Source organism: Sesamum indicum, linkage group LG11 (genome assembly GCF_000512975.1).
Source record: "Sesamum indicum cultivar Zhongzhi No. 13 linkage group LG11, S_indicum_v1.0, whole genome shotgun sequence".
In the NCBI taxonomy this organism is placed as follows: domain Eukaryota; kingdom Viridiplantae; phylum Streptophyta; class Magnoliopsida; order Lamiales; family Pedaliaceae; genus Sesamum; species Sesamum indicum.
The window spans coordinates 11239035-11305018 of record NC_026155.1 but is presented as its reverse complement, the minus strand read 5'-3'; the positions used below and the strand labels follow the sequence as shown (position 1 = coordinate 11305018).

General features: G+C 34.3%; 9 protein-coding genes and 1 long non-coding RNA gene across 13 annotated transcripts in view; 5 read left to right on the top strand and 5 right to left on the bottom strand.

Moving 5' to 3' along the window:
* Nucleotides 1-2700, bottom strand: part of LOC105174012 (magnesium transporter MRS2-3-like) — a gene marked incomplete in the record, with an annotated part of 4091 nt that extends 1391 nt beyond the window's left edge. The window contains 6 exon segments of the mRNA XM_020697882.1: nt 1-190; nt 264-424; nt 560-740; nt 1128-1256; nt 1357-1593; nt 2040-2700. Coding sequence (XP_020553541.1) covers nt 1-190; nt 264-424; nt 560-740; nt 1128-1256; nt 1357-1593; nt 2040-2492 — 1351 coding nt within the window.
* On the top strand, nt 16801-18061 carry LOC105174011. 2 transcript variants are annotated; one of them, XM_011095960.2, is made up of 2 exons: nt 16801-17244; nt 17345-18061. In XM_011095960.2, exons 1-2 carry the CDS (start codon nt 17208-17210, stop codon nt 17731-17733), a joined length of 426 nt encoding a protein of 141 aa, XP_011094262.1. In that variant the 5' UTR covers nt 16801-17207; the 3' UTR covers nt 17734-18061. The 2 variants fall into 2 exon arrangements, with proteins under 2 accessions (XP_011094262.1, XP_020553292.1); XM_020697633.1 differs by having other exon boundaries at nt 16801-18061.
* Nucleotides 20186-24331, bottom strand: LOC105174010 (serine/arginine-rich splicing factor 4). 2 transcript variants are annotated; one of them, XM_011095958.2, is made up of 4 exons: nt 24190-24331; nt 21085-23175; nt 20894-20982; nt 20186-20676 (listed from the first exon to the last, which is right to left on the bottom strand). In XM_011095958.2, exon 2 carries the CDS (start codon nt 23173-23175, stop codon nt 21199-21201), a length of 1977 nt encoding a protein of 658 aa, XP_011094260.1. In that variant the 5' UTR covers nt 24190-24331; the 3' UTR covers nt 20186-20676; nt 20894-20982; nt 21085-21198. The 2 variants fall into 2 exon arrangements, with proteins under 2 accessions (XP_011094260.1, XP_011094261.1); XM_011095959.2 differs by lacking the exon at nt 20894-20982.
* On the top strand, nt 26140-29117 carry LOC105174008 (ubiquitin-conjugating enzyme E2 variant 1D). Its single transcript, XM_011095957.2, has 4 exons — nt 26140-26324; nt 27194-27333; nt 27980-28105; nt 28720-29117. The coding sequence occupies exons 1-4, from the start codon at nt 26291-26293 to the stop codon at nt 28858-28860; spliced, it is 441 nt and encodes a 146-aa protein (XP_011094259.1). The 5' UTR covers nt 26140-26290; the 3' UTR covers nt 28861-29117.
* Nucleotides 30276-34944, top strand: LOC105174007 (probable CCR4-associated factor 1 homolog 9). 2 transcript variants are annotated; one of them, XM_011095954.2, is made up of 3 exons: nt 30276-31315; nt 33552-33620; nt 34535-34944. In XM_011095954.2, the coding sequence occupies exons 1-3, from the start codon at nt 30429-30431 to the stop codon at nt 34536-34538; spliced, it is 960 nt and encodes a 319-aa protein (XP_011094256.1). In that variant the 5' UTR covers nt 30276-30428; the 3' UTR covers nt 34539-34944. The 2 variants fall into 2 exon arrangements, with proteins under 2 accessions (XP_011094256.1, XP_011094258.1); XM_011095956.2 differs by lacking the exon at nt 33552-33620.
* Nucleotides 33736-34379, bottom strand: LOC110012869. Its single transcript, XR_002288075.1, has 2 exons — nt 34298-34379; nt 33736-34206 (listed from the first exon to the last, which is right to left on the bottom strand). It is a non-coding gene; the product is annotated as an uncharacterized LOC110012869 (long non-coding RNA).
* LOC105174006 (transcription repressor OFP13-like) lies at nt 37036-38127 on the top strand. Its single transcript, XM_011095953.2, has one exon. The coding sequence runs from the start codon at nt 37164-37166 to the stop codon at nt 37977-37979; it is 816 nt and encodes a 271-aa protein (XP_011094255.1). The 5' UTR covers nt 37036-37163; the 3' UTR covers nt 37980-38127.
* On the bottom strand, nt 49452-50472 carry LOC105174005 (transcription repressor OFP6-like). Its single transcript, XM_011095952.2, has one exon. The coding sequence runs from the start codon at nt 50340-50342 to the stop codon at nt 49785-49787; it is 558 nt and encodes a 185-aa protein (XP_011094254.1). The 5' UTR covers nt 50343-50472; the 3' UTR covers nt 49452-49784.
* LOC105174004 (putative HVA22-like protein g) lies at nt 55367-57649 on the top strand. Its single transcript, XM_011095951.2, has 7 exons — nt 55367-55611; nt 55775-55839; nt 55986-56084; nt 56370-56426; nt 56539-56602; nt 56698-56913; nt 57252-57649. The coding sequence occupies exons 2-7, from the start codon at nt 55808-55810 to the stop codon at nt 57555-57557; spliced, it is 774 nt and encodes a 257-aa protein (XP_011094253.1). The 5' UTR covers nt 55367-55611; nt 55775-55807; the 3' UTR covers nt 57558-57649.
* On the bottom strand, nt 57739-58212 carry LOC105174003. Its single transcript, XM_011095949.2, has one exon. It carries the CDS (start codon nt 58210-58212, stop codon nt 57739-57741), a length of 474 nt encoding a protein of 157 aa, XP_011094251.1.

Sequence of the window (65984 nt, the reverse complement as noted above, 5' to 3'; positions counted from 1 at the left end):
TCATCCCATGTTCTTTATCATCAAAAATATCAATTTTGATGTTCATGCCAAAAACACCAGATACAGTCAGGAGAACACTCAGCACAAGGGTTGCTGTTGTTAGCATGACCCCCATTCGCAACAGGTGATTTTGCTTGTCATCCAACATAATGTTGATGTAATCTTCCGTGTCGTCTACGTACTCTCTCAGCTTCAGAAAACATTCAACTGAGGAGAATTAGCATGATATTGTGTGACTTGAAGCGAAAGAGAGAATCACTTACTGTGGATAACTTGTTTAGGGTACCATCAATCTGAACAAAGTATGCTTCCAGGAGCATTTCAAGCTCCTCCACGTCAAGCTGCTTGCTTAGGGAACTGCGGGTACTATTGGTATGTGCATCATCAGCGCTGTCTTTGCTGAGAACAGTAGGATCATCACACACTTGTGAACTCTCATTCCCATCCATCAACGTTTTAGCCAGGGTCCTGAAATAATTTATGAATTTACCCGTTAAGAAGCATATGTACAATCATTTGTATAAACAATCTTAGTATAAATATACTGTATATTGATAACGCAACACAGAGGTTTCCACATGCCTATCATCCATCTCAGCACAAACGTCTTCATCCGTACCGTCTTGAACAAGCACGGAAGATTTGAAAGAGCCATCTAGTTGTTGCTGCGATTTGTCTGTCAAATACATTTCTGCCATATCATCATCGTCATCAAGTAGATTCTCCAACTCGTCCCTTACCTGATAAATCAGGTTAGCATCAGTAGGTGGAAGAAAATAAAGCATCTCAAACAGGTCTACAAATAGTAAGACTATTACAGTACCAGTAAAGAGGAATTAGCAAGATTCAGTAAAATAAAATTTCATCAATAAATAAAAACAAGTAAGTTGGCTTACAAATTAAGTCGGTGACTAAATAAACAGGATTTTAAAACATGTGAGATGTACAAGGTCAGAATATAAGTTGATGTAACAGAGACAGACGAGAAAAAGGGCAAAGAGAGAGATTATCAAAGTCGTGTGAAATTGAAGTGTTCATCCAGTCATATACAACATGTGGTGAATCAAACTCGTATCGAGATAAATAAATTTAAATTAAAGGCGCTACAGAAAATCAATCCGTAAGACCTTCTGAACACGTCCACTTATAGCAACCAAACGGCTTTTAATTTGGCGGACACGGTCCAAATTGAGAGTACTAATTTTTGAAGTTAACTTATCCAAAGCTGGATGAGCTTCTCTCTCCAATGTCCTTGCCTAGCTTGAAATCAGAGAAAGGAACAACGGCAATCAGATGTAAGAGCAAAAATCAGACTACCACATTCCAAAACAGAAGTAGCATAAAATAGCTCTCTACTTCATTTTCCAAGCAACTGCAAGCAGCCTCAAGGCAAGCCTCCAAAGCCACAAACTCAAAAGGAAGCAACTTTGGACCATCTCGACTCTCTGCAGCTTGTTCTTTGCCATCCCCCTTCCCTTCCTCTTCCTTGCTTGGGAAATTGATAGAAGAATTTCGAGGACTTATTGTCCTTGGATGTGGCTCTCCCAAACCGTACAAATGTGTCCATTTTGTGTTCTCTCCATCTCCAGCTTCCTTATTCACCATCACCCATTAACACATGAGAGTTTGCAACAAAAATAGATGTATAAATATGATACAAAATAAGTACAAATTACACAGTTGTCCTAGACAAACTTATTCAATTTAGAAATTCAAAAAACAGTTAAACACATAATCATATATTTCATGGAAATAACAAAAATTCAATAAAACGAATCTACAACAAAGTTAACCGGGACACTACAGTAATTAATTTAGCTCTGCATATTTATACAGTAATCTGGGAACAGCAACTCAGGAAAGGAATTTTCAAATTTAAGGCCATTATACAGCAAATCAAGAACTTCAATCATATGAGAAAACATCAGCAAATGGGATCCCGCGAGCCTCCACTTTTAAATTCTATGACAGAAGTGAACATTCAACTATAAGAAATCATCCCAGCACAAAATCTAAACTCAGAAGGATAAGGACTTCACCAGCGACTTGATGGCCTGATGATGGCGCAAAATTCTTCGTTCGAGTTCATCGATGAAAGGAATAACTAAGGGGTCTCTAGAATTGAGCAAGAAAACTTCTTGGGCCGTGATGATAGCCTTTATATGCTCCAAATTGGTAACAATGGCGCGCTCACGGCCCAGAACGGTGGAGGGATATGACAACAGCGGATCGAGTATCCGAAGATCGCGAGCCGGGAGGCCCGTCCGCCTCATTATGGCGTGTTTTTCCGCTTCCACCACCTGGGCCTGACCCGTGGAGTCCAGCACCAGCCACGACTTCAATCCCGCCGTCTTCTTCCGATGCCCGCCCGAAATGTTAACTCCTCCAGAAGAAGCAGCGTATCGAACGTTGGCGTCCCCGACGGTTTCATCCTCCGCGTGAGGAGGTGTTGCAGCCTGTTTCGACGGCTGAGGAGAGATGCCCCTCGCCATTCTCGGCTCTGGTGATAGCAGGCTTGTATTCTTTTATCAATTACAGGGTGTGCTAGATTTAGGGTTCGTTAATTATTTGCAAGGATGGTCGGAATCAAACAGCAGTTTGGCCCCGGCGAATCGGTGGTTGCAAAATCTGTCTCGACGGTTCTCCCGCCATTTCGTGTTCGTTTCTATTTTTAATTGCCTTCAGTTGGTGTCTTTTACTATAAACAAAAAAATAAAGAAAGAAAGAAAGAAAATGAATCTTTTATGCATTCCAGTGGCTATATGTAATATTGCAAAAAATTATATTTTTTTGTCCCACATCAAATTATTTTTTTATCCTCAGCATAACGCATTCTTTAAAATGTTTTCAAATTGGACTTTATCAATACATTTAATTCCATGTTCAACTTTTATAAAAAAAAATTAAAGTACAGCAAATGTGTCATTTACGTGTTCGTTATGTTTAAACTAAATATATATATTTATGTATATATGTGTATATATATGTATGTATTTATATTAAAATAGTTAAAAACACCTAAATAAGGTGTTTTTAAATGATGACAAACATTGGATATGTTTTGACTTGTCTCGAAAAATAATTTGAAAATGAAAACAAACGTATTGATAATTTTTTCATACTATTTGTTGCCTCTTTATTATTTTTTCATCAATGACTTACTTTTCTCGAGCTTAAAAAATATTTGGATATCATATATTTTGTAAGTTATTTTGTTTTTTAATTTTTTAAATGTGTAGAGCTAATAATTAACTTTTCGTACCGAGATTATATGTCAAAATTTTATATATATGGTGGGCTTAATAAGTGGGCCAAGAAAAGTGGGCTGATCTGCTGGACACATTTGAAGCCCGTGATTGTTATCCATACCACTATACATATATATATATATATATATATATAACAATTATATAAATAGAAATTGTAACAAGAATAATAGGAATTAAAACAAGAATAATATATGAAGTAGGAAAGATAATTATAGTATATATATATATATATGTATATATATATAAAATCCTCCACACTCATAAACGGTGTTTAATGACATTGCCGCACCAATTTTCTATGAAGTAAAAAATACCATCATGATAAAATAATTAACTTTTTAAAGTTTACCTTGATTGGTAAATTATTATTTTCTTTCTTTTTTTTCTTTAATCAATATAATAAATTGGTTTATATTTTTTTTATTTTTATTTATTATATGCACGTAGGAATGACTGGTTCTTGTAACTATATACAAATTTATTATACCGCATGTCCTTTTTAAATTTAATGGAATAATTAATTATATATTTTTTTCCGAAATATGAAACATTGATCAATTATTGTGACACTTTAGCTTTCCCTAACTCCCCCACATTACTTTGTTCAGCCAATATTTATTTCTTTTATTTTTTTTTAACTAATTAAGAACAAAGCGTTGTTTTATAATTTAATTGATCATCATTTTATGGATCGTGCGTGTAGCATATTCGATCCATTATTGATTATTAAATCATAAAAAGCGGGTATTCTCCACCTACGCTTTTATGATCCAATAATTTTGAAATTATTATTGCAATAATGAGATAGGGGCTCATATTAAGAAAAACTAATATCAAATAATTGTTATGTAGCCAATACCATATATCTATTTATTTTTATTATTCAATAAAGATGGAGGGTGTAGTATAGTTATATTGTTCAATATTTTATTTTTATAAAATCAAAATCATATCTAGATATTCAGTACATATGATAATTAATCTCAATAACCAATAATTTTTATTTATTCACGTGACTTTCTTTTCTTACCACTACAAAAAATGCATCAGTTAATCATGGCTAATTGTCATAGTTAAAAACAAAATAATCATTAACCACAGTCATACGATGGTTGTTAGTCATGGTATCTGCTATGGTGGTTAAAACATTTGTCATAACTAAAAGCCATGGCAAATTAGCCATGACAAATAACTTTTTCTTGGTGAAAATTCTACTTATTTTTTTATCAATTTTATATATCGTGGTCATAAAAATAATGTACCAGGAGCATAGTTGGTTTTTCTTGTAAAAACAATAAATAATAATTGTTGCATATTTTTAGTTAATTAATATTTATTATAATTTTTTTCTTTTAATTATAATATATAGAAAAAAAAATTATATTTTTTCTAATATTAAGTGGCTGGTATAAAATTTTTGGAATTTGGTAAATACTGAATTAAATTTAGTCAACCGAATCTGATATGGTAGCACTATGGATGAGGGCCAACCAGCAAGTTTCAAAATAAATTTGTACTTTTTTGTAATTTAAAAATAGGCCAGTAATTAAAAGCCCTCATAGGAAAATGCAACAAGAAATTAATTACAGATGGGGTTAATGCTTTAGAACCAACATTTAATTGATACCTCCCTCATTTTTGCAGAAAATCTTAAATATGTCACATAAAATATTATGTGACAACTGTGAAAACTTGAATGTTCTTCAATTTAATTAATTAATTTTCTCATAGGACGCAACGGGACTAGTCAAATAGCAAAGTTAACGTTCAACGTTTCAGGTCCTGAAGTCGAGTCCCACCAGTAGAACTATATAAGTAATATTCATTTAATTTTTTACCCATTATAATCTTGTTGTACCTAGATATTAAAATACATGGTTCTTCAATCGATATATTTAATTAACTTATTTTTTTATTATGGTGTGACGAACTTTTTTTTAGTTAATTACACTTATACCCCTTTCAAAAATTCATCATTTACATCTAATCCACTTTTATTTAGATTTGGATGAAAAATATTGACATTAAAAAAAAAGTTACATAAAACAATGGAAAACTATAAACTTACAACTCTATAATCTAATTTTGAAATTAAAAAAATAATAAATTATAAAAAAAATTGGACAAAAAATTATAAATTTAGCCAAAAAATATCACATACATATGACGGCTGTAAATTAGAGAAAATTTTATGGCGAAATAGCAATTCACCGTAACAAATGTCCTCAAGGTGCTATTTTTTTTTAAATAAATTATAATTTTTTATATAGGGGGGGGGGGGGGGGAATTAAATTGTGACTAATTAGAATATTGATGGGTTATGTTTGGTGTGGAGTGAAAAGGGGTGGGGAGGTGCAGGGAAATTGAAGTAGCTTGTCTTCTCCACATTATTTAGAGGCTAATTCTGTAGGGCAAGTCAGTTAATGCCGCTCTGCAATGACTTCAATGAGGGGAGGTTGAGACTTTTAATTCAACTTTCATAAATTGGACATACCATTTCATGCCTACTCTTTTACTGGTTACACATTGTGTGTGTCTCTCTGTGTTTCTTATTTAATTTTTTTTAATTAGTTTTTAGCATTGGTGCCAACTCCCAAATATTTCAACATCAAAAAGTCGAGGGCTAGTTTGGACTTCAATATAAATCAGAAAGCTGCAGAAAGAAAAAAAACAGGACAACAAAAGTAAAACAAACGCAAAGTTACTAAGTAGCTTTAGTTGCAATTAATAATGCAATGACATATATATCATTACATCATATATATCAAATTGTTGGTAATTGCTAAATTTTGAAATTATTTATATTTGTCTATTTATGATGTAATGATATATGTAGTTGATCTTCGTAGAAAAAAGATATACACTAGCTATTCTCACACGCAGCTAAATATATATGTCATTGCATTATTAAATAATATAACTATCCGTAATTATATAATTTAATTAAACTAATAAATCCAAAACTAGTATTCTCAATGATTAATTAATTAATAATATATATAATGTCAAATTTTATTTTTCCGACTAAAAAACTCTAAAATATTTACTCTTTTAAAACCCACATATAAAAAGTTCATGCATATTGTCTATTTATTTAATTAATAATTCTTGAGTAATTATTATATATACTTATGTAGGCATATTTTATTTTTTAAGTAATTATTTATGGTACTTTGAAGCACGAGGTTTTCTTCACCAGAACTTTTGTACAACATTTATGCTCATGCTTTTATTACAATCCCAAAATTGGGCATATAATGAGTTAATGACCAATAAATTCACTAAAGAAAAATGAAAAGGATCCATTCTTATCAATTATGTGGACCTCTATACTCCAAATTAAAGCATCTTTTATTTTAAAAATAAAAAAATAAACCCTAACCAAAGCAATAAACAAAACTGAAATTTGGGAAATTAATTATCAGAAAAATAACATATAATTGGATATATAATAACCCAATACCATATATTTCCCTATTATAAATTAGAACCTCATTTTTACTGATAAGTATAGCTGACGGATTTCTTTATATCGAAACAAGAATTCAATTTTTTTCCTCCAAAACAATAAAAAAACAAACATTTTACTATCTTATGTTTGGATTGTTGCGACAAAAAAAAAAAAATGAATTTCAAGAAACTGATGGTCGAAAGAGGGTACATATACGTAGCCCCTCTGTTTCGACCCAAATGATGAGAAATTAAGCGAATTTATGTACTACAACGAACAACAATAACTCGATTTTGTTTTTCGTTGTGTACATTTATATGTAAGAATTAAATTTGCATGTACAATGAAGCACAAGATGAATTAATTCCCAACTTCAGGACCACAGAAACCTACTTCTTCTACATTGCATTACCGCGTTTAATGTTTGGACATCGTAGTTTAATTTGCTTTACTCTTTTTTTCTTCGTATATTTGTCGTTCATCTACATGGCCGCAACGTTCAAACCTCATTAATTCTGGAGGCATTATCCTATGAAGAAATTATTCTGTACATGAAATTTAATTATAATGATCGATCGGGGGACCATTTAGTTTTATTTGTTTTTTCTTAATCGATTTGTGAAGAGTTTCGAGAGCCCTACATGCATCAATATTGAAGAAGTACTCCTGGGTTTAAAAAGGATGTGTTTAGGATGAAAGAGGAAGAACAGAAAGATACATATATAATGATTAGGGTAAATTACAACTACTTCTCTTGAAATTTGGTATAATTATAAATATCTCATCGTTGTTTGAAAAATTATAAATATCGCATTATTTTAATGTCCGTGTAACAACGATCCCATTACGTTAGGTTTTCATCCAATTTTTATAGTGATGTGCAAAAAATATGCCTTTTGAATTATGAATAATAATGCTAGATACTTGTTAACTACAACAACAATAACGTATTCTCTAAACTTCTATAATCTTAAATTATGATTCATTTAATTATAAATATTTCATATAATTCAGTTAATAATTCAATTAAATGAAATAACTTACGTACTCGAAAACAAATAATATTATTATTCATAATCAAAACTTACGAATTAATTAAAAGAACTCCTGTGTAGGGATGATGGTGCATTCTGAAATTACGACTTTTCTACTTATAAAAACAACTCCGAGCAGATCAAAAAAGAAAGAAAGAAAAATAAAAAAATCCATCGTTTCCCTGATCACGTAACATCAGACAAAATTGAGATCTATGCAATTATTAATTTACGGATTGAGTAGTCGAGCATCTAAGGACTTGCAAGTTGCAACCATAGGGACACACACACCCACACACACAAGAAAAGATGTTTTTTCTGAGATTTGGTGTAAGTACATATAGATTTTTTGTGATTTAAAAAATTACATATAGTACCCATGACGTTTGTTTCTGTCTAACAAATTCACTCAATTTGATGATATTACACTAATGATTAAACCACAGGATGAGAGGACAATCTATCCAAAAAAAAAAAAAAAAAAAAAACTAATTTGTGGTGTAATATAATGAATAGTGTGCAAGGGGTAATTATGAGGGATCGGAGGAGGTGCGTAGGATCAGATCAGACATATAATTTATTGGCCATAAACACAAAGTTAATGGTTCTGATACGGTTGAATGACACTACCTACACATTGAATTCACATATAAAATCGTACATAAACCCAAATCAAGAACATTGAAAAGGAGGGGATCACTCCCTACCCCATATATACTTATATATTATTATACTCTATAAAAAATTAAAGTTGTGTTGCAGTCATATTTACTCTCTCACAGACTTTAAATATATATATTTATATATTATTTCCATTAATTTCTCACTTTTCAAGTTTCAGATCATCAATTGCAAAACCATATATATATATATATGTATATGTATATATTCCACTCCATTTATGCTTTCATCCAGAGAGAGATGAGAGAGAGAGAGATGTTGTTAACGTCCTATCAAGTTACGTACAAAAAATAGCAATAATTAAGCTTTGGGAAGAGAATCAATTTTACTATAAAATGCAACACATTAATCGCACATTCAAGCTATGCCACCAAATCATCGTCGCGTTGCCAATAAATTCTAGTTTAATTGGTAAAGTTGACAGACGATGGGTTCGAATTTTATCAATATATGGACATTAATCTATTTCAATAGTAGTTGTTAATCTATTATAATAATAATTTAGTGAAGTACACATATTTATTACTGATAACTAATGTATACTGATTGTTGATTAAATGATGTATGATGAAGGTAATTACCAAAAGATCAAATTGTCCTTCATTTTTGAAGAAATTTGCAATAAAGGGTAGGATCCGCGCATGAAGACGCGGGTTGGGTCGGGCCCGGTCCAATTGACCAGCCCGCTTTGATAACCATCGGATCACCTGACACTCGGACAACCAGATGATGCCACGTGGCAAGTTCCTATGTGGTACCGTACCCTATAAATACCAGCATTTATGAACATTTATGGCAAGTGCTTTTATTACGTTTTTTTTTGTCACTAGCTCTCAACTGATTGCTTTCGACTCCACTTTTTCTAACTTAAGCATCGAAGGATTTTAGTTGGGGTTTACCCAACAAGCATAACGTGTGTTCTGTTCTTAGGATCCACTTGTAGGGAGCTCAAAGAAGAGTTCAGCGACCCAATCTCATGGTACCAAGATCCAGCGACCCGACCCAAATTGTACGACCTGCATCAATGTAAATATAATCAATTGACTAAAACAAAAAATGATGGTCGTTCTAGTGCTGGTGCATAGCTGCTGTGTAATTCGAGTTGTGAAATTTAAGTTTCGTGATAATATTAATTGGATTAAGATATGGGTTGTGAATTAGGGAGCAAATCATCAACCATCCACTCAAACTTGAAGCTCATCTCTACTTTACTTGCTAGATGACCATTTTTGAGTAATTTGTCCAACTTCTACTAGTTTTCCTGATTGACGTAAGTCCTGTACGTACTATGTGATTTCGTCTCAAAAGTGTTGAAAAGTGTGAAATAATCAAGGATTCTCGTTAATTATTATTTGTTATGGTTTTAGTTATGGTCCAAATATGTTTTATGATTTTTAATTATGATTGATATTTTGATCTTGCTTATAGAAATTATGAATAATGATTACTGCGCACCATAATAAATTATTATTCACCACAATTTTTTATTTTTAATCATGATAACATACTATGACAAAAGTCGAGGAAACTCTTGCTTGGGGAAAACCTTTCCTTCAGAGCGGGCAAGCCCTTTTTCTCTTAGTTGGCAGGGTGCCCCAGTTGTTGGAAACCAACCTCTATTCAGCCCGATCTTCATCCTCTAATTCGATGGTGTTTAAGGAGTTAGAACGCAGGTATGGGAATTTTTTTTTTAATTTAATTTCAAATAAGACAACTTTTTTCGGCAGGTATGAATGTTACACAATAGGGTAAAACCCTTTTTCGGTATCGTTGAAAAATGTCATTTTCATTTTTGGTACCATAATATTGCGAGTTCGGAAAAAGGCACGTGATGTTGCAAAAAAGGAGGGAAATTGGCATAAATCAGGGCTTCCAACATTCCAATTTCATTTCCATTTCATTTTCTTTCCCCTCTTCATTTTTTCCCTACTTTTTTCTCATCTTTTGATCAACTTTGGCCACAAACTATAAGATTTTCTTTTTTAACAAAAATAAAAACATTAGAATTTTTTTTGTTTAATATATATAATAAATGGTTATAAAATTATAATTATTTTTTTTTCTTATAAACTCCTAAAAATATCTTATAAAATGTTAGAGAGTTCATAAGCTCCAATAAAGTGTTTGGTTAATTTTTTTTAAATAAGCTTATAAAATCTAAAAATGAGATGTTTCGGATCTTATAAGCTTAATAAAAAGTTAATCTTCTTAACTATATTAATAAGATTTTATAAATTATATAAAATTAATATGTTATAAGATAAAAATATCCTTATTCATACACTCACCCTCTCTCTCTCTCTCTCTCACACACACACACACACACAAACACTTTTCTCTCTATGATTTAATTGTTACTATTTAATTTTTCTAACATCCAAGAAAGAGAAAATACTCAATTATTTAATAATAAATTATTATAATCAAATAAAAATAAGATTAATATTGATATTATATTTATTGAAAAGTATAAATTCAAGACATTATAAATTATACAAAATAGAAATAATCATTGCATAAACAAAGAAAATATAAACTATATATCTAAATTAGTAATCGACTGGTATGAATGTACATGTAGTAATAATCGTCATTTTTTTAATGATAAAAAGATTATCTATTAAATTTTTATGTTGAATTAAACTAATGTGTACTATTTATAAAAGCGTTGTAAAATTTTTTAAAGCAAAATATGTCAAGAAATAACAACTTATTTGATTTTAATAGTACCATACTCATTTTAGCCATTTTATCAATAAAATACCTTATTATGCCAAACACCCTAACAGCTTATATTCTCCAAATACTTTAAAAATTTATTTTTAGAATAAAATTCAATATTTTAAAGCGCTTAACGGCACATCCTCTTACTTCCACTAAAGTATACATATATAAATTTCATTATTGTTATAACATACTATTTATTATATTATTTAAGGGTCAATAGCAATTTACCTCCCTGTGATATTGAAAATGAGCACATTACCCTCCCTCCATAAAAAAATATAGCAATTTTACCTCCTGTACTTTTTAAAATAAAGCAATTTACCTCCTTATATAGAGATGTAAATTGATTCATTTTAAAAAACATAGAGTGATAAATTATTATATTTTAAAAAATATAAAAAGGTAAATCCCTATTATTTTTTTATAAGAGATAATTTGCTCATTTGCGATATCACAAGAGAATTACTTGCATTTTTCTCTATTATTTAACATACTCGGTTCAGAAGCTGATGAAATCCATCAGTTGTTTCAAATCGAAGAATATACAAATAAGAATCTATTACAAAAGCAAATATATATCTACATACACGAAATTTGGTGGGATTAATTCTCGACCGACTATTTGAAACTAGACATCATCCAGATATTCTGGATAGTTTTTTATCATTTTTTTCCTTTCTTAATTAAGCATCTTTTATTAAAATATTAATTCATAATATGATAATTCATCTCCATAAAATTAATAAACAAATATTAATACTTTTTTCGAATTCTGCGATCTTGAATAAAGTAATATCATTGATAAAATTCAATTTAATTGGCGAAATTGAGGTCTCATAACCAATAGGTCAAGAGTTCGGGATTCACCAACGTATAGGTATTGTTCTACTTGGTGACCTAATTTTCATTAATTTAAAATTGTATATTAATAAATTATTGTGGTATTAAATGGTGCATATAATTAGAAAAATAGCAAACCCTAGTCATACCACGTACATGGGCTCGATCTCATCTTGAGTCAACGATATGATTTTGAATTGGTTAGCTTTAAATCTACATCAATATTTAAGAAAAATAAGCCCAAAATTTTCCACTAAACATTTGACTTTGCCATAAAACTTAATTGTTTTATGGCAGAAATAGGGCATACCTAGAAGCTATTTATTGGTGGCATTATTAATGTTGTTAAGGTACTCTCAATTCTGATTTAAGAATGCGTCTTAACTGTGAAAGATGTTTCCCTAACTCTCTGTTCTCATGCTTCACTATAAATACAAGGCACAATGCATCTGCTCCATTCTATTTTATCATAAATTAAATTTTTAGATATATATTAAACATTGGTTTTCCCCCACATCCAGCAATTAAATATGTAATTTTATTTGGTATTAAATAATAATGAATCAATAATTATATTAATTATATATGGATTTACAATAATTTATTGTTACAGTTATCATACATAAATTCTCTATATGTAGTTTAAAAAATTACATTTAGCACCCATATGGTTTGCTTCCGTCTATAAATAAGTCCCCTCGTTAGTCAAAATTCACTTAATTTGCTGATATTAACACAAAATTCATGAATGGAAATTGATATTTTACCCTTGATTGACTTAAAACTGTATTATTGCATGTCAAATAATTTTTTTGGACTAAACTACTCTTATAACGGTGAAAATATACCTCTTCACATGCATTAACGCGTGAAGGCGTATGAGTGTAATCTGATCATAAAAAGATTTATTTGATATGATGTAAGTCAGTAATAAGTCAATTAGGGGTAAATATATATTTTTCTGATTTTTCTTGATAATATCAGCAAATTCAATAAATTTTGTCTAATGGGGGACTTATTTGTTAACAGAAGCAATTGCAAAAGTGTTAGATATAATTTCTCAAACTATAAGGGGTTTATGTGTAATTACAATAAACGTCATGTGAAGAAAGTGTAATTATAGCATAAATAAATAAATATCTGCACATTTGATGAGATTTGAACTCAAATCCTCAAAAAATCTCACGTGGTTCAGTTTTCTACTAAACTTGGACTTTCTTGCATTCACCATGAATAATTAATATTGACATAACTTGCCAGCCCATTAATGTATTATTGCGCGAGGTATTTATTTTAATATATGAGTTTTATTATTTTGTTTTTAAAATACATATCGCTACAATAAGAGGTTTTGAGACTTATAAATTACTCGAGCTCATCGTCTGCAGTCGATTTGGGGCAGAGACCTACATTAGAATATTGAATTATGGCTAATAATTGTAACATAATTATTGGCGTTCTCATTGTAGATATGTTTTTGCAATTCTGCAAAAATAATAAGAAAGAAAATAAAGAAATAAAGCGTTGTAGCATTAACTTGCAAGAAAATTATGATGTTCTAATTAGATTTTCTGGCAATTAAGAATAAAAATAAAGAAAATTATTGATCAACGGAACCTTTAATAGTGAATTAATAACAATAAATATTTATTAATATTGGAGCAGATGAAAATTAAAGCGAAGGCTCTACGGGTGGTGTAATTAAATACATATTCAATAATATATGGAATTAATAACAAAGTGTGCTGCACATTAAAGCCTAACAAAAATATTAAAAATATTTTAGTAGACTTACATTTGTAATTTAGTTCTTACCCTTTACATTTCTTGGAAGTATATAAATCATGCACAATTTACTTAATTCCTTCAAAAAAATTAAATTTAATTTACTTAATCCCTAAAATAATATTTTTTCTATATCTTTAAAATTAAACCAAAAATTATTTCCCCATATAATTTCTTGCCAGCTAGCTTGTAATGATTATAGTTTGAAGTTTGAAGGATTAATTAGGGCGGTGGGGTAATTAATTTGCCAAATAATTGTGGCATAAAAGACATTGGACTTTATGTAATCTTAATTGATTGTGGAATTAAGAATGCTTTGAATGATTTGAACAACAATAAACCTAACACAATATTAAGACGTTTAAGATTTGTTTGAAGGAATTTCACCAAGTAGTTTTGATTTGACTAATCTCTCATCACCTATGTATCCGGTCATGGGGTGGGGTGGGGGGTTAGCAAAATTTTTCTGTATCGATCAAGTTTTTAAGAGTATCACAAATATTATAAATCACGTCACTTCAGTACAATATAAAATATATTACTAAAATGGTATGATTTATATCATTTTAATATCTTGAATAAATTGTATTATGGTATTTTAAAATTAGATTTAATTACATTAATATCTTATATATACTTTTTACGGAATTATAAATATAAATTCTTAGAAGTCCATTACGAGAAATAATGGTATTAGCAACCACATAAATCGTTGTAAAATAACGGCACTTGTTGCTAATTTATGTTGACACAACGAGTTTAGTAGGAAAGTATTTATTAGGTAATTCGATCGAATGCGAATTTTAGTATCAAATGTTTTTGTTGCTGATTTTATTATAAATTTTACTAACACAAATACTTGTTTGTAAAAAAATTTCACGGGGACTTTTCAAATATTTTGACAAGGCCAGTTACAAAATTTTGCAACATTAAAATTTCTTTCTAGTTATAGTAAGGAAATATTTTATTTTCAATATTAATTTTGAAATCACAAGAACTTAACATTCTTATCCCTTGCTAAATACTAATAAATTACTGTCCTTTCTAATTTTTTTAGCTATTGGCATAATTTCTTGTAGTAGTTTGTAATTTTAATTTAGAAAAAATTATATTTTTGGTCCCTTATGTTAGGATCTTTTTCAATCTAGTCTCATTTGTTATGATTTTCTTATATTTCATCTCATAAATTGAAAACTTTCTCAATGCTAGTCCTACTGTGCGATTTTCATCAAATAATTAACAAAAAAATATACGAAATTTGCATATATAGAAAACCCTAAAAATTGGGTGGGGGGGAATTTGGGGATGGATGATGAAGGATGAGGTAGGGGTATATTAATATAGGGTGGGTTGTTGAAAGAGCAAACATTTTGACATCATATGGATTTAATGAAGGGCGTGGGAGAGTTGAAGTTGCTCTCGTGCTGGAGTTTGTGTACCTGCCTATTTTTCTTCATTATATATTTATATTTGATCCGGCTCGAACGTGTGATCCTGATCAATAAATTCGATCTGGTTATGTCATCTCCTAAATCTGTAACGGGGTCTGAGATTAAAACAAGTAAATTAAGCTAGTCGGGTTCGTCCTCGACGAAAACCCTCCGACGCCCAAGTTAATTGGTGGTCGCGATAGAAATATGCGATTTGAAATTAAATAGTCAATGCAATAAATGCAGTTATCTCCATTGAGTCAGATCTACGGTATTTATAGGATCAATATTGGACACTGTAGATATAACCACGTGTCACGATCCTAGGCTCTTTGTCTCCAATCGTGCGGCGTGTCATTCATTTCAACAATTGGGTTGATCCGCGGGGCGGGTCCCAGCGACCCAACCCGTGGGTCAGTACGCGGATCTTCAGCGAAAATGTCCGTTTTACTCTTAATGAAGGGCCTTTTTGTCATTCAATAATTAATTCCTCATCAATATTATATATTATGAATTAATATTGGCACCGTTTTAGTTTTCTTGGGGGATATGCACATCTCACACCTAACTATTTCATTAATGTACACATACACACACAAACAACATCCATCATCACATTATCTTTGAATTCATCCGTAACAACACATTTAATTTTCTTGGTATCAAAATTTGACAAGCAAACTATGTATGCATTTCAATATATGTCATGATTGAGAGAAGACGAACAATACAATTAATTCAAAGAGGTCTTAGTTTTCATTCATTTCTCATATGTTGAATAAAAATCACGTAATTAAACACGCTTTTGAATTATATAGTTTAATTGGACGTGGGAGTCTTTGAATTGACTATAATTCTGCTCCAATACCTTATCAAATAATTGAAATACTTACTATATGATCGATCGTCCTACTTACCATGTATATGAATATATATAATAAATATTTAATTTATTTAAATTGAATTGAATCCTATTCTAAGTTAAAACTAATTTCCCTATATAATTAGAGGTATTAATTGACGCAACTTTCGCAATATAGATCGTTAAAAATTAATGTCTACATGATGCCCCCATGACTTTAAAGTGGGCTAGCTAATATATGACATATATATATATATATATATATAGAGAGAGAGAGAGAGAGAGAGAGAGATTAGATACACATATATAGAGTACATGAGGCAGCCACCTCAAATCACTCCACTGAATAATCAATATTTGAATAAATAAACATTTGGAAAAAAGTTGAAGATACATAACAGAATTATTAAATCACAATAAATGAGAAATTGAATATTGTATTGGGGCGATTGCTAAGTATAATTTCAAGCTGCTAACATCATCGTTCCAGCGGCCACCCAAAGTCCATCCATCAATCACTAGAGTCAATCATATTACGCAATCTTCATATTTTTTAACATATTTTCAATTAATACATCCAATTATTATATAAATTATAAAAATAAAATAAAATCTTAAAAAAATTCCAACTAATTATTATTATTATTGTTGTTGTCCACATATATTATACATATTAAGAAAGTTAATTAGTAGTGGGGTTTGTTAGAAATTTATTAGTTTTGGTTTAAATGGGTGCTGATCAGCTCGTAATTTCCCTTCTCCTCTCTCTGTATATGTGATGATGATGATATGTATGTATGTATGTATGTATATATATTTCTCCGAAAACACACACAAGAAGACGCACACACACACAAACACACACCGACTCCATAGGCAATGAATGACGGGGTTTGCTGCCTGCAGTTTTGCGTAATTGCAATATTTACTACAAATTTCCCTTTTCTGCAACCAATCTTGGGATTTTTCCAACAATTAATACATTTCCTGCCCCTCAATTTACACTCTCCTCTCCTCCTCATCTCTCTTCAATTCAATTCAATTCACCCTCCCCACCTCTCTCCAAATTTAATTATGCTTTAAAGCAATCCCATCTCCCTCCCCACCCCCACCCTGCTTATATATTTTATGTCTCTACACCTCCAAAACCAACAAACCACCCCATGTTAGTGCTGTTATCTTGCCTTCTCCTCTCCTACACACTTTTCACTCTTCAACACTTGCTCATCCACGTCGTTTTCCTTGTTTCTTGCTAATTTTGACAGGTCAAGTATATATACATACATATATACCAGGAATTGATTGGTGCGGTGTATATATCTTGCAAGAAATTACAAGCAAGGGAAAGAAGATGAGCAGGAGGAACGGGCCGAAGCTGGAGCTGAAGTTGAACTTGTCGCCGCCGAGGATGAACCGGGCGCGGGTGGAGTCGCCCACCAGATCATCCACGGTGTCGCCACCCAGCTCCTGCGTGTCTTCGGAGCAGGACGAGTCAAGGAGCCCGGAGGCGACGTCGATGATGCTAGTGGGGTGCCCCAGGTGCCTCATGTACGTGATGCTGGCGGAGGAGGACCCCAGATGCCCAAAATGCAAGAGCACCGTTTTGCTCGATTTCATCCGCGACAACGCCGCCAGGAAGACGAACAAGAGCTAGAGTTGATCAGAAAACCAGTCTTGAACAAGTAGTGTCAATTTGCGAGTAGCACTATTGATGCTCCACTTTTAACATATTTTAACGTAATTAAGAGAGAAAGAAAGAAAGAGTGGAGCCTTAATAGTGCTACCTACGTACGTACCTGCCTTTTGATTTTTACTTGAGTTTTTTTCATTTTGTTCTGCCGTTTTGGAGCAAGCATAGGAAGGGATCTGGTGCGCCTGCGCCGGTGCAGATTTGTGCCATCTTTAGCGCAAAACTATGTTGATGTGCCCCTTCCATTTTTCTTATCATCAGAATCAGAATGTTAGGTAATTTTCTGCCTGCATTTTCACTGCCTTACACTGGAGTTCTTCCTCCAATCCCTGCACGCCACACAACAGCAAATCACCAAAATGGTCCAGTAGGGACACCCATATTCGAATCTTGAGTATGTGAAAAGAAATATATATAAATAAAAGTCACCAAAATGGAAAAACTATTTATTTTCCCTTTTTTCTCTTTCTTGAAGGGTTTGGAAATCCCCAAAAAGGGGAAAAGAAAAAGGGACGAAGAGACGTGCTAAAATAGCTAAACAAAATATAATATAAAGTGGGGTTAGTGGATACAACTGAAAATATGGGTAAGTTGGGTGGGCACAAATGTAACATTTGTACCTGAGAGCATAGTTTCGTTTGTTGGACCCACCAGCGGCAGATCGCAGCCCGAACCGCCAAATTTTGTATTATATATATATAGATGTAAAAATTTAATTTTGAGGATTTTAAATTATAGGATATATGTATGAAATGCAATATAATATTAATAAATAATAAAAGATTGGAAGTGAAGATATGTATGGAGAGCACGTGAAAGTAACAAGAATTAGCTAATTTTACGGGTGTCCTTAGAGAATAAATGCGATCCCAATTAGTAGTTCAACGTCGATATTACAATTAAGATAAACGCACCCAAAGTAGCATGCATGTGAGGTTATTATGAGGTCAAAGGTAAATTCACAAGGGGGGGGTAGGGGTAGTTCCAGCATTCAAAAATGGATTACAATATTAGATTGAGAGACCATTAAAATCAAATAAATGCAACAGTAATTGAGACGGTTGAGAATAATGAGGCTATTACGTCATATGATAAATACAAATTTAATTCCCTTTTCCTTATTGTTCATCAATCTTCATCTTCTTTTATATATATATATATATATTTTCTTGGCAGTCTGTCTCAAATTAATGTGGTACTAAATGCCCACGATACTTCATGTTATACCATTTAATTCTATTTACTGTCTTTAAAACTGTACCCTACTTAGTTCACGCCCCCCACCCTCAAATTTTACAGGATTACTCTATCACGATTTATATAACTTAAACAAATTATATTACATTTCCAATTTTTTGAAAGATGTTTGATTTCAAAGTAGATTATAAACGGGGAGGCACAAATGAGGCTGAGGCGAAAAACAAGGAAAAGAGAGTGACTATAAAGTGGGTAGTTGTTGGGTGGTTAGTTTATGTGGTAAGTTGAAAACTGAAATGTCGTTTGGACACTTAGGCATATGTAAGATTGTGGGTATGATCGAAAAGGTGAAGGTTTTCAGTAATAGAAGGTTTGGGTATCTTTCTTGCAGCCTTTTCATCAAAATAGGGTAATACCCAACAACAATCCAATGGAGGAATGCATTCACCCCTCAGGGAGACTACCCTTTTATACACATATTACTTCATAACTTGTATTTGATGTTGCACTTTGCACTTTCACTTGGTAAAAAATATGGAACCTTGGAGGGTGCTCGCGGGCCAAACTGAAGTGAGCTTATCATCACAAGTTTTATAAGATGTGTTCAAAGTTTTACTGCTATGATGATTTCATCAGTCACAATCACCTTCATTACTCGCTCTCTACAGAAACAGAAGATACATACACTATTAACATCAACTTGATCAGACCAATCAATATAACTGATACTGATATACATTTACTACATATACCAACTTCTGATTATATAAATCAATGTCAAGAAACTATTCATGTGATGAAGCTGTGATCAATGGAGTTGTAAACCTCACATCATTTGAACAATTTCATGGTTGTCCTCAAACTACCTTCCAGCCACCAAAATTTAAGTTGAAATGGGACAACATCAAAAATTTGAAGATGTTAGGTTTAAATCTAGTTCGGATAAAAATGAAACCGATGATAAGACAAATTTATTTGCCCTCGGTATATGGTCAAAATTAGACCTTTATAAGATTAACAAGATACGACGCCAGCACATATCTTTAGCCAAGGAAACCAAACTCGGATGCTATATACTATATAGTGAGTCCTATGCTATCTCAGGAGATCCACTTACCCAAAAAAAATAGATTCATTAACCTAAGACATGATTCTGCCCAAAAACTGACAAAATAATGGTCATATGAGTTTTAAGGTGGTTGAAACATGCCTGACGAAATAGAGAAAAACGTTTCATAACGCGGAAGAAAGTCCAAACATAAGGAATCCATATATCATACAAAATATTGTCAATCGTTCAATAAATTCGTTCTTTTCCATACCAAGAGAGAAAAGAATGCCTATAACCGAATACAACACATTGTAGTTCCAATAACCCTCATCCAAGTGATCGCTCCATAAGCATACATGCATCAATACAGCATGAGTCATGTACCACATAGAATGGTACTGTATGCATCGACTTAATTAAGAGAAGATATTAGTCATGTTCAAAAGTATCAGGCAAGTGTTAAGCGAGCTAGGAAGCCGCTGACCTCATTGAACTCCACCTCAACCACAAACCAAGGAAGTCAAATGGACCAACCTTCCTTGGTGAAGCTATTGCTTCATCATGCTGGTGCCAAATGCCATATGCCTCTGCTTAGTTTCAATTCAACTGTCTCACCCACCAAAACATCTAAGTTTCACATTAGAAGAAGCAGAAATGCCCTACAATAAGAAAGATCAGTTATTAAAAAACAAAACCAAATAAAGGAATATTAAGTTCTAAGTTGGACAACTGAGTCAGCTTCTCATGAACAGAACAGCTTCCTTGAGTAAGAAATGCAGTACAAAATTTCAGTATTCCCACATCTAATTGATTTACTCTGTAAATGGAAAATTAAAACAAAAAGAATAAGAGAGAGAGAGAGAGAGAGGATCCTACTAGGTGAATTTTCTGATACATGAACCCATTTGCGCTTAGAAGCAAGAGAAAGATAGAAGACACGAGTATTACTTCATATTCTTGAACAGCTGAAACATATTTGCAAGTAGAAGCAACAGTTAAGGAAGAATCCTATAACTGCTCTCAGCATACTCTTAAAAAGTGACCAAAAGAAATATAATGGTCAGTACCTGATAATGGCTTTGGTCCAAGATCTCCTCAAGCATTTCTTACCAAAAAGCATGGTAAAAGTATGGAGCCAAAGCAATTGAGAAACAATGGATGACTTGTTAATAAATGACTACTTAAGGATTGTCCTGATTCAGTTCACTCCAGCCACTACTGCCTCTGATATATTTATCAATAATACCAAACTCTTCATTCTGAGAAATTCTCCTTGCATAGTTCTCAGCTGATATTGGACCCTTTTTCAGTCTCCGGTAGTATATCATTTCCCAAGGCCATGAGCGGGCAGAACCAAAATATATCTCCACAGGTAAGTTCTTTTCAGTTTCTGTAGGGTACTGCAGACCATAGTGTTTTAAAACCATACATATTTCATCTAACGACATACTCAGTGGATTGGTAGCTTTAGACCTTAAACATCCATCAGATCTTGGAGCCAACATATCTTCTCCTGCAACATCATTCTTTTCAGAATCTCTCATCCCTTTCAAACTGTGTTGAGACATGTAATCAGCAGTTTGAGCACCATCATCAGAATGCAGTAAATGTGCTAACACTTGACATGAACCTCTTGATACAGAATTGCCGTGCTCATCATCCTTTGCAAGGAGGTCCTCTTTCATTTCTTCTTTTTCCAATTTACCAGGTCTTGTTTCACATGCATTTTCCGTTGGAACTGTAACATGCTCAGTTGTAGAGACACCTGCACCATCTCCTCCCGTTGTTATCCCTTCAAATAAATCCTGACGATTGGCAAGCCCAACAGCATTCACCATAGGATCCTTGGAATCTGTTTGTCTTTGATGTGGAGATGGAGGAGAATGTCTACGGGATTCTATAGGTAATGATGAGATGGTAGCGGACATTGACCTCAATGCAGAATTGGACTTAACAGGTTTAGATCCTGTGTGGCAGGAAGTTGCAGACTTAGAAGAAGACTGGGAGCCATTTTTCAAAGTCGCTGACTTGGACTTGGAATTTGATGGGGACTGAGACAAAGACTCTAAGGATCTAGATGGTGACTGTGATCTGGATAAAGTATGACCAGAGTGGAAGGAAGATGATGATGGCCCCCTTGGTCTCTTCACATTTTTATCCTGAACTTCGTAGTCCCTCCTATATCTTTTTTTGTTACTGAAATCTTTTCTTCTCCCTCTAGTAGCAACCTGCAGAGGGGAAAAACCTCCACGACCCAGCAATCTTTGGTGATCACGTGAAGTGAATGGCTTCCTTTTACTTTCATGATGCCTCATGGGAACACTGTCAGCACCCGGGCGCAGCCTTCCTTGGGACCTGGAGCTCTGCCCCTTCAGATCAAATGGACACTTGTTCATCTTGTGACCCACTTCCCCACATGCATAGCATGTCGTTTGAGATTTTGTAGATTTTCCTGAATGATCATTATATCCAGCTCCTTTTCTCTCTAGGGAATTTCTTGCAAAGGGAGAACCAGCTAAAGGAGATAAGCCACGGTGTTCATCTGACCCCTGCTTTTCATCACTGTGGTGAGGTTCATAGCGGTCAAACTCCATACCAGTGTCCAAATTATTTTCACTTGATGGATCCATAACCTGCTCCCCCCACCTATCATCTTCAAAATTGTTGTTTCCAGCACCTCCTAGCCCATAACGATCATTTGAAGAAGGACGATCCCTTTTCCTTGCATAACCTCTCGAATCATCAGGATGGTAGCTAGTTGACTCATCAAGCAGATCCGACGAACCAATTTTTCTACCTTCCACATCAGCTTGCTTGGAGTTCATCTTGTAATCTTGTGGATCATATACACCCGACCTCCGATCAACATTTTCTTTCACAGAGTACTTTCTGTCTGTCGGCCCATATGCTTTTCCACCTCCAGCAAATCTGTTCATGGCTCGAGGCTGCCTATTGGACCATGATAGAGTTATTGCCTCCCCACATATCCTCTTGCCTTGGAGTGTCTTTAGAGCTCTTTCAGCACTTGCGGGATAATCATACACTACAAACCCATATTTGTCCTTTACCTGTATAGTACATCTGCCAAACCTCCGGAAAACACGTTCAAGGTCATCCCTGCGAGTTTGAGATGATAGGTTCCCAAGATGCAAAGACATCTGTAACACAAAACATTGAAATTTGTCCGAGGATTACAAAATTTGAACGCTAGAGCAGGACATACTTATACATGTATATTTTGAGGAGATAGAGACACACATCTTAGACCTGTTTAAGGAGTGGGAACGACTCTGAGGCATTCAACTCTAAATTGTAATCTAAGACCGAATAATGCTTCACTAATAGAAATGAACAACTAGTTCACTTTCAAGGGAAATGGAAAAGGCGTGTCCTGGTGCTCCACTCTTTGAGCAACTGAATATTGATTACTTTATATCGACGTCAACAAAAATTAACCAAGTTCATAAAGAAGAAAATAAAACACCATACTATTCACCGGAATTTAAAGAACTTTTCACAAATAACGAAAGCATATGTTGCATTACATGGTGACAAATCAAACACACTTCCACTAACTACAAAACTGCAACTACCTCAGCCTAAAAAATTCGCTCATATGCTTGTATTTTCTTGGCATACCGTTATGCGATTGGCACTTCAGGAAGTTCAATGTGCAAGATTGCATACCAGAGCAGACTTTTCTTTCCCCTTTTTTGACAGAATACATAATTTAATGTTCCAACCAGCACAAAACTTATGCCCTTGAAGATAATAATCAAATACAGCAGATACCTATGTCAAGGTAAAAACAAAACTAGACATGATCAGAGAACTCAAAAAAGGACTGATATTCGATTTCACAAAAAGCTTCCACATGCCCATCTGTTTGAACACTAACTTGGAAACTGTAAACTTCTGACGCGATTTTCACAGCAATAACAAATAATATTACACAAATATGGAATTGGAAAGACGACCCAGAAGATAGAATCAAGAACCCATGCTGAACAAACACCAGCAACATTCCATAATGCACAAGCGTAAGCACTAAGATTGGTCTACAACTTAAATCATAAAGGTGGAAAAAACAATTATAACTAATAACACTGTCTTAAATCATTGATTAAAAATAGTAAAATTAAAGCTATGAGTTGTTTGAAAATGTTTATCACCTAAGCAAATGGTGAAGATTAGTGATCCTTTCAGCTGAGCGTGAAATCTGCGACCATGAAGCGCAGCGCCGGCAAATCGCGTTCACACTGTGGGAAGACAAATAGTAGAAGGTCGCTTTTCTTGCTCTATGGCTTTTGGTCCCTGTATTTTGTATTTTCATCCTTTTTCCAAATGAGTCCCTTGACTATTTCCTAATTTCACTCCACCCCTGAATTCTTTCGAAAGTTCTTTTCCCCCCCAACCCATTGCAACTTGTGGTATAATAAATATAGAATGTTTGGAGTTTATAAAACAATTTTATAATTTTTATCTTTAGTAATTAATTTCTTAAAAATTTGTAAATTTAATTGTCCAACTAATAGTTTCCTGGCGATAATTCTTACTATCTGTTATTTTTTCTTGAATTATATATATATAAATGACTTGGTAAAAAAAATTAAATATCAAGAACCGTAAGCCTACTAACTAGAAAAAACAAGTTATACAAGACAAGATAAAATACTCTCTATGTTTTTGCATTTCTCAATGCAAGTTAAAACACACTCAATGTTTGCTTTTGTGTTTTTACACTTTATCTGTGTATTTTTTTATTAATCAACTTTCTATATATAATATATATATATACACTTATATATATAATATAAAAGAGATATGATTTGACAATAAATAGTAATTTTTGTCTCAAAAAATACAACATTAAACATACAATGTTTACATATTAAAAAGATATGATTTGACAATGAACAATGCTTTTTGTCTTCCAAAACAAAACATCAAACCTACACCACTTATTTTAAAATATTTTAAATTACCTCAAAATACAAATCCAAACATTCATCTATTTTCAATTCACACTTATTTATCTCTACTTTTCTGTCTCTATCTCCAAAACACAAAATAAAACACTCAAATCACAAATCCCAACACTATGTAAAATTTTTAATAATTATTTTTCTTTGATTAATATTTATTTATATTAAAATTCTTAGCCATGTCTCTAACTGCAACTCTAAATTTTGACTGCCCAAATAAAACCATGAAGAGCATCCATTATTACTAGCCATCCAAACATATTCAATTACCTGCATAATTAATTTTTTATACTTATTTAATTAAATAAAATAAACAATTAACCAGAACTAATCAAATAAATTAACTTTAAATGTGTATGAATAAAGAATTTTTAATAAAATTAAGTAATAAAAAAACATATAGTTGTTTGTACTGTTCCCCAAAAAATAAATACATAAACATAGCTAGAGACATTTTGGTCACTCCATATCTTGGTCTAAGACAGTGAGCCTCTATTTAATTGAGAAATTGATTAGAAAACTGAAAAATTAATAAGAAAAAACCCTATTATGGGAACTGTTTGGATAATTCAAAAATAATAATTAGTTACAAAAACAAATAATAAATGAAAAATAGCAGACATAAACGTACATATGAAATAAATCAGCTTTCATTTTCATCCACAAACATCAAATGTTTAAAGTAAGAAAGTCGTGAATTTGAATTTTACGTATATATGTACTTAGGTTATTTTTAATTGTAGTATTTGTTTGTTTTAAAATTATTGATTGATCTAAAAATATTGATATATTGCATACTAAATAGTAATAGTATGTTGGTTTATTTTAAATTGTCAATATTTAAAAAAAAAAAATAATTACCATAATTGCATGTCACAATAATTATCCCTCATTTATCTATCTTACTCTATTTTTATCCCTCCTAATAAACAACGTGAGATTATTTTTAATATTAATTTATCATGATATAAAGTTATTAATTATTAAAATATTTATCAGTTTATTAATATTAATTTGATATAAAAAAAAGTAAATTATTAATATAGCAATTATTTACATTTTGATTAATAATAATTTTGGGAGTGTTGCCCTCAGCTTCAATTATTTTATTGAATTTATTCCCCACTCCGCTTTATTCCCATTTCTCTCCACTCTTTTTAACGACGCCTCAACCTCGCGTTCCCCTTCTGCAGATTCTCTTGACTACGCCTTCTCCTGATTATCTTTGTCTCTCTTCGATCACATCGATCTCTGCTCAGAAACCAACCCCAATTCACGTATTTACACCATGACCCTTGGCTCGGGAGGATCCAGTGTCGTAGGTAAGATACTTTTTCCCTATACAGAAGGGCTTTTTATGATTAATTGTTTTTTCTTTTGATTCTTCGCGATTTTCACAAATTTCATGGTCAATCTGCAAATGGGTCGTTAAATTTTATGGTGTAAACTGATTGTTCTGAAGAGTTAAATGTTGGATCTTGATAGCGGCTTGTTGGCGGTAAGTTTGATTATCAATGATACGTATTTGGGATATTATGCCGTCTGTTCGTTATTACATGTCTGGAACTTTCTGGGTTGTTGAGGGAAGTGTTGATTTAAAAAGAACTTTTATGTTTTTGGCTTACGGTTAATGCAAAAGCTGGCGTTGATTGTTGTAGTCACGCAATCTGGTTGTTTAATTGTGTTGAGTGACTGGTCAGGTGAAGTTTTTTCTGGTGACTTGTCATTTGATGTTTCATGGTTCTGTTTGCTCCCTAGTACTATTGGCTGCTGTGTTTGTAATGGGCTAAGGAGAAAATATTGAACTTTACTCTTTTACGGATTTAGCTGTGGTTGTGAGTATTTTGAAATGTCAAGGCAATTATTCTATAAAAGTTCATGTATGGCTCAGCAGATCCGCTAGCAGCTTTTCTTATGTTTCTGTTTGTTCTTTTCCTTGGCGAGTAAAAGAAATCTTCTAACTTGATTGTTCAAGTGATATCCTGCGGGATTTTAGTTGCAATTTGGTTTGGCCAACCAACTGTTGCAATGCTCATGGTTTCTGTACTTTGCCATGCATGAAATTCGTCGGTCATCCATTAACGATGGAAGTTATATAGTGTAGTTTCTCAGTGCTTTTTTAGCTATTATATGTGGAATGCTGGATTAAGAATTTAGTATCTCACCACTCACGCTTTCTGCTTTTTGGCAGTCCCTCGAAATTTCAGGTTGCTAGAGGAACTTGAACGTGGAGAGAAGGGAATTGGAGATGGTACCGTAAGTTATGGGATGGACGACGGAGATGACATTTACATGCGGTCCTGGACTGGCACCATCATTGGTCCACACAATGTGAGCATCTCCTCTGCATACATTACCTCATTCTAATGTGTAATAATAAAGTTTGAAATGGTACTCCTCCGGTTCGGTTATCACACGCTTATACTTTCAGCTTGAATTTGACCAGAAGAAAATTCTATTATTCCATCCTCTGATTGTTTACTTCAGAGGAATGCTTATCAGTTCATTCTTCACTTGTGTAAGGAACAAGGATGGAGTATTTCGTCAAGAATCTATTTACTGTGGCTAAGAGTTCAGTTTATATGGTAATTCTTGAAGCCATAAGCATACAATTTGTAACAATCAAGCAAATGTGATTGTGGCTTATTGTGTCACAATCATAGGTTTGGTAGATACTTGATGTTCATCTTTATGCGCTTGGACCTTTTTCTAGTGGGCTGTAATGGTGTTAGTTGGGTACCTTTGCATGCCTCTCCATGGTGGCTTGTTGATAACAATACTAATGTTTCTGTAGCATGACCTTTTGTTTTAAGTCTTAACATCTGTATTTTTGTGGAATAGTTTGCAAGATTTTTTATGTTGCCTCTTCAGTGCTGTACTAGGCACTACGTGATCTGCAGTTCATTTGATTGCCTTTTTGCATATATCGACATTAACCTTACTAATTCAAGTGCACCCGTTTATCTCTTCTTGTCAGTCGGTACATGAAGGACGTATATATCAGTTGAAGCTATTCTGTGACAAAGATTATCCAGAGAAGCCTCCCAGTGTTCGTTTCCATTCTCGGATTAACATGACTTGCGTAAACCATGAAACTGGCGTGGTATGAACGCAATTATCTCTTTTCTTAGTCGACAATGCATTTTTTTTTAATAGGACATGTAACATTTTCAGATAGTGAATGGTAAAGTGTGCCTGATGTTTCTCCTTTTGTGCCGTAGTCTTGGCTCTTCCTTGACAATCTGTACAGTAATAAATGTAAGGCAGACAAGTTTAAGATGGACTTCTGCTGATTGTGCGGCTCTTCATCATTTTATCTTTCCCCAAATGGCAATAGGAAGTAACCTGTCTCACATGCAAATGGTGCCTTGCACTCATATAAAAGAATTAAAGTTATTGGCTTGTTTGGAGATATTTTGAATCATTTAGCTTTTGCAATTTTTTGCTAGCTTGTGATCTTTTGCTTTTGATTACTTGCTTGATGTTTGACACTATATTTCCATTCTTTTGCGTTACATGTAAAAAATTGTATTGGGTGGATAGTGTGTACCTTTTTTCTGTACCTGGTTGGTTTATTGAACATTCCATGCAAGAGTGCACTTGTTTTCCAGTGATGGTTTAGTGTCCTGTTTGGCATGTCTTGTCAATGTGGGTGCCAATTATCTTGCTATTTCTACCTAACTTGAGGCTCAAGTAGTTCTGTCTTTTCGTGCCTAGGTGGAACCAAAAAAGTTTGGGCTTCTAGCAAATTGGCAGCGGGAATACACGATGGAAGACATACTGACGCAGCTGAAGAAAGAGATGGCAGCTCCACACAACCGTAAGCTGGTCCAGCCTCCTGAAGGAACCTATTTCTAGTGTAAAGATATGAAGGTCTTATCGACCATATGCTGATTTTATAGTTCATATCATTTTAGTAATTTGGTGTTAAGATGTAAAGGGGAATGACTCAGAAAGCTTTCTCCTCTCAACTCCCTCGGATTCATGATATATTTTCCTGTTGTACTCCTTTGTACTATGCTGTTGCGATGTTTGATTGATGGGATTTCATCTGTGTGACAATCATTAAAAACATATCAAGTCATCACAATAGTATTTCTGTTCGTGGATTCTCATGTATGTGTGTACATACATGCATTGTTTTCTCATATCAAGGTTCTCTGGCTTGAGAACATTTTATTATTGGCAGATTTATGGCAGGACTAATCTCCCAATTCTGTTCAAAATGCGAGTTCATATAGCCGTAATCCCTCTTATGTTGCAGTCTTCGCAGATGTTTGTTTAATTTGGTTTATTATACTGTCTCCATCCTTCCAAAGGATTGACATGTTTAATACATTATCCCATAACTTGGGCTATATTTTTGCTGAAGGTTGGATACCACCATTTGGCAACAGCCATATAAAGGCTTGTTACGGTACATGTATCTATGTTGGCATAAGTGATTCATGTATGATACTTGTCAAGGCATGTGAATCAACTTTAGCCAGCAGATGGTCCATTATGTGATTCTTGTACTATGAATCCTCGACAAACAATATTTGTATTGACCTGGGGTAATGTTCAATGCTTCCTATCCATACAACTCTTGCTCTGGTTAGCACTATTTTTGGCTCTATTGATTATGTTTTCACCATGTATTTTCTTAGTTATTTGTTCTTTGCTGTAGCATACTCCGATGTGGTTGTTGCATAGGCAATTGTTTAGTGTGAGGCGAGGATTTGGATGTTTCCGGTGGCTTACATTTGAGTTTGAAACTCAATGCGTTTAACTTCTGCCATCCCGATATTTCTCATGCTAACTACTTCGATGAGAAAGAGCTGTGTCCAACAAAGTTTGAAATTTGCTCAGGGAAAGGTTTCTATGGTGTATTTGTTTTGTATATTATGAACTGAAGCATGAATACGGAAATTCTAACCTAATTCCATGCTCGACACATATCATTCCGTATCGAATAAATTAAAAAAAAATGAAATTTATAAGAGAAGATTTAAACTAGTGACTCCCACCCGAGCTGGTTCCTATTACACGAGGGCCATCTTCATTATTCATATAGAGCATGCCTAGTTGATGTGAATTATTTACTTGTTTCCTTATTAGTAACACTGTAATTACAGTTGCAGCATTTAAATATTGAAATATAGGGAATTAAAGGAGTAAAGGTGGATAAATAACCTCAATTATGGTTTGATTCTTTAATATTTTGAATATAATTTGTATACGGATAAGTGAGTAAAGTATAGTATAGTATATATAGAGGAAGGGGGTTAAGTGGGTAGGACATCAGAGTTGTTGAAGGGGTTTAAGAGGTGTTGAGAGGGCAAAACGTATTTTAACCCAATTCTTGCATGTCCCTCTAGCCCTAGCTTTGCCCCCAAATTTTACCATTACTATTCAAAGGTCGATTTCGATCTGGAACCCCCACCATGGCCATGGCCACCCCCACCGCCACCGCCGACGACCCGCCGCCTCTTTCCCCTCCTCGTCCTCCCTGGCCTCCGGAACTCCAGTTAAATCATTCCAAAAAGCCTATCTTGATCCGTTCAGTCTGGTCCAGCAACCTGGAGTACGAATTCTCCCTCATCCGCCACCTCATAGATCACTACTCGTTTGTTTCCATGGACACCGAGTTCCCTGGTGTCGTCATCCGTCACCAGCACCCCTACTCCGACCCCCGTGAACACTACCAAACACTCAAATCTAATGTAGACGCTCTCAAGCTCATTCAAGTGGGGATCACGCTCTCTGACTCGTTTGGGAACCTTCCGGACCTTGGATACTCCGACCACTGTTTCATCTGGGAGTTCAATTTTCGAGATTTTGACATATCTCGTGATGATCACTCGCCCAATTCCATTGACCTCCTCCGCCACCAGGGCATCAACTTTGAGTCCACTCGCCAGTTTGGTGTTTCCACCTCTCAATTCGCTGAGCTCATGATGTCCTCCGGTCTATTGTGCAACGAGAATGTTACTTATATCACCTTCCATAGCGGGTATGACTTTGGCTATCTCATCAAGGCCATTACTGGGCAAGCCCTCCCGGCCACCCTCCCTGAGTTTCTGAATTTGCTGAGGGTCATCTTTGGAAACCGCGTTTATGATGTCAAACATTTGATGAAATTCTGTCGGGGACTGCATGGCGGGTTGGATAGGGTGGCACAGTCTCTTGGCGTGGAACGCGCTGTAGGGAAGTGCCACCAGGCTGGGTCTGATAGCCTGCTCACTTGGCATGCTTTTGAGAAGATTAGAGCAGTCTACTTCGGCAATGGTGAGGAGGGACTGCCAGACAAGTATGCTGGAGTTCTCTATGGGTTAGAAATCCTTGGTCCTTAAGTAGCTTCCCTACTATAAATGTACTGAAGCTACTCTTAAAGTCCTTTTTCGTTGGCTTTATTTCCCAGTTCATCTGTACAATCATTTCACATAATAGTAAAAGCCAATCCGTTTCAGGTTATTATTTTGTTCTTCTACTTAATATTTACATTTCCACTAGGTTCATAAATATATATTGGTGTGTGGTAATTGATTACGGAAGTATTGAGGTTGGATGGAACTATTTCTGATGGTAGACAGTGATGTGAATCACTAAGGAACTGAGACATAGAAACAGGTGCTGCTTTTGGATTTTACGTAACTGGAAGTTATTGTTTGGAGGAGTATTGAGGAATTGGGAGATGTTCTTGCGAGGAGGAAGTTTTTGAAAACTTATGAGGTGTTTTCTGGTGTTGAAGTGGTTTTCACTTTGTCACGGCTAAAACGATGCTGGTGGCGTGCATCAAATGCAGGATGATGATGTTACTTGGATCATTTGATTTGAGGGTGGTCTGGATGACAATTGAGATAGTGTCTAATTTTCTGTGTTCTCTTATGGTTTATTTGAATTTATTAGGTGGTAAGGCTCGTGTCTCCTAAGCATGATATTTGTCATCAATTGCCCTATACCCGGGTTGGGGCCAAACTGTCATTATAGAAGTTTGAGGGGTGGAACAACTTTTTCTACGTAAGGTATGTGATACCATATCTAGGAATGTTATTTAAGTGCTGTCAAATTGATGCTGTCACATTGAAGCTGTCAATGGTGCTTAGGAGTAGGGGTTGGATTGGCACCCTCAATGATGATTAGGTGAAGGGCCTATCTTAGTGATGAAGGACCTGTAGGATGGAGAAGGTTGAGAATTCTCCATGTGTTTGGATAATGTTTGAAGAACCATAATTTGGAATATTTTTTGATATAGTGAGATTGCCAATTAAGGTACTGGGAATGCTTTACCAGTGAAAAAATGAGCATGGGATGGAGTCCATGCAAAGTGCAAATAATAGGTGAGAGGAGGCAATGGTGAAAGGCAGACATCAGGAGTTATATTTTGTTGATTAGAACACAGACCATCTGGGAATGGGACATTTTGCACTTGTATATCTCTTCAAAAATTCAGCTAAACAAACATGTTTTCGCTTTAACTAGAATGGGACTTCTTGAACTTGAATTTATATAACATGGTAACCATATTTGTACAATAGATATAACATGGGTGTTAACTATATTCCCCTATCTTTGGTTAAGTTGCTAAGACTTTGCTTTTGCCATGTTCTTTGATCTTCTTCTATATCGTCGAAGATATTTATTCCAGAAAAAATTGTTAATTGAATATTAGAATTGTCAATGATTTAAACTACAGTTCTTCTACTTGCTTAGTCAGATACATTTCGCTAGATTGTAAATTCTAGTTTGTGGTTTATCTTGAAGATGGTCTCTTCATTTATTTGTGGCCGAGATATTTGCATGTGGGAAGGTGTGAATAGAAACTAGTTTTGACATATAGCATTCTTGCTTTTTTTTACTTTTGTCCCATGAATTGGTGTAACAACCAATATATATTTATATGCTTGTTAGGAAACAATTTTTTGTTTCTCCCTTTCTCTTTTGTTTCTGTGGTTGAATGGATGTGTTTTGGAGGGTGCTCTCGAAGATGAGAGGCTGTGATAACATTTGTATAAGGAGTTAAGGGTTCTGTCTGTTATAACAGTTTTATTTCAAAATTATCTGATTGATTCTTATTTAAAGTTCAAAAACCAGAAAAAGAAAAATAAAGACTCATCATTTCAATTCATCCTCTTTGGAAAATTTTTAGTAATTCTTTGGTGTGCAAGTTTTGTAAGCTCTGAATTCTTTGGTAGTTGCTTTGAAGTAGTTGTTTGCTCAATCATCACCTAGGGCGCGTTTTTATCCTTTTGCAATCGCTAATTACTTTATGGTTTTTCCAGTTCTCCATATCCTCACAAGCTGCTACAATTTTCTATTACAAATTAAATTTCATTTAAAATTTGAAACTTCAGAGGACCTTAATGAACTGCTACGTCTGAACTCCTTTCTTCTGCAGCTTTTTGATGCAATAGATTTTGAATAGTAGAAATGAGTTGGAGGAATGGAGAATGAAAGCATCAAGCAACTAATAAATTGGATGCAAAAGTTGGGGTTTTGTTGGACTGAAGCTTGGAAGCTTATGTTACTATTTGTCAACTGATTGCTTTTAACTTATGCATGCCTAGGTTTGTATACCACTATGATAGATTTGATCTCCTGGGTGCAGAAGATTTCTATCCATTGTGGTTATGCAGGTAAAAGTTCATTGATTATGTAGTTTTCAAATCACCATTACAAGTGATGTTGTGACCGACAATGACAGATCAAAATTAGAACATTATTGATGCATTTGTTTATTTTGGTTGAGTAGAAATGTGAGTGGAATCGATAACTAATGAGAAGAGTATTTCCTTTCTGATTAAACTCTAAGCACATACTAAACCACTTCTAAATTTCTGTTCTGCAGATCTTGCTGTGGTAATTTTCTTTTAACATATTTAAGTTTATGAAATTTCTGTTCTCTTAATAATTGTTTGATGGTGCTATGAAAGTTTTGACCTGAGAATCCTTTCATTTGATTGCCTGCTTTCTCATCCAGCATCTTGGCTCCTCAATTATGCTCCATGAAAATAAGCTAGTTATATGATGGTTTAGATTTGACGATAGTAACTGATTTCGAGTTATACTCCTAAGGGTTTATTAGTGGGAGAACATACAGCTTGTTTGCAGACTTTTCATTTGGAGATTACACTGTAAAATTTAATATTTGTTCTCTTGCAACAATAAGCTCCAAATACTTTGTCGAACTCATGAAGCAAAGGATGGTTGGGCCTGCTCAGCCTGGAATAAAAATTTCATTTGTGAGCATCCATTTTTTACTATGGATCATTCCTTGTGGACACTGAAATAATAGTATGGTCATGCTATTTACCTGGCCCAAGTTTTGCCTGAAGCTGCTGCTGCTGCTGCTGCTGCTCAGCTTCTGATAACTCCAGTTAAGAATGGTTTCAAACTTTATCCTTCACTTGTAGCTGACTTCGCTGGTGAGCTAGACATTAAGCATGTCTGTCCTGTAAAAGTTGTCATTTTGCCTTGACCCCCAATAGACAAATCTGCTTACTTAGTGTTCTAACTTTTACGTGAGATCTGATACAGCTGATTCTAACAGGTAATTTTGGCGCTTGATGCTGCTTGTCTCAAGAACATTTACTTCTTCCTGAACTTGACAAACGAGAGTAAGTTGGGTCGATTTTCAGGCTGCCATCAAATTTAAGGCGATTCATGGATAAGTTTTTGGTGGGGAACCATTATCACTTTCCTGGGATCAAATCAGAGCACCAAATGCTGGGATGACTCGGATAGAGAACGACCATCCTCGGCAACATCTCATTTAGGATGGTCCCTTGTCTTTTAAGGTACGAAGAAAACAATCCAATATCTGTCATACACTATACATGATGTATATTTGGGGGATGAATGGACCCTACCCAATACATCCTAAGCTACGATCCAGGAAAATATTTGGTTACCCTTTGTGTTTTAGGACAAATTCATGTGTATGAGATAAGTTGTTTTATGTGTTTGGTTGATTGATACTTAGCATCAGAATTCAGAGGCACATTGCATCTGGTATTTAAGAATTGGATTTGAGTTAGCGTGTTTGTTATCTTTGGGTCTCAATCTTGGCATATGGGTACCACGTGATTGATAGAGGCTTCCATCCATCAATTCTTTCACATGGTTTTCCACCACATCTGGTGTCCTTTTCTAAAATCTCAACTACACCTTCATTGCTCCTTCAACTCCTTATTTTCATTTAACTCTTGATGCAGTTCCATTTCAGGAATAATTACACCTCACTCTCTTGAGATTTAGTCTTTATTATACAAGACTTACTCTAATTTGGAAAATTACATCCACTACTCTTGGCGTTTGTTTTTGTTTAGCAAAATCTAAATGAAAATTCATATTTACCAACGATTAATCTAGTACTCATTTATTGCAGATTAAACAAATTTTTTGTATGCACAAAAAAAAAAAAAAACATGAAAAATGTTTTGATCATAGCCAATATTACGGCAAAAGTTGATTAATTGTAGTTAAAATTTTTAAATTTGTGCATTTCTTTTATTTGGCCATGGTGGATACTATTTATTAAGCATAATTTTAAAAGTGTTTGATGTTTACAGTGTAGAAAATTATTTATGGTATACATATTGTATTTGGGAAATATGAGGGAAAAGGCTGAATGTGATGTGCATCAAAATCAATCAAACATTGAAAGCCCTCCCAAATCCACAATTATGAGTCACATTTAATCCAAAAGCCTGTGGGATGTACCAAATGAAATAAAAGATCTCAACGGCCTCCTCTTTAATTTTGGGCATTTACTCATTCAGTGGACCTGTTTGCTAGACCTCAATCCCTACATTCCAAGAAAAACGCACAAGTCGCATTTACTCTTCAACTACAAAAATGTATTGACAGTTCTCGTGCAGCAACTTTCCCTCCACTCTTTATTTCCATAATTTGGTTGGTAGGTAAGTTAAGTGTCTAAGTCCTCATCTTATGATATTATTGTCATTAGCTATTTCTAATAAACTAAAAATAATTCTATAATATTTTCTATTTTCCTTCTTAATTATTTCATATTTTGATGCAACGATATATTATACCTTGTCAGGAGAAATAAAAATATTGAAGAATCATTGGTTGCTTGGCCTAAAATGATCATTTGTTATTTTTGTTTTATTATATATAATTAAGATGAGAGGATGAGTAGGGTTGGAAAAGCCACCCTTAGAGGAACATCACCTAAACCAGAGGATTGTTAAAGGTGTCGTTATTGGAATCGAATATTATTATATTTGTTATTTAATTGGTTTGTTTTTCAAATTGCATGGTTCATATAATGAGCTCGAATTAAAGCCTCTCTCCATTTGTTTAGACGGTATTTGGACGAGCTTATAATCTATCAACACATCCTATAAGATGTTTTAAAGTTTATAAAATATTAAAACATATTTGGTATTTTTTTTTAAGTAGGAGCTTACAAGATACAAAAATAAAATATTAAGAGCTTATTCAAATGTTTTAACAAGTTGCTTCAATTTTGAAGAATATTAATTAACAAACTTCTCCAATATCTTGTGTCATTTGACTCTCTTATTTTAATAATAAATTTTGGGATTATGTTATACCAAAACTACGTTTTAATAATAGATATTATTTATAACGTTTAATCTTGCCACAATTATTTGTAAATTGTCTATTACTCATTAATTTTTTTTTAATTATTTTAATAATCTTACTAATAAAGTTATTCTTAAAATTCGACTAAGATGTGAATTTTATCGTAATCAATTATATAATCTTCAAGGCAAACCAGACCTTGTAATATTTATATTATCACAGAGAAAAAAGATAATAATATAAAGGGATGATTTTGACATTATTGTATAAGTTTATGTGATTTCAAAAATTTTCTCAAATTAATAAAATAACCACTTTATTAAATTTTTTAAATTTTATATCAATTTATAATTAATATATTTATTTTTATTTATTTAAATATAAAAAATTATTTATTATACACGCGCGAAAATAACGTTGCGCTGTTGGGAGGGCTGATTTGAATAGTAGAGACCCCACCAGTGAGGGCAGTCACCACTCCTTTAAAATCAGCCTGAGAACCAACCCTCTCTCCCTAGCCTTTAATGCTCCATTCCCACAAAATCACACACTAAAATATTACGCAAACCACATTTCCTTTCTTCTCATTCAATACCACCTACCTGATGGGCAAGAAAATGAAGTTTCCTTTTCTGTTCAAACCCACTGAAACCACCACCTTCGCCGCCCCAGCCTGGCCGTGGCCCGCCTGCGTTAACAATCCCAAAACCCTCTCTTTCCGGGCCGGCCCCGCCGCCACCACCAATGCCAACAACATCTACAAGACCATGAACTCAGCTTATCTCCACGACAAGAGCACCGCTGAATTCGCGGAGACTCCGGATTCATTTTTCAGCATCTGCGACTCCTTCTCACATCGCCATGAAGAAAGCTTCTCCTGCGCATCGGAAACCTGTAGCGAGACGGCGGTGATTAGAGGGCTGAGGTCCGATAGGCTGTTCTTCGAGCCTGGGGAGACGAGCTCCATCCTGGAAGAAGTGAAATCAGACGACGACTTCCCGTACAAAGGAAGCGCGGCAATCATGGCGATGGACTCGAGGGATCCGTTCACCGATTTCAGGGTTTCGATGGAGGAAATGGTGGAGGCCCATGGGTTGAAGGAGTGGGAATGTTTGGAGGAGCTCTTATCGTGTTACCTCAGAGTCAATGGGAAAAGCAATCACGGGTACATCGTCGGAGCCTTTGTGGATTTACTGCTTCGTCTTGCTATAGGTTCTTCGAACGATACTTCATCTACTTCCGCCATTGATGAGCAATACTGCTCTTCTTCCTCCACAACCACTCAATACTCCTTCACTTCCCCCCTCTCGTTCTCTTCGTCGACTTACTCATCCACCAGCCCTTGTTTCTCTTTACTCGAAAACGAAGATGAAATCGCCGTCGAGAAAAATCATGTAGACAGTTCGTCTTCAGGTGTTTGATGGAGTCCCCAGAGAAAAAAAAATGCAAGAAATCTGTATACATAGCAGTAGTAGTAGATTAGATCAGTTTGATTTGCCTTTTCTTCCTCTGTAGGTGTTAACACGTGTACACGAATGAATCAATGCAATTTGGCCATGGTTGAACATACAAAGTTTTTTAATTTAATTTTTTTTCAAAAATTAAAATTCCATATTTATGTTTCTTGATATTTCAATTTTATACATGGAAAATAAAATAATGATTGAAATTATTAAAAATATAGTTTGAGTAAAAGGGTTTCTGAAAAGCTTGCTTCAACGGCACAATCTGCTATTAATACCTCGCTGAATCCCATGTGGTCCTGTTGCTTTTATTTAGTATCACTCCCAATATTTTACACTGTCTTAATCTTCTGTTTAAGTTGCTTTTAAACTCACACAAGAATTCAAAATCCTATCTTCTATACATACGTTTTTAGTAGTTTTCGGTTGAAAGTCAACAATACTTTGTGTAATGGGATGAACCAAATACATGCAATTGTAAGCATAGTTAGGCATGGGACATTTTGGTGTAAATTCCAAACAAACAGTGATGATGAGTATTAGCATGGAATTGATAGGTAGGAGAGTAACAATGAGTTGACAGCAACAATTCTAGTGAAATTGGAGTGGTCCTGTCTGAAAAATTGGGGTTTCTATGATCTCTGCAGTGCAGTGCTGCACCAACATCATGAACCAGAAATTGAGAGGCAACCAAAAATTAAAAATAAAAATCCATACATTCATATGCATATGTCTCTATATGTTAACTGGAACACCAAGACAGAGCTGCTGCTCTTTGGGCACACAAACTAACTATGCCATAAATTGAAACATTAATATATATTTAAAAAAAAAGAAAAGACAACAGCTGTATATATATATGTGGTATCAATCACTTTTTCTGATCTCCTTCAAAAAGTTCCTTTTTTCTCTGTCTTTTTTTTTTTTTAACAGAAAAATAGTTCTGTAGTGTTATTTTTGGTAGGGCATCTTTGTCTTTTTTTACAGCCTCATTAATTGGTTAAAATCCTTTATTATTCTGCAGCTAAGAGTTGGAGAAAAAAACAAAAAATGTAAAATATTCTCATGGGGTGGGGTTGGGGGGAGGATGGGAATGTTGCTGGATTTGCATGAATGCTGGGGTGGTCCTTCTACTGCATGCACTTGGAATTTCGTTTTTTTCTTTAAATTTGAATGTGAAATACTTTGAAACCATTAAAATGGATAGATAGATAGATATGGATAGGGGTTTAAATTTAGAGGATTTTATGAGAATTTATGGAATTGAAGTATACGACGAACGACAAGTGTTAATCATGGACATCAATAAATTTTATTTTTGAAAATGACTCATGTCACTAGTATAAGGTGTTGCAAAGCGCTTGGTAATTTTTTTTGAAAAAAATTAACCTAACTTAATTTTTAAGAACTCTGCAAAATTAATTACAAAATTTCTCACTATTAATGCTTTGTAAGCTGCATTTATGTTATTTTTCAGAATAGGACCTGACGTCTTATAAAATCTAAAAAAAAATTCATAAGATGTTTTAAAATAAATTTAACCGAACACTCTCTGAATTAAGATTTTCCCGAGATATATAATTTTGAAAGACGAAAAATTAAAAAGTATATATATATATATTAGGTGAATGATTGAGTGTTGAGTTCATCAATTTGGCGAGAGTAATCGAAAAAAGAAAGCGGCAATTTCATGGAGACATGGTAGCACAAGACGCTCCACTTTTTGTGCTGTTCCTCCCAACAATCGAGCATGTAAACAATTAAAACAAATGTAATGAAAACTTATTTTATTGTGAAAGAAACAAATTCTCAATCTTCAACGTTCAAAACTTTTGGCTTTACATTAAGGAAGTAAGGCGGGCGCGATGGGCATCAATCTCCGAGCTTTAAGATTCTTGTCTGATGAGCGCCGAACCTTCTAATCCTTGTGCTCCTGCTATTTTATTTATTTCTTTATTTTGATAAAATTTAGCTATATATGCTGCAAACCTTGAAACTCTCATTAATTAAATTAAGATTAGTTGGATTGCATTTATTTATTTCTAGCAACTATTTATGAATCCCATAATACTATTTATGATTAATGTTTGAACTATCTTTACAGGGTTAAATGCAATTTAGCCCACGTGTGAGGCAAATGAGCAAAGTTTTTTTTATATATTTTTTGATTTTTTAATTTAAAATTTAAAATAATATTTATGTTCTTATTAATAACTATTGGATATTTAATTAATAAATCAACGTGTTAATTTTATCTATTTTAAATCAATAGTTTAAATTTGAGCAGTATAAGTCTCAAGACCTCATTTTTCTAGCAGGACCCCCTTCTAGAACAAAAAGTGAGGTTTATACGAAGTTAGAGCGGACAATACTTCACTCACTGAGGCACAAATCAAGTTGAAGCTGCATCATTTAGTGCATTCTATAGGAACGAGGCCGTATACCTGTCACAAGCCCTTTATCTCCCACATTGGTTGCAGAAGAGGAGATTGAGCAACATATACCCTGAGACTTCTCTTCTTAACGATTCGTAATTTCAAGACAAAAATTATGAGATTTATATGAAATCAAAATGAACAATACTTTGTATTGAAAAATTATATCTTTTAATCGTGTTTATTTCTATATAACAAATAGATACATATGAGTACATCAAACTTGGAGGGAGTAAAGTGCATTGAAATGGATAGGAGAGGAGAGGAGTAAGAAGGCAAGCAATCAATCCCTATGGGCGTTCAATGTGCAGCCCTTAACTTGAGAGGAAATGAAAACAGTTTCTCCCTCCTGTAATTAACCTTTGGTTGGGTCATTTTCAGTAACTAGTAATTGATGAAATTTTCATTTCCAAGAAACTTAATTCTCATTAAATTCCAGAAAATGATGATGACATCAAACACTGTCCTATCCTTGTTTATGTAAATCAATCAATGTCTGCTCTGCTTCCACTACCAGCAATTAATGTCCCTAGCTCTAAAATGGGCCGAGCCCAGGCCCACTACCCTAATTTATGTTATGCCACATTAAAATTAAAATTCAATGGATTTCCCCTACAATACTTCATTTTTTACATTGATCACACACTATTGAATATTCTCTCTCCTAGTGTGTTTTTTTTTAAATTTTATTTTATTTTTTAATAATAATAATAATAATAAAGCATACTAGACTTGTAAGTGCTATTTTATTGCACAACATCTTAGACATTTATTTGGAAATAAACGAAAGCGACTTGAGAGCAAATGGGGCATCTCCTGATTACTTACGCTAAGATTCCGCCCGAACCAAGAACTATAAGGCTGCCATTGGATGAATGAATTTGAAGTTGAGAGAATAAATTAGAGAAAGAATTTTATATAATTTAATTTCAAAATAATTTAAAATTTAGTAATATTTTAATAAAATATAGTTCAAAATTAAAATTAAAAATTTTGAAATTTTAAAGACTTATAATTGTCCAAACAAAATCTTATGATATTTTTTATTAAGAATTTAAAATTTATAATTAAAAAACTTTTAATTTAAAAGCAACCAAACGTATAAAATTTGTTGGGTGAAAACCATCAGTGATGAGTCCAAAAAATAAAGTCCTTAATCAAACTATTACAGAGAATCTATGGGTTGTGAAAATAACCCTTATACCACAACCCAAGTACATAAATCAAACAAAATATACACATCAGAAAATATACAAATCTACAAATAATAGTAATATATAAAACAAGAACATAAAGGGGATTTGGCTCAGAAAGCCAGATCCAGATAAAGAAACCCACAGTCACTAAGGTCGTCAACCACACACCGATTACTAAAATTCAAAACACACCACCAAGGCCAGCCCACAAAGGACCAGAAAAAAACACAAAACAACACCTAGATAAACCACCAAGGCTCAGTCACACAAACCCATCAGATTTTCACTAAGGAAAACGATCGGAGAGAGTCTTTTCTTGTTCAGTACTGTTCTATTCGTGAGTTTTATATTTATCAGGAGCTGCCGGGGGATTTATAGAGGAACCCATTGATGACAGAAAGAAAAAAGAACAGCAGAGGAAGAAATCGAGAGGAGAGAGAGATGTGGGAAAGAGACGAGGAGACAGATGAGAAATAGGGTTAAAGTTTCATCTGCAGAAGAAGGAGAGAAAATAAATCCAAAAAGAGTCGAGTAGGGTAATGGGCCGGGTAGGAGGAATTGGGCTGAGCCAAAAGAATGCACTAAGGCATCAAAAAATTGGGCAGCCATCCAGGTGTGTGGGCTTTTGGTGGTGTGGGTTGAGCCTTTCCAAATGAATCATGGGCTACATTTTTTCAATATTTTTCGCTTTTCAGAACTCAAAAAAAAAAGGGAACCTAGTCCAATACCGGATTTAACACTCATCATTGCCATTCGCTCGGATAGTACCTGCAACACAAAAAGAGACTTGTACATATATGAATTAGAAAGTGCAAAATTGCCAGCATTTCCCACAGTTAGGAGAGCAAGAAAACAAAAGAGAAATTTCAAGGACAAAGTTGGCCACAGTTACAAATGACATCCCACAAAGAACTCAAATCACAAGAGTTAGGAGTAGCTAATAAACAACACTTTACACAGTCAGCAACAGCCCAAACATTTTTCATTGAAAATGACCAAAAAAATAACCAGTATATATCATGTGCACCAATGGAACATAGAAAAAGATAGCACCATATTAATAGCTCGTGACATCCATTTGCAGCACGACTAAAGAAAGAAAAACCAAAACAGTACAACAAGAGCCAATCGACACACAGAATAAATAAATTCATAATAATACCAACATGGCACCTTAGCTTAATCTCAACTAGATACCCAACAGTTCCAAGTGAGGGATAAACAAGGGATTGGTCTCAGTCGATGAAAAATAAACACTATACAGTAAAAGAATGCGCTAGGCACAAATATCTCTTGCAGTTATTAAACCCACAAAGCAATATTTTTTTCTATTTAATATACATACGTCGCGCGTATAATTTTTTTTCTAAATAAAATAAATAGTATAATATTTATCACGTGTTGTGTATATGTCAAATAAAATTTAAAATAGTTTTGAATTGTGAATAAAAAATCCAATTTGATAATTAATTTGGGAGGGGGGGGGGGATTGGTGTTCTAAGATATAAGGACTAGTATTGCAATTAATTATGGACAGCAGGGACAATATATTAAAGAAAGTTGTACCCAGAAGTCAGACCCTTTCTTTTATTGCCTCACGATTCTTTGATGAATACATTCTGAAGCCTTAAGGCATCAAGGACTCGTCCTTCCCACGTACAATTACAATATTAATTATTTAATACATTAATATTTTTAAATTAATTAATAACTTCAAAACAAAGAAATACTATTATTAAAAATAGTCTACATATCTATGTTATAGACTCGAACTTACAATTTCTTAATTGTAAGATATCAACCTCAATACTTAAGTAAGGAATCACTGGTCGTCCTTTGCCTTCATAGCCTTTTCTATATTTATTTATTATTTAATCTTTCAATATTCAAAGTTATGGTCGTTCAACTCATTGTTTATGGGCTTGCTGGTGCATATTTCTAGTACTTTTTTTTGGAAAAATAAATCACATAAATAATTTTAAATCTGATGGGAATGAGATAGTAAATATACCCATGCAAATCAAGAAAAACGATGTAATAGCGTAAGAAGCTGCATATTTTTACTTCAAGTCGGATCACACCCTATTTGGTTGGATAACCTGATTTCCTAACCGTTGATCATGGCATCCTTTACGGGTTTGAATTTGTACAATTGCTGGCATATAGACCCCTGTACAAATACCCGCAATTGTCATTGTGAAAATGGTACGCCATTCAATGTATTTATTTTGTTTGAGCTCTTTAAATCGAATCCCGATTATTCAAACTGATTTAAACATCATTTTTAGGGCGGAGTTTTCTCAAGAACTCCTACTTTCAAATCAAGATCTATTTTATCATCCAATTTGAATGCCATCTTCACTCAAAACCTAAATAAAATAAAAGTGTTTCTTGATAAAATAAAAATAAAAATAAGGGTAATATATTTCATTTTATTTCCCCCCAGAAAATTGAAGGGTAAATTAGAGGTATACCTGGTGTGTGTGTGTGTGTATATATATATATATATTACAGTGATTGAAAGAGTATTTTGTCGGCATCTCGCAGGTATCAAAGTCAAGCAAACGACTGTAGAATTTAATTCAGAAAATTGAGTGTAAAATATTAATGGAAACTGTAAATGTTGAGGAGCAGGGATTTAAGTAACTCGATTTTCACACCATATCTTAATAATTCATCAGGCAGTGAAAATTTTGATCTGGGATCAATCTTGTTTTCTGGGGATTGGTGGGGAAAATGACCCAACCATGCCCATATTTCCATGCACCAATTATTTACTTTGTGAAATGTCCATTCATTGACGCAGGGCATTTTGGTCATTTGCTATTTATGCACTACTACGAACATTTTTTCTAATCTTTTATTTTTTTTAAATGTTTTAAGGGTTTTCTTTTGGTGTTTTCGCCCAAACGTGTGATATGATGCACATATTTTGTGGGCATCAGATGTACTTTGGGTTACTGTCCGTAGCTTTTGGTTGGGTAGCCAAAGGGCAGAGTTTCAACATAAAAGTCACAAATTTGCTTGTTTGTTCCGACATCGCTGGTGCTTGAGAAAGTTAAGGAATATACGCTTCATTCCGCATATGAAGGAACTATAATGCGATTTCAATTTATTTAATTGTTTCGTGTCCAAAATATATATCACCCTATGTATGAGAAAAATATTTTAACATCAATCTCTTCTGAAATTTCTTGATGTTACAAATATGATATCATAAACTTAAAACTTATCTAATGTGTAACTATTTGTTTTATTTTACATAAATTTGCGTCGCGTATTTTTTTTTCAATGTCATTGTCATTTCTAATAATAAGTAATAATACTTGTACACAAATATTAATCTATATCTTGAGTAATAATATAATTATTTATTGCTTAAAAAGAAAAAAAAAAGAAAACCCCACACCTTCAAGATGCTATGTTGATAAACAAGTTGAAGCAATTGGATTCACCTGTCGGGTGATGGAATACTATACACTGGATGATTTGCAATTTGACAAGAATTGACATAACAAAAGGTACACAAATTCATTAGAAGCCTCACATCTTTATACTCTAAATCAGAACCCTTCATTTCAAAGGGTCGAACAAAATTGCCCGTCCCAATTTCAATAAAATTACGACTTTAGTCATACAGGGATCTATGTTGACAAATTTGTTCTATAATTTTAAAAATTTTATTTATCAATAATAAAAATGATTGAAATTTGTTAAAATTATCGAAAAAATACACCTAATTAAGTTGTGAACGCATGTCACACCTACTCATTTTCAATTAATTTTAAGAAATTTCAACCATTTCAAGGGGTAGAACAAAATTGCATGGCCCAAATTCTTGTGTTATGGTGTTCCTCCTTTGATGATCAAGAATCTATGATCATGTCCAATATTTAGGCAACAAGAAGATGAGGTCTCAACTATCTATATATCTGAATTGGCATAAAGTAGTGGTGTTAGTCAACTTTTGCTTTTTCTTTTTATTGACACTGATTGGGCGGTAATGAGTTAAGTATGTGGGTTTTGGAGGCAAAATGTAGGGGGCACGAGTGTGTAACTGGGGTCTCTTTGATTGGGTTAGAGTGACAGGTCAGTGAAAAGGTGGCTGTTGCACTTTCTATACATAGTGTTTGTGTACCTGCGGTCGGATTAATATATATATATATATAGAACCTTAACACATGTATATATATACATATACGGTAGGACAGGCTGAGGGTTGTACTTTGGTGGTTCGGAGTCTAAATGAGATAGATACCTAACCTTGATTATGTGGTGTTTGTAGATGGGGTTGGTTGTGATGTTTTGTGAAACAAGGTTTGAAGTTAAATCAATTAATGGGTGGTTTAGAATGACTCCATCAATTCATGTCAGGTCAATTCGAGTTTGACTCTCAATGATTAATTTGGACAGTGAGATTTATCTAAATTTAGAACATTCAACTTATATTTATGTTGTATTAATGTGATTGGTTCAATTACATATTGTTAAAAAATAATTGATACTGCAATATTTAAAGATTATAACTGAGATTCAATCAACGTCCCCCGGTTGTGATTTGTGAGCGCATTGTGATATAATAGATTGGAGTTGATATCGATCCTACAAGCTCAAGTAGGGTATCGGCTTCGAGCTTAAATCAGTTAGAGTCCAATAAATTGCTCAAAAATTTATAGGTAGCTCATGAAACGTGTATAAAAATTTATATGATTAAAAGAATACCTACAATTCAAAAATTTTAATATATATAATCAGTTACATTATACAATATTCCTTTTCAATTAAAAAGGATGTTATTATATATACATATATATATATATATATAACTAAAAAGGATATTATACCACCTCGTTTGCCACACTTGTTCATAAAATTAGGGCACAAAAGATTGAAACCCTATTTCCTTTTTCCAGCAAAATTGGACCCCAATTGTTTCTTATGCACTCTTTTCTTTCTTACACTCAAATCTCCACTGTATTCCTCTCTATCTTCCTATCATATATACATAAAGGTGAATTGCTGTTAGTTAAGGAACAAGTGAAATGTTGTCTCTGCCCTGTGGCAACAAGGAGGATCATATATGATATATGTCTCCCTCTAACACAGTTCTAAACAGAAGTAGTTCACGTGCACTTTCTTTTTCTGTCTGAATTCCTCACAATCTATATCTCTTTCGGACATAGACAATATCCAATACTTGAATTAATATGACACTGTAATAAAGATGAATGAGTATGAATTGGAGGTGGCCAGGGTTTTGTTTACTTGACCCCATTTCAAGATTGATTGCATTTACCTTTTCTTGATTTTAATGAAGCTTTTGACGGTGAGATTCCCCTCTGCTGCTTTTGACCAAAAGAGTTTGGAATAACGCAAATTAAAATATTTACTTACAATAATACTTTTCTGTATGTGTTACGAGGAAAAATAAGGTATAAAACATTTTAATTTAATTTTTGGTGTAAAAAGAATTGTGCAGAAGTAGTTAGAATATTATATGATAATTTGTCTAACATTTGAAATAATTAAGTCCGTCGATCAAAATCAAGACTGCTGTTTGAAAGATAAGGGATACATAGGACGTGGAGTGGCGGAGTTATTGTCCCTGCAAAGAGTAGTGGAGCAGGAGTGCAATCCATTTTCCCAGCCAAAATTTGACTTTGGACCCCCAAAAATTACTAAATGTGCACCCAAATATTACATGAAGCTTTTATTACATACACTGCGAGTAGCTGCACATCACATCACATCACCTCTCTCATAATAGTTATAAAGAGCATTCAACTCCATCAAGCATGCAAATGTTTGATGCTCAAATTCTTGGAATAATTACACTTCACCTTAGTAAGATTCCGTGTACATGTATATAAGTTTTATATTATTTAAAACTTTATATTTAGTGTTTTCAAGTTTATTTTTATTTAATAAATGTGTATTTTTATTAGTTAAAATTTATTAAATTTATAGATATTAACACAAAAAAATTGAATATATCAAACTGATTAAATTGAAGAGCACTAATAAAAACCTCCATATTTGAACAATTGAGTCTTGCCAAGAAATCCATTATTAGATCATTTTGATTAAATAAACTCTTTTATATACACTCCCAACTTTCCTAATAATTTGCAACTTTTAAATCAAAATTGAAATATATTTTTCATCTTTAAATATATATATATGCACTTATGTTTAAGTTCTTATTTAATGCAAGATAAGATAATAATAACAGTATGTATGTAGGCATTTGCTTTTGTAGTCGGAAATCAGTGGCCTCTCCCTATTTTAAGTAAGACTTAATCACGTTCAAATTCAAATTCCTCCACTCCTTTAACCGTTGCATTTTATCAAGAAAAATAAATAAATCATAAAGTATAATTTCATCACATAAGTTATACACCGGAAAAATATAATATGTTGTTCAAAGCTAATTGATATAATTAAAAATAACTAGTCGTACGTAGTAAATTGCTAATGACAACGCCCACGCAACTGTTGTTAGGTATGATTTTTGCGAGTATAGTTAAGATATTGGTTATGGCCAAGAGTCAGGGGAAAAATATTTGTCACGACTCATAACCATGGCAAAACTAATTTTCATAGTAAATAAGTTAAAATATTTGCATCGACTTTTATTTATTCATGATTAATAATAATTATATACCATAATTTTAATCCATAACCATTAAAATAATAGATAACAGTAAATTTTCTTCTAAGAATTCCTAACTTAAATAATCTTAGATCCCCCTCTCGCCCAACAAAAAATCAATACCAAAATATTCTTAAGCTATCGCACAACCACCAAAATATCAAAAATTCAAAAAAAGGAAAAAGAAGAAGAGAAGAAAAGGAAATGTAGATGATATGATATTGCAAAAAGATAAAGAGGAAATAGTTAAGTAGTCCCAAGTTGCAATGAAATTAATGATAAGTTAGAATAGCCAATGAGATTTGGACAAGTGTGGATGGAGGATGAAAGAAAGCCAAAATTATAACGTGAATTACAGTAGTGTTGGAAGTGAAGTGGTGTACTCTCTCTCTCTCTCTCTCACACCATTATTAATTGCCCCTCATTCAATTGCATTAAAACAGCTGCTACTGCTGCTTCTGCACTTTTATTTTTTTTTATTTATTTTGTTTTAAATTATATTTTCAAATCCCGACGACGCCTATCTTTTCCCACCCAAGACTAAGAGCAAACTGCAGCTGCAGCTGCAGGCTCGTTTTGAGCATTTTGACCGAGAATTATTTGTCTTCATTTCCTATTTTAATATATGAAATCACCATTCCAAGAAAAATTAAATATACCAATATATAAACGGTAGAAGAAATCAGAAATAAAAATATTAATAATAATCCAATTGTATATATCTTCATGAGCAGAAAACAAGAAAGGGGCACTCAACCATCATCGTAATCAAGATGACAGTGCCAAGTTTTTTGATTTTTCATAACATTAAAGTTGATAGCTTGATGAAATATTACTACATACAAGTGTCAAAAAGAATAATTATTCCCTATGATAAATTTATATTTTCTACTTGGTCAAACAAGACCAATGCAAACTTAAATTTTGATAATAATTCATTAACATTTATCATAATTTTAGCTATGATTAAGATTTAATTTGACCTTGCCTATGAAGTTAATTAGTATTAACTATAATTTTGTATTTTTAATTATACTAATTAATTAATATATAATTAAAAAATTATATTTCTTCTAGTGTGTTTGTTATGTATGGAGAGAAAGTGGGCAAGAGGAGAAAGAAAGAAAGAAAGAAAGAAAGGGGCATACTGCATAAAAATAGAATTCCATGTGTGAACTAAAAACATTGCGAAATCCAACTAATACTGAATTAATTAGTACAAGATTACAATTTTCACAGAATTTTTGACAACTCCAACAACATTTTACATATATAGTTGTTTTAAGGCTGTCAAAAACGCTGTGAAAATCGAATCTCTTCTTCCTAACATGCTACTAAACAACTAACCTTACAACATTAGAACCCAGTTACTATTCGGGTCTCTACTATCCATACCCAAATACTACCACTCTCCTAATTCACATTTTTATTACATAAAAACAGTCAGAGTGAAACTCAAACGCCACCGCACGTGCAGCACCTAGAAGTCACGTGACATCCACATTCCATTTCCATGCAAGTTGGGGGAGGCGCCGGAGCCGGACCTGCCCGAGTACACCCCATTCCAGATCTCCGTGAAGGCTCTAACGATAATCCCGTGATAGTACGGCGAATTCAGCTGCAGGAAACAGTTGAGCAGCTCTTTCAGATCATCTTTTGAGTAAATCTCCTTCTCCAGAATCATCTGCAGCATGGACTGCCGGAAATCCAAATACGGGTCGTCCGAATCTTTCTCCACCGCCACGCTGGCGCCGCCGATTCTGCCGAACCCCTGCACCGCCCTCAGGCTCTTGATGTCAGAGTCCGTGTCGGAGGAGTAGCACACCGGTGGGGTGTCGACGGCGGAGGAGAAGGTGGTGGTGTTGGTGTCCCAAGAGCTGGAGGAGGAGTGGTGGCGGGGCTTGCGGTGGGCGGAGTGTGGCCTGTGCCTTGGCCTTGGGTTGAACACGGCGGAGAGTTTCGGCCGTCTGCAACCGCTGCTGCATCCTAAGCTCACAGTCAGTGTGTTCAGAATGTACTTTTTCTTGCTGCTAGACATTGTAGAATGGGAAATGAGCTCTGAATCACCTCTTCTCTTTTCTCTGTGTCGTTTTGAGTTTGCGCTTTCTGTGTAACTGAGGTGGGGTGGGGTGAGCTGGGGGGAGGGGGCTGCTCGGTTTCTGGTTAAGGAAGCGCGATGCATTGGCCTGGGGGAGTATGATACTGTCTTATATAAATTCTGCAGTGAGAGACTTTGAGGGACCCTTTCTGCTAATCTCACAGCTCAAGTTCCATCCCACATTTACATAATTAATTTGGACTAATTTAAATCAATTATAAAATAAAAGTAATGTATTTATTATGTGATTAATATATAGAAAAATAAATTAAATTACAAGTATAATACTTATTTTATAATTAATTTATTTGATCGAACTTAATTTGATAAAAATTTTGTGGGAGTTGATAGGATTTTATATTTCTTCCTCAAACTGGATTTTGATTGGTTTGTGATGGGTGGGGGTGAGAAGGCTGTGAGTATAAGCGATGAAAGTCATTTCAATTCCTCTGCATATTGATATTAAGAAAGGACAGTAGTGAAGATAGAGGTATAAATTAAAGAATTGGGAGTATTTAATAATGAATTGAATTAGCTTAAAAAAATAAATAAAGAAAGAATAAGGTATAAAGGAGAAATAGTATAAAAAAAAGGAAGAAGCTGACATGACAGTAGGTATGATGATCTGGGGATCAATTAATTGAGAAAAAAAAATATGAGCCACTTGATTCATGAACATCAACGTTTCAGATCTAATACGTGCGAGATTACGAAGCTTCTCTTTGTCAATGTCAGCTAATATCAAACTATTAGTTTACAAGCTTTGTCCTCTTTCTAATTTTGCTGTTTTATCCTTTGTACCCCCTGCAATAGTTGTTGTACCTGTGAAGTTTAGAGATGTAATCGTGGACTTATTGCTCTAGAGTGCAACAAAGTAGACCTAATTAAAAAAAGTTTATTATTAAAGTTTTACTCTTTAATAAAAAATTGGTACGATGAATGAGTTTTCTTTTATAATAGTGCCCTTGTAAATTTTATAATATTACTGATTTACCAATGGATAGCACATTTTTTCGTTGATCTCTTTTGACCATCGCAAAAACATACCAGAATACGATGGCGGAAGATTTGAATGTCTTTTATCATTTACCTACAAATTTCACTACAAAAGGTTACAAATTTCCATTTACATTTAAAAGTGGGTTAAATAGTGGTAACTCGGTCCACTCAATCATCTTTTATAATTTTATTTTTTATTGAATACGAATCACTACATTATTCAATATATTCAAATTAAAAAACCAATCAAATATATCAATAATTCCAAATTATTCAAAAAAACACAAAGACACAATAAATTGCTATACAAATGAACATATTTATGAACATAATGACGAGCGTTTATTTATTAACATTGATGAGACTCGAACTCGACTGTATCTAAATTTGAGTAATAAAACATGAATGTCTTTAAAAACGAGATGCTGAGGGTAAAACCCACTTGAATTGGAAAGGAAATATAATTAGTTGATTTGGTGACGGAAGCTGCAAACCCACATTGAATAACCTTTCACATAATTAATAAACTAATTAAGAATTGGTGAGAAGGTAAGAGCAAGAATGAATGAATATTCAATATTCTCATCTCATGCCCCACACCCTGATTTTAAGTCATGGAGAATACAGAAATGTAATAACACCTTTTTTTTTTTTTTAATAATTAGAATTTTTATATTTGATACCTTCCGTTGCTGGGTCAATAGGATGTGTGGCCGTTGGGTGGACTGAATGAGGGCCCATCTTCTTTCCTCGGGCTTTAGGAAAATAAGTTAGGGGCATAACATATATTTATCAAACCTTTCGTTCTCAACAATAATCTAATTTTTTTATTATTTATAAGTGGGCTGGACTGGGCTATCAACAAAGCCCAATTCGTGTTGCGTAATCAAACAATTCTTTCCTTTCCAATTTTGTTGATCCAAGTCAGAAATTGAAGGTTGGTTTTGTTTAAAAATTACAACCAGATTTCAATTCTAACACTATTTTATTATATAAAAAATTATAAATACTTTTTTGGTGTGTAATGAAATTATGTAATTTTTGAATGAAGATTTTGGAATTGTTGATTTTACTATTGCTTTACTTAAAAATAAAAAATTATAAAAAAAATCGGATGAAGCATATGAACATTTTTGAAAAATTATAAAAAAATCCATTTAATTAGTCCATAAAAAATAAAAAAAAATCATAATTTAATAGCCCATAATGGCAGTTTCGTCAGTAACCATAAAAAATAAATGAAATCGAACGAAGACTAACAAATTGAATTAATTGTCAGACGGCCGTTAAAATTATCAAGTATTAATAATTTTTTAAACGACAAAAAATATATCTATAATCATGTGACTAGCAATATACGGACAAGATTAAGTAGATGACCGTCTCCAAGTCGAAGTATTGACTACGATTCAACTACTACATCTAACGTTATCTTTTTTTTTTTTTTTTTTGTGTGTATATAGAGACGGAAAAATTTGTATTGTGTGTTAATTATCCCGCAGTCAACATTCATTGTTGATTGTGTGTAATTTAATTTTAATGTCAATTATCTTAATTAAGCATGATGCCACTAATGACGCCTTAATCTCACGTCTCACATATTTCAATATATTCTCATGTTGCACTTCCCACGCAATCACTATTTTATAAATTTCATACCCTCTTTTTGTTTAACTAAAATTGTAACTCATCTCATACTGTTGCCAATAATTCGATTTTCAAAATACAACTCCTAAATTTAGCACCAAATTTTGTATAACAACTTTTAAGAAAACAATAAATTTTTCACTGTTTTGTTTATAATTTTTAAAAATTTAAATATGGACATATTTTAAAATTTAAAGTCGATGTAGATGTGAAAGAACAAAAAAAAAAAAAAAAAAATAGCTCGAAAATACGTAGTATATTATGATAATATAATGCTATATTTTGTACGTAGGACATTGGTATTGACGTAATTAAGTGAAGCATATAAGTGCAGTGATGCAGTCCATGTATATTACCAACAGTTGGTGCCATAATTTGGTTGAAGGTTGGCCTAACTTAACCACTCATTTGTAGCATTCTCCATGGATCCACACACCCCCAAGTTTTGTTAGAAATTGAAAACAATTTATCTATATTTGGATTGATAAATTTTTAGAAATTGTTTGGATAACTATATATTACATCAAAATTTAAATTTTTTCACGATAATTTTTTTCAAATTCTTTCATTAAATTCAATTTCGTCTATTCAAACACAACCATTAATATATGAAACTAAATGATCGTACTTTATTGAGTTATTATGGCGATCTGTAAAAGTGGAATCCTCTTTATCACTTGTATAATATGATCATTTAAATAAAATTAACTAATTTTATGTTAAGCATATTGCCGATGCACCAATGTGGAATTAAATAGTTGATTTTACTGCTAAGAAGGGTAAATTAAAATTTATAAAGGGATTAATTATAAAAAAAAAAAATTGTTTGTACTGCACATTATATATAGATTTTACAAACTAAATGGTGTATATGATTTGAAGTGGCTTGCGAGACTTAATCGGCATCCCATTCTGTACGAGTATTGTTAGTTTTGATTTTATATAAACTTTATAAATTTATTTTGAAAACGCACCTCATTAGGAAAAAAAAATTTTGGAATTTAAAAATTGTCCAAGTTTTTCATCTGCAGACAATGTGGGAACTTGGTTCTATCATATTCTAATATAATATATTATTCATTGAAAAGAAGAAAGAAACATTGTGGTAATGAATCCGGGCTTAGAAGTTATTTCTAGAGATGGATCATAGTGACAAATTAAATGTGACATAATGAGTGGATAATATGGTTTTCTCTACAAAATAAATAAATAAATGAAGTTGATCCAATTGATTGAGTAAAGTGGAAAGACCATAATTAATTAAGTTATATGCAACGACCCAAATAAATAATGTGGAAAAGATCACAAGGCAGATACTACGTAACATGCAATACACTAACTCCCATGATCATTATTATTACTATTATTATTAAATATTGTCATGTTAATTAACTATAGTCACCGTGAGAAATTGTTCCATTCGTGTCTTTAATTTCCATCAACTTCATTAACTACACATAATTTAATTATCCCAATCCAACCCTAGTATTTAATAGAAACTATGATATGTAAAATGAGCAAATATTTATCTGGAAAAAAATTTACAAATTATCCTCATATGTTTTAAAAAATAAAGCAAACTACCCCTATCAATGATTTAATTTCAAAATACATGGAGTAATTTGTTATTTTATTTTTCATATTTTTTTTTACTAATTTCTCGTATTATAGGGGTGTAAATTGCATTTTTCCTGTATTTAATGTGTGTGATTTTAATTTGACTGTCAACATATATTTCATTTTTAAAAAGTAAGAAGTATGTGATAATTATCCAAAGACTTGACGAGCATAGCATGAATTTGATTATATGAAGGCACAATACCTCTTATCACGCACTTTTTCATATCCAAAATTAATGTAGACATTCTTAAATTCCACAATAGTATAATATTGGATTAAATATTTTATTATAATTTGTGTGGCATCTTCTGTTCTATTTAATCTAAAGTTGATACAGTCAAAGAATTTTCTTTTGTAATAATATAAATATGATGGCTTAATTTTTGGATAATAACATAAATAAGACATGCGATAGGAATTGCAATAGAAATTCCATTGGGATGTACTGCGAATTGGATTTTGTATTAGCAAAACATAAGCAAGAATATAGCGAATACCAATTCTAAGTCAATTGTGCGATGTGGGTTCTGGAACGTTTTGATGCTTCTAGTTTTGACCCATTCTCGGATGGATTCCTTACTGCTAGAAGTTTATTACAGTTTGAGGCGTAATATGACAAGAATGCCCCTGTGCAGCAGCAGTTGAAAAATTAACTGCCAAAGGCTGAAATGGAAGAATCCCAAGAGATAAAACAGTGTAAAACAATGAGGAGGCGTCCATGCCAAGAAATCCCCTCATACTCATTTCCTCTCTCTTCCAAGCTTCAACCTTCTCTCCACCCCACCCCCTATAAATACACACACACACTTCACGCACGTTTCATAAACATCCTGCATACAACCAACTTCCATTATAATCGTCTCTCTAGTTTCAGCGACTTTAATTCATTTCCAGCAGATCGATCAAGCCCACACATCATTCCTCCTGCTTAGTTTCCTCAAAGGTAACATAAACTCTCTCTATTCTTCTCCCAACATCATATCATCACTCCTCACTTCTTCTCTCCTTCAAGAGTTGCCCCCCCTCTTTTTTTTCAATGAAGTAAATAATTAAATAGACAGAAATGATTGATTTATGACGATGTTCTTATTCTTTGATCATTTCAGAAATATCCAACGGCGGGAAATTAATTAAAAAAGATGATAGGGGAACTAGTCACCGGGAGTTTATCGTAAGTTCTTTTTTTAAGTTAGATTCTCTTTGTTTATGCTTTTCTTTATTTCTGTCTTTCTCCTTTTACTTTCTTTAAACATCTCCTTTGCAGTTTATTTTTTTATTTATTTTTGGTAAATATTAATAAGTTTTTGGATTGAGCAGATTGGTTCTTGGATATGCGTATCCGGCCTTTCAGTGTTTCAAAACTGTGGAGAAGAACAGAGTTGAAATTTCAGAACTCCGTTTTTGGTGTCAATACTGGTAAGCATTTTAATTTTTTAATATTTTAGGGGTCGATGTGCAATGAATTGACTTTCTGGCAAGGCAACTAATGATGTTAGGAACCTTTGAGCCAATCAAAAGTGGATGAAATTAAGAATGTTTCTTTGGGTAATTAGTAGGTGGGTCAACCAGGGATTATTATTAAATCATGATTAATAATTGATGCCTTTAATTGAAAATGACTTGTTTTATTTTATGTGTAATTTCTTTGAATGCAAGAAATTCAATTGTATTACTGGTCCAATAATTCTGTGGTTCTTGCAGGATAATTGTTGCGGTAATAACAATTCTTGAGAAAATTGGTGATGTATTTATTTCATGGTACGACATGTTTCCAACCCAAGAAAACTATTTTCTTTTTTTAAATAAAGTTCAAATATATTGTTATGTTGTGTTCTGTATAATCAAAATTTGAATTTAAATTATTTCATAGGTTGCCAATGTATGGCGAGATGAAGTTGGCCCTCTTTATCTACTTATGGTACCCAAAAACTAAGGTAAATATTTACATTTATTTCTTGGTGTTATGCTCAATTTTATAACAAGAAAAATGAAATTTTGGTAAAATTGATTATCTTAAAAATATGTACAGGGAACAGGGTACGTGTATGAAACCCTGTTGCGGCCTTACGTATCAAAACACGAGACGGACATTGATCAGAGTTTGATAGAATTTAGAGAAAGAGCGTGGAACTTGGCGGTTTATTATTGGCATAACTGCACTGAGCTTGGTTCCACCAAAATCCTCCAGTTTCTTCAGTTTGTGACTTCTCAATCTGCAAGGGGTCTGGAATCTACCTCCTCCCAGGTATACCAATTTCATCCTACTCTGCCAAATTAACATGATCTTGCGTGAATTTTTCTCTTACGCTTTTTCATACTTGCAAGTAGTTGGGGTTTATACTCAACTCTGTCCCCATCAGAATGCCTAATCTCAAACCTGACCAAGAAAACCCGAATTGGCTGATAATTGATTGAGGGTTGGCCTTACTTGCAAATTCAAACTAAGTTTGGCGAATTTGTTAAGTGTTGATGCATCGGAACTAACTCAATAAATTGATTATCGTGTTAGAAATTCTTAGTTCCTAAATTCTTGAATAGGAAAGAAACCTTAACTGATCATACTAATTAATGATCTGGCTGCAGAATGGGGCGGACAGTGGAGCACCTCCGTCTGTGCCGTCTAGCTCATCTTTTGGAATATTCAAGAGGAACAACGACAAGCGGCGGCCGGCTTCTCCGCGATCGGGGCCTTCCACGTCGCATCGGAGCCAAACAGCAAAGTCGGAGGCCATTAAAGTTGAGCTCGACAGCAAAACGCAATTTATCCGCCCTGAGGATATCCTTGTTCCTGGTTCGGATATCTGCGGTGGATCAGAAGAAAAATCAGGAGCTGACCGCGAGTTGCATGCTGCTAGGCTCAGACTTCGACGCTTCATAGATGGAAACTAGGTGTGAAGAGAAATGGGGATGAAAATCTGTTGTAAAATATATATATGACATGTACTCAAATTTCAAAATTTATTCATTTTTTAGTTATTTCAGTCTTTGAATTTGCAAATATTCCAATATTGGCAATTTGAATATATTACGACAAAAAAAAAAAGGAAAATTGTATAGGAATCTCAATTAGTCACAGAAAACACATGTTAGACCGTTGCGAGGTGGAGCTCCGGATCCGGATAACACGGAGCGTCCCATCGAGGGCCCGAACAACGTTCCTGACCACGAAGTCAATGGCCGAGGCGACGCGAGTCCAGAGATGGTGGAAGAAGTTGTCGCCGGTGGAACCGAGAGAGGTGGACATGGGCTGGAGGTAGGCCCAGGCGGCCTGCTTGACGAGGCGGTTACGGATGCAGATGTCGGGCCCTGGCTGGGCAGCTTTGGGCTGCGGGGAGTTGACTGCGACAGATGATGGCAAGATGTCCTTCAACGAACTATAGCTGTGGGGGACGGGTTTGATGGATAGTAACTGGAGATCGTCGGAGGTGGAAGAGGAGTAGGCGGAGAGATTGGTGGGGAGCGCCACGACAGAAGTTGAGATGGACTTCCAACGTCGTAGAAGAGGACGGACTTTGGAATGCGGCGGCGCGTCTACAGCGTCCATTGCTGCGAGAGAGATCTGAGAAAGAAGGGGGGCAGGATGTGTTTCGTTTTCTGTTTAGCGGTTTGCAGTATTGGGTGTAGATGTGTCGCGACAGTTTTACAGGGAGAGAAGTCTGATTGTCTTTTAATTTCGTTTCTTTATTATTTCATTATTTCCCTCTTTTTGTTCCGACTTTGGAGAATACGTAGTTAGAGAAACGTCCACAATTTGATTTCGTCACATTTTCGTTCAATTGGGTATTTCGCTGATTATTAAAAATTCTGACTTTGTAATATCTCAAACGATCATACTTTGGATGTGTTGAGCGCAAACACACTCTCACACACCACACACACTCACAGACATACAAAAAAAAAAGACGTACGGACAAAAAAATGAAAAAGCCGGAACAAGGAGGGGCATCATTCAGCAAAACTTCTCAAGTTTGTGGTTGATAAAATTGAAAAAGAAATACAGTAGCTAATTAGCACATATAAAAATATATTTCTGGATATCGTGATCTCAACAAAAACCTGCTACACGAGATCATAATTTTCAGAGAGGTTGATCCAGAAACTTGATAATATTAATCATAAAATCATTGACCTAATACAATTACATAAATAAAACACATTGGGAAATGCTGCAACCTTCTTTGCTCAAATAGTAGCACTGGATTCAAAAGAGCAGTAATAGTTAAGCTCTTCTTGATGCCCACAGATCTTCTCCCAAAGCATCAAATAGCAACCAACAAGTAAAACAACTTTAAACTCAATAAAATTCCAAAACATTATTGCAATATTTCAACTAATAGGACCGATCACTTGTCGGAATCACACATAGCATATTCAGTAAATATCTGAATTCTTACAACCAGAAGAACAAAGCAATTAAAATGATACATTACATCAAACTGAATAACACAAATGCACCAAACAAATGCATTGTCCACTAAGCTAAAGTGGTTTTCATCAAGAAGCTCATCAACCACCAGATTAAAGATTGAATAGGGCACACTTAGCAGCAGTTTAGAGGAACCTTAAAAGTACAAAATATATCACCCACTGTAGAAGCTAGTCCTCTTCATAGCGATGTTTCCTGCTCTTCTTCTCAGACCGCTTCTTGCCCCTACCCACTCGCAAATCATCTGAAGCACTGACGTCGGAATCAGAGTCTGAATATGCCTTCCTGCTCCTCCTTTTATGCCGCAGATCAGCAAAATCATTAGAAGAATCATCATCTGAATGATGGTGACTCCTCCTCCTCCTCTTCTCCTTCCTACTCTTCCTCTTTCTTCGCCTGCGCTTCAATTCCTGCAATTTAGCTGATTCAAAAAAGTGCCTTCAATTACTTAAAAAGAAAAGAAAAAAAGAAATAGAAAAGTACCTTCAAGGTAATCCAACTACCCGTACTGCTCAAAGCAACATGAGATTAGAAAGTAATCCAAAATCCAAAATGCTATGAATACATGTGATGATTAATAGAAAGCAGTTAGCACTGGGTTAGCTTTGTATTTACTAAGGCATTTCAGCAAAAGCCTAAGCAAGCAGAAACATAAATCACCCAAGACGCCTCAACCTTTAACAAAGTTAGCATAAAAACTTGTAATGAATTACTTCATGAAACTTACCTCTCTTCCAAAAAGTTAAAGCTAGTGTTTCCTTCCAGTAAAGGAATCATTCACTTTCGAAAGAAGAGCCATAGGAACAATTGTGCATTTATCAAGCAACACCACAGATTCAACAACTTATAGGCCTAATATTCTGGTTTCTGCAATATCAAAACCACATTACTAGAAAACTGCTACTACTCAAATATGTATGAAACTGTCCATAAGTATCTGAAGGCAGAAAAATAATAGAAACTTGGGCAGGTGAATGATTAGTACTTTACGTGATAAACAGTAAGCCACATGTAAGCACAAGCATAAGTCAAGCATCAGCAACAACATATATAACTAATTAATTGTTCCTGAGCAAAAGGACAATTCTCCCTCTTCCATGCGAGTACCCAAAAATCAAGGTGAAGATACAGAAACTACCATGTGATTCAAAAGTGAAAATTATAGAGACCGCTATTAGCAGGAAGGAAATCAAAATGGCTAAACGCACCAAAGTTAGGGTTCAAAACTACAACATTTTGTAATGGTCGCTGGCAACCAATTCAAGAATTGGTTAGCAGATCATAACCACCCAAGGCATTTATTAGATTTTATCAATCCTCCACTCATTTTCTCTCACTATATCCCCTCTAGTAAAGTAAATCAATCCAAGACCACTCTTGCTAACGAAATATATTGAAAGGAAAAAAGAAGAGGGACAATGCATTCTCTCTTGCACTGTTATTGCTCTTCATTTCAATAAATACTCAATTATATCAAGTAACAGAAATGAGAATACATATATCTATGCAAGCACACAAAAATGTTGCAAAGGACGTAAATAGACCACAAAGACACAAAAAATCCGTAATGAGCATAAAATATGGCGAAACTATGGTGACATCCTTCACGAGAAAAAGAATTGTGTAGATAGAAATGAATACTTAGAAATTGAAGGAGAATGACAAATGTAACAAGACGCAGATGACATTCGTTGGCGCAGAAGATAAACATGTTCTACAGTGACACACACAAACACACACACAAACACCGCATACACACACACACACACACACACCACACTCACACACCCCACACACACACACACACACACACACTCACAGACATACAAAAAAAAAGACGCCCATACAAGGAAATGGAAAAGTCGGAACAAGGAGGGAGAATCATTTAGCAAAACATCTCAAATTTGTGGTCGATAAAATTAAAAAAGAAATGCAGTAGCTGATTAGAATATATAAAAATATATTCCTGGACAACATGATCTCAACAAAAACTTCTTACACCAGATCATGATTTCAGAGAGGTTGATATAGAAACTTGATAATATTTATCACAAAATCATTGCTCTAATACAATTACATAAATAAAACACACTGAAAAATGCTGCAACCTTCTTTGCTCAAATAATAGCACTGGATTCGAAAGAGCAGCAATAGTTAAGCTCTTCTTGATGCCCACAGGCAGGCTTCTCCCAAAGCATCAAATAGCAACCAACGAGTAAATCAACTTTAAACTCGATAAAATTCCAAAGCATTACTGCAATATTTCAACTAATATGACCGATCACTTGTCGGAATCCTGCACGAGAAAAGAAGATTGTGTAGATATAAATGAAGACTTATAAATTGCAGAAGAATGACAAATATAACAAGACGCAGATCGCATTCTTTGGCGCAGAAGATAAACATGTTCTACAGTGACACACACACACTCCGCACACGCACACAACGCATAGCACACACACACACACAGCTCACGTGCACACGCACACGCACACGCACACGCACACGCACGCGCACACGCACACACACACACACACATGCTCGCACACACACACACACACACACACCGCACACGCGCACCCACACACACACACACCGCACACGCGCACCCACACACACACACCGCACACACTACACACACTCACAGATATAAAAACAAAATCGTACAGACAAGGAAATGGAAAAGACGTAATAAGAAGGGGGCATCATTCAACAAAACTTCTCAAGTTCGTGGTCGATAAAATTAAAAAAGAAATGCAGTAGTTGATTACAACATATAAAGATATATTCCTGGACATCATAATCTCAACAAAAACTTGCTACACCAGATCAATTTTTTCAGAGAGATTGATCCAGAAACTTGATAATATTTATCACAAAATCATTGCCCTAATACAATTACATAAATAAAACACACTGGAAAATGCTGCAACCTTCTTTGCTAAAATAATAGCACTGAATTCAAAAGAGCAGCAAGGGCTAAGCTCTTCTTGATTCCCATAGGCAGGCTTCCCACAAAGCATCAAATAGCAACCAACAAGTAAAACAACTTTAAACTTAATAAAATTCCAAAGCATTACTGTAATATTTCAACTAAAAAGACTGATCACTTGTCGGAATCCTGCATGAGAAAAAAGGACTGTGTAGATAAAAATGAAGAGTTATAAATTGAAGGAGATTGGCAAATGTAACAAGACACAGATGACATTCGTTGGCGTAGAAGATAAAGATGTTCTACCGTGACACACACACCGCACACGCACACACAACGAACAACACACACATGCACACACACACACCCCATATAAACACACACGCACGCTTGCACACACACACACACACTGCACACACACACACACACACACCGCACAAATGCACACGCCGCACACGCAGCCCCCCCCACACACACACCTGCACACACTACACACACACTCACAGACATAAAAAAAAAGACGTATAGACAAGAAAATGCAAAAGCCGAAACAAGGACGGGGCATCATTAAGCAAAACTTCTCAAGTTTTTGGTCGATAAAATTGAAAAAGAAATGCAGTAGCTGATTAGAACATATAAAATATATTCCTCGACATCATGATCTCAACAAAAACTTGCTGCACAAGATCATGATTTTCAGAGATGTTGATCTAGAAACTCGATAATATTAATCACAAAATCATTGTCCTAATACAATTACATAAATAAAACACACTGGGAAATGCTGCAACCTTCTTTGCTCAAATAATAACACTGGATTCGAAAGAGCAGCAATAGTTAAGCTCTTCTTGATGCCCACAGGCAGGCTTCTCCCAAAGCATCAAATACCAACCAACAAGTATAACAACTTTAAACTCAATAAAATTTCAAAGCATTACTGCAATATTTCAACTAAAAGAACCGCTCACTTGTCGGAATCCTGCACGAGAAAAAAAGATTGTGTAGATAAAAATGAAGAGTTATAAATTGAAGGAGAATGACAAATGTAACAAGACGCAGATGGCATTTGTTGGCACAGAAGATAAACATGTTCTATAGTGACACACACACACCCCCACACACACCCACACTACACACGCACACACACACACACACATACACACACACACACACACACCGCACACGAGCGCGCACACACACACACATACCGCACACGCGCACACACACACATACACCGCACACGGACACACCCCACACACACACCCCCTCACACACCACACACACACACACTCATAAATATAAAAAAAAAACGCACATACTAGGAAATAGAAAAGCCGGAACAAGGAGAGGGCATCATTAAGCAAAACTTCTCAAGTTTGTAGTCGTTAAAATTGAAAAAGAAATGTAGTAGCTGATTAGAACATATAAAAATATATTTCTGGACATCATGATCTCAAGAAAAACTTGCTACACTAGATCATGATTTTCAGAGATGTTGATCCAGAAACTTGATAATATTTATCACAAAATCATTGCCCTAATACAATTACATAAATAAAACACACTGGGAAATGCTCCAACCTTCTTTGCTCAAATAATAGCACTGGATTCAATAGAGCAGCAATAGTTAAGCTCTTCTTGATGCCCAGAGGCAGGCTTCTTTCAAAGCATCAAACAGCAACCAACAAGTAAATCAACTTTAAACTCAATAAAAATCCAAAGCATTACTGCAATATTTAAACTAATATGACCGATCACTTGTCGAAATCCTGCACGAGAAAAAAGGATTACGTAGATAGAAATGAAGACTTATAAATTGAAGAAGAATGCAAATATAACAAGGCGCAGATGGCATTCGTTGGCGCAGAAGATAAACATGTTCTACAGTGACACACACACACCGCACACGCACACACAACGCATAGCACACACACACATAGCTCACGCGTGCGGGCACACACACACACACACACCCCACATACACACACATGCTCACACACACACACACACACCGCACACGCGCACCCATACACACACACACCGCACACGCACACACCCCACACACACACACACACCCGCACACACTACACACACACAGCTCACGCGCGCGCGCACACACACACACACACACCCCGCACACGCACACACACCCCACACACACACATGCTCGCATACACACACACACACACACACACCGCACACGCACACACCCCACACACACACACACCCGCACACACTACACACTCTCACAGACATAAAAAAAAAGTCGTACAGACAATGAAATGGAAAAGCCGGAATAAGGAGGGGGAATCATTCAGCAAATTTCTCAAGTTTGTGGTCGATAAAATTTAAAAAGAAATGCAGTAGCTGATTACAACATATAAAGATATATTCCTGGACATCATAATCTCAACAAAAACTTGTTACACCAGATCATTATTTTCAGAGAGGTTGATTCAGAAACTTGATAATATTTATCACAAAATCATTGCCCTAATACAATTACATAAATAAAACACACTGGGAAATACTGCAACCTTCTTTGCTAAAATAATAGCACTGGATTCAAAAGAGCAGTAATGGTTAAGCTCTTCTTGATGCCCACAGGCAGGCTTCCCCCAAAGCATCAAATAGCAACCAACAAGTAAAACAACTTTAAACTCAAAAAAATTGCAAAGCATTACTGTAATATTTCAACTAAAAGGACTGATCACTTGTCGGAATTCTAGACGAGAAAAAAGGATTGTGTAGATAAAAATGAAAAGTTATAAATTGAAGGAGAATGGCAAACGTAATAAGCAGCAGATGACATTCGTTGGCGCAGAAGATAAACATGTTCTACCGTGACACACATACACACACAACTAATAGCACACACACACACACACACAAACACACACCGCACACACACACACACGCACACATAACGAAAAACACACACACACACACACACTGCACAGGCACACACAATGAACAGCACACACACACACACACACACCGCACACGCACACACCCCACACACACACACACGCTCGCACACACGCACACACTGCACACACGCACACACCCCCCCACACACACACGCTCGCACACACACACACACCGCACAAACGCACACGCTACACAGTACACACACACTCACAGACATAAAAAAAGACGTACAGACAAGGAAATGGAAAAGCCAGATGGCATTCATTGGCGCAGAAGATAAACATGTTCTACAGTGACACACACACACACACACACACTCCGCACACGCACACACAACGCATAGCACACACACACACCTAGCTCACGTGCGCGCGCACACACACACACCCCACACACACACACATGCTCGCAAACACACACACACCGCACACGCGCACCCATACACACACACACAACGCACACGCACACACCCCACACACACACACACACCTGCACACACTACACACTCACTCATAGACATTAAAAAAAGTCGTACTGACAATGAAATGGAAAAGCCGGAATAAGGAGGGGCCATCATTCAGCAAAACTTCTCAAGTTTGTAGTCGATAAAATTGAAAAAGAAATGCAGTAGCTGATTACAACATATAGAGATATATTTCTGGACATCATAATCTCAACAAAAACTTGCTACACCAGATCTTTATTTTCACTGAGGTTGATCCAGAAACTTGATAATATTTATCACAAAATCATTGCCCTAATACAATTACATAAATAAAACACACTGGGAAATGATGCAACTTTATTTGCTAAAATAATAGCACTGGATTCAAAAGAACAGCAATGGTTAAGCTCTTCTTGATGCCCACAGGTAGGCTTCCCCCAAAGCATCAAATAGCAACCAACAAGTAAAACAACTTTAAACTCAAAAAAATTGCAAAGCATTACTGTAATATTTCAACTAAAATGACTGATCACTTGTCGGAATCCTGCACGAGAAAAAAAGGATTGTGTAGATAAAAATGAA

Coding starts and splice junctions, on each gene's coding strand:
- LOC105174011 (XM_011095960.2), top strand. CDS start 17,208: ATGTCTCTACACCTCCAAAACCAACAAACCACCCCAT. Junction 17,245..17,344: donor AAACCAACAAACCACCCCAT/GTTAGTGCTGTT, acceptor TAATTTTGACAG/GTCAAGTATATATACATACA.
- LOC105174004 (XM_011095951.2), top strand. CDS start 55,808: ATGATAGGGGAACTAGTCACCGGGAGTTTATC. Junction 56,085..56,369: donor CGTTTTTGGTGTCAATACTG/GTAAGCATTTTA, acceptor TGGTTCTTGCAG/GATAATTGTTGCGGTAATAA. Junction 56,603..56,697: donor TATGGTACCCAAAAACTAAG/GTAAATATTTAC, acceptor AAATATGTACAG/GGAACAGGGTACGTGTATGA.
- LOC105174010 (XM_011095958.2), bottom strand. CDS start 23,175: ATGTCTTTGCATCTTGGGAACCTATCATCTCAAACTCGCAGGGATGAC.
- LOC105174006 (XM_011095953.2), top strand. CDS start 37,164: ATGGGCAAGAAAATGAAGTTTCCTTTTCTGTTCAAACCCACTGAAACC.
- LOC105174007 (XM_011095954.2), top strand. CDS start 30,429: ATGGCCATGGCCACCCCCACCGCCACCGCCGACGACCCGCCGCCTCTT. Junction 31,316..33,551: donor TATGCTGGAGTTCTCTATGG/GTTAGAAATCCT, acceptor ATGCATGCCTAG/GTTTGTATACCACTATGATA.
- LOC105174003 (XM_011095949.2), bottom strand. CDS start 58,212: ATGGACGCTGTAGACGCGCCGCCGCATTCCAAAGTCCGTCCTCTTCTA.
- LOC105174008 (XM_011095957.2), top strand. CDS start 26,291: ATGACCCTTGGCTCGGGAGGATCCAGTGTCGTAG. Junction 27,334..27,979: donor CCATCATTGGTCCACACAAT/GTGAGCATCTCC, acceptor TCTTCTTGTCAG/TCGGTACATGAAGGACGTAT. Junction 28,106..28,719: donor TAAACCATGAAACTGGCGTG/GTATGAACGCAA, acceptor TTTCGTGCCTAG/GTGGAACCAAAAAAGTTTGG.
- LOC105174005 (XM_011095952.2), bottom strand. CDS start 50,342: ATGTCTAGCAGCAAGAAAAAGTACATTCTGAACACACTGACTGTGAGC.